Source organism: Tetrao urogallus, assembly GCF_951394365.1.
Source record: "Tetrao urogallus genome assembly, chromosome: 4".
Classification (NCBI taxonomy): domain Eukaryota; kingdom Metazoa; phylum Chordata; class Aves; order Galliformes; family Phasianidae; genus Tetrao; species Tetrao urogallus.
In genome coordinates this window covers 45574489-45646577 of record NC_136817.1, presented here as the reverse complement: position 1 = coordinate 45646577, position 72089 = coordinate 45574489, and the positions used below count along the sequence as shown (strand labels likewise).

General features: G+C 40.0%; 1 protein-coding gene across 1 annotated transcript; it reads right to left on the bottom strand.

Moving 5' to 3' along the window:
* Positions 1 to 44587: 44587 nt before the first annotated feature.
* Positions 44588 to 65139, bottom strand: CHIC2 (cysteine rich hydrophobic domain 2; the record flags this gene model as incomplete). Its single annotated transcript, XM_079534832.1, has 6 exons — positions 44588 to 44638; positions 47373 to 47432; positions 47599 to 47655; positions 57258 to 57413; positions 57558 to 57612; positions 65021 to 65139. The coding sequence occupies 6 exons, from the start codon at positions 65137 to 65139 to the stop codon at positions 44588 to 44590; spliced, it is 498 nt and encodes a 165-aa protein (XP_079390958.1).
* Between the last annotated feature and the right edge of the window lie 6950 nt (positions 65140 to 72089).

Genomic DNA, 72089 nt, shown 5'->3' with positions numbered 1-72089 from the left:
CTTTTCCATCTGTTGACACTAAGTTCAAAGCCAGGCTGGGAAACCTGTTTTGTCAGATGGCTGCTAGCTGTTTAGAGAGGTTATTCGTAACCGGTGTGTTCACCCCACGCACAGCAGCACCTCTGCAAAGAGATACAGCCTCCTGTTCCTTATTTACATAGTGGCTCACGAAGTTTGAAAGGAAAAGAAGAAAGTGTGAGCATAGGACACAGTGCCACCAAAACCAGCCTGTGCCACCGCAATCATTCTGTGCCACAGAGGCTGAGCAGTAAGCCTGACTGATTTGGGTCTCTGCATGAAGATCAGCTGAACAGAAGATCAGAATTAAAAAAAGATAAACATTTTAAATATTTTTTTTACAACAAGCATAGTAAGTTCCTACTACTTTCATTGCAAGGCTGACACTTTTTGCTGTGTAAGAAGGTTCTGCATTTTACCACCTCCGCACACTCTGCGTTTGCTGAAGTAGCCTTTTTTTTTTCCTCATGCACATGCAGTTTCCCAAGTCACACTCCTCTGTCTCATCAATAAAAGTGCCTGCATAACACTTAAACCAAGGTAACAGAACTCATCATTTCAGCTGAAAATGCTGCAGAAGCACCATACTAAACATCTGTGCTGGTAAGATGAAAAGGCTGAATATATAATACACAGAAAAAATCTGTCTTGCCTGGCCTTATTGAAATAGCAAGAAACCTGAAAAGTCTTTTCAAAGGGGTTAATGAAATTAGGGATTTTTTCAAGGAGCAATCAGATTTTCACTTAAGTGAGATGTTTCTTTAAGAAAAGCGAGAAACCAAGCTGGGTGGAAGATCTGTTTTCTTTCTTTAATTAATCCCGTCTCAGACTTTGAAGACCTTTCTGCCCACTGTTTTAAGGAAACATCATTTATCTTGAGTACTGGGGATGCATTTACTGGTGCTCACAGTCATTCAGCACAAAGTCAGTATCCCCACCCTTGATAAGGCCGGCAGATTTCAGTCCGAGCTGTGGCTGTTAAATGTCTTCACAAGCATCAGCCTGCCCTTGGCTGAAGAGACACTGGGGGAAATCTATAGGAGGTAGTACTGTGGGAGTTTAAGGAAAAATCAGGGATGGATCTGCGTGCTGCTCGGTTTCTGTCTCGCTGTAGGTCAGAAGCCACAAGCTGTCACACGGCTGCAATTGCTTTGTCGTGTCAGATGAACTGCCAACGAAAAGCACCCGGCTGCTCCCAAGGCATAAGAGTCCTCTCTGCAGATCTTTCAAATACAAGTTCTGAGAAAATCATCTACTTATTTTCAGTAGGAAAAAGAAAAGGCGTTTAAGTGAAGTTATAAAGCTGGTGATGCAGTTAATCAGGACATTAAATCTAGGGGGTAAATGTGCTTTATAAGAGAAAACATATTCCAAACACAGTGAATGTTTACAGTTTGGAAGTAGCATGCTATCATGACTGTCCTCTCAGTACAGCCATTTTCCTATTAAATACAGGCTTCTGATAGGAAAACTGAGCGCACGAGTGTAGTAACTTGACTTTATAAGGTATGACACGAATTAAGCAGAGCCTTAACACTGGGCAAGCCACTCTTATAACAGTTTGCACAGGATGGCGTATTTCAGATTGTTAGAGGTATTTTGAAAACATGATTTCTTTTCATGAATGAGTTCTTTCTAGCTTTACATAATATGTAACCACTAGAAATGGACAGGACTTCATAGCTGCTGCAAACACATCTTTCCCTTGGACTTACTTCTTAACTAGATTCAATTCAATCCAGTTCTCAAAGTGAGGAAGTCCAATCGTGAAAGGTAAAGAGATATTTCTTTTCATATTTACTCAGTGTAATTCAGTTTTACTTGTAATCAAAGTTGATGAGAAAAATATCATCACAACCACATTTTGTTGATTTTTTTTTTTAATTGACATTGTGGAAGAATATCTCCCCCTCTGCGTTTTTACAACTTATTTCATAAGCAGTATTTTAGTACTTTATCAAAAACAGTTGGAATTTTTTTTTTCAGCTAGGCGTTGCATGCCAATGTCTGCTGCTCATCTTTTTCCAAACATTTGAATTAAACTGACATAAAGCAGAATACTCCAGATAAACTCCCGATTCAATGTAATTTAATGCCAGTTTCGCCCTGGTTTTAACCTGATCCTTTTACGCTTTCAGAAAATGGCCAGAACATGGAATGGACAAGAGAGGGAGCTCTTTTGCTGCATCTTCTCTGCAGAAGCGTGGTTGGTTCCCTTAAAACTCAGCTCTGTTTCCAGGATTTCATAACACAGGAAACAGAAGTTATGTGTTCTGCAGAAGATTAGATATTGAGCAATATTCTTAAAAAAAAAAAAAAAAAAAAGAAAGAAAGAAAAAGAAAAATCACATGGCAAAAGCAAGCAAACAAGCCACCTTTGCCTTCCCTTCCAAACCAACCTCTGAGGTAGTCTTTTCATTCTGACCTGGAGGGCTTTTTTCCCCCTTTCTAAAGCGAAGACTGTCAAAAAGAAAAAAAAAAAAAAAAAAAAAAAAAGAAATATCATTTATAACGTCTTATTAGCAACAACAAAAAAAAAAAAAAAAATACAGGGTTCTGCTCTTTCCTAATGCCAATGGGTTGTCCAACTAAAATACATCTGTTTCACTGTATTGTTATCTGACTCCATTCCCTGTGCTTTGCCTTGCCTGGGCAGCAAGTTTTTACACATACATAGATCAAACCAGAACAACCTTGTTGCTTTACCCTACAAGTGGCATGCCAGCCACCCACTTGCCTGGGATTCTCCATATACAACCAGTGTTCCTGTGAGCATGGGTGTGCTCCCTTTCCAGGTGCTCAACCAGGACCAGGGCTCAAGCCCCAGCCTCGACAGCATCACAGCAGGGTTGGAATGAGCTCAGGCTGTGCTCAACATAGCTACTGTGCCTGACTTTGGTGGGGAAACTTCCCCTGGCATGGGTCTGCTACTGACTGGCTGTGGGAAGGCGCAGCACTGCCACTGCTACTCAAGAGAGGGCAGCTCAGCTCAGGAGCAATGATTTCCCATCTGGTGCCTCCTCAGTTCTAGGGAATATAAATAAAAAAAATAAATTAATTAATTTAAAAAACAAACAAACAAACAGGGCAGGTGAGTGAGCAGAAGCACACAAAGAGTACGTGCTGGGTTTTACCAGTCTGGCCACACTGCTTGCTGGACACATCACCAGCAGCTGGCACAGCATCCAACAGCAAAGCCAGGGCCAGGGCCCGTTCCCTCCTGGCAACAGATTTTGGGTTGGGTTTGAGCAAAGAAAGAAGCAGACTCCTGAAGAGATGGTGCAAGGTCTGAACCCATCAAAATACATTGGTGTGCGACTGACAGTCAATGCACCCAGCAGGTCAGTCAGGCATGAACTTAAGACTGGATTTTAAGCTTAGACGTGTTTGCTTAGCAGAGACAGATGACAATCCCAATTTCCAAGGGAGGACATGAGTTTAAAAAACATTGTTTGGATCTCAGGCAAACTGCAGCAGTTGCCTCATCCAGTCAATGCCTACTTCAACTCTCTCCTTCAAAACATCTCCACCCAGTGATGGCTGCTGTCCCAGCAAGAGCTTTACCTCAGCACAACTTTGAAGATCCAGGCTGCAAGCTGTATTCCTGTTTTGTTTCATTTGTTTTTTCTTTCTTCCCTAAGCATACCATTTGGTAAGCATGTGGCTAAAAAATAGCAGACACCTATTCCCTAGAAATAAAAAAAACTGAGAACTTGTTGTAAACAAACCAGATCTTTGCTGGACTCCAACTTTAGCAACGCTTCTTGTGCAGTGGAAGTGACCATAATCTATCCTATTTTTCTTCCTGTAACATAAAACAATACTCAAACCCCATAAATACTGACCTCTCTCCACTCTCTGACTGGAACTTGGCAGCTCCATTCCCAGCAGAGTGGAGACAGACCCAGGAGGTCCCAAAAGCAAGGCATTACTGCTTACACTTTCTGGACTGTGCTGTTCTGGGGCTGGGAGCAGCTGGGATGGGATTAGTGCTCCATGGCTGGTGCCCAGATAAACTTCTCTGGAGCATCCAGGAGGTCTGATTAGGAGGGATGGAACAATGGAGCAGTAGATCTGTTAGCATTAAGCCATTGAGAGATAAGAGCCTTTTGTATTGTAGTTCCTTAAGGGTGGTTCTTGGAGGAGAGAAAAGAATGAAGAACTAAAAATAAGGCACTAGATAAAGACGAATGTTTTAAGACAGCAAAGACATGAAACTGTTGCTTTCACGCAGTCAAGATGCAGTGTCTATACGTGCCATCATCCAAGTTTCATAGTCCTGAGGCCTCAATCCCAGCATTTTAGGTAGGCAGCTCATGCAGACACACTTGTAAAATGTCTATGCTATTTGGATATATCACTGTGTGGGAGCAACCAAAACACACTGCTCAAGAGGGAAGCCCCTCCCTCTGAGTAGGTTTGGGCAAAATACAAGAAGAAAAATTTGAAGGCAAGACCAAAATGTATGTTTGGGGAGGTGAACCCAAACCAAACAACTGGAGAACATGAGTACTGATATAAAGGATATATACCTCATCACAGCTATTCCCAAAGAGAGATTTTCCTGTTTCTACTTGAGGTCAGGATGCATACAAAAACAAACCGACATATGTAACAGATTAGAATAAATACAAAGGGAAGGGTGTGGACAGCTACCAAAAGCCAAGAAATGTAGGATGTCACAAGTGAGCATACAGCCGGGTGGAGTGACAGCACAATTCCAAGCAAAGGTAGGTTTTCTGGGCAGAGAATGGTGACCTTGGATCCCTTCTTCTTGTTGATGGATTTGGCACTATGTGAAATATGAGTGAAGTTCCTGCTTTCACAGAACTGTCCAGCTCAGCCCTGAAGTCTTGCAACATGTTTAGGAGGTGATAGAGAAAGCACTGATCATTTTTATGTCCAAAGCTCCACTGCAATCACAGAGCAAAGTTAAATTGAGCAGAGCTGAAGCCAGTAAAGTACTTGAGTAATTGCAAATTTAGCCAAGTAGTCTTGACTCTCTGTTGTGCAGATTTAAATCACATAGCGTAAAATGATCCCATTCAGACGCAGACACTTTACAGCACTGTCCTAGGGCAGAGGGCTGTAGGCATTTCATGCAGATCTGGGCAAAGGCTCTAATCCTTAGCAGACTGTAATGAGCATTACACTTCTTCTAAGGCTCTATTTGCAAACATAAATGGCAGAAGAAAGAGAACCTGGATGCTGTAAGAAGGAAAAGCTTCATCCCATCTCCTACCAGCTGCACTGCTCCCAGCTGGTACAGGACTTAGCGCTGGAGCCTGTTCGTTCTATATTTCCAATTATTTTCATTGACACTGGAACAGAAAAAGCCCATCATCTTGTCATTTTCTATTTTGTGACTTGTTAAAGCTTGCTTAATTCTCATTTTTTTTGCAAGATATCTCTGCTGCATAGATTTTTCTAATGCTGAACAACTTCATGCCACAGTCAGGGAGCTTAGAGAGAAAGGGCCTTTTCTTCACCCAGTCACCAACTTTGGTGAAATTTCATGAACATGGTTATCTCCAAGGCCTACGCATTTGTCACACATTGCTGAAATTGGAAGGGTCAAAACCCCAGAGAGTCAGAACAGTCCCATGAAACTGCAGCTCTGTGTCTGCCTAAAAGCAGAGTGTGGCAAATCTCCGAAAGAAACGTCTTATGAAAACTGCTTCTCCCATCCCTGTTTCTCTTTAAAATCAGTTACAACAAAGGCACTCACTATTGACCACAAGGTTTCTCATAATCAGGTTTCTGTCTCTGGAAGGCATCACTTTTCCACAGAGAGCTGGATGAAATCCAAGGCACAAATTATGAGATCCATATGAGGGAAGCAGATGTTTCTAGGCAATGTTTATGGGGAATAGCAAGTCTTTGGGGAGACATAGAATTACATTTTCTTTAAAGCAAACACTTAAACTGTGCAATAAATAGCCAAAATATAAAGCATAAGAGTTAGGAGATAGAGACAAAGGTGTATGTATCTTTGTTTAAAAAATTTTAGAAGAGCTTGCATAGATCATAGGCACTTTAGTGAATCTACCTATATGATTCAGTACGTTGGGTAAGTGGTGTGCTGTTCAGGGGCTCCCTCTGACATGTCAGGCTCCAATGGAAAGTGTAGTGTATTCAGCCACCCCGGAGCTACACAAGATTGTCCCAGGTTCTTTAAGTGAAGCTGACCTTACAGACCACACCATTTGTATCCCCACAATTACTGACCTTACACCAGTTATTCCAAGGCTGAAAGGAAAGAAACTTAGGAGTAGAGCAACATGCTCATATTTTGGGGACAGCACCCACTTGGCGCAATCATGGTCTACCCTTTTGTACTTTCAAATAAGTGCCAGGTGGTACATCTTCTGAAGTCCACCATTTCTGACATGCTTTTTTTATTGCAGTGTAATGTCTGAAGCTAGGAACTGAGCTGAGGAAGGGAAACAGAAGTCCTCTAACAGTTGGTTTTGTAGTTCCCATTATTCTTCCCATTGTTTAGAATCAAACTGTAAAGAAGCCCTTTTTTTTTTTTTGGCAGGGAAGAAATTAACCACATGGGAGCAACATTCAGCTCCTGAAACACACTAAGCAATTGCCATTTGAAGAGCAGATGGCTGGCATCCTTCTACACAATAGCCCACAGAAAGCCTTCCCTGTCATTTGGGAGGTCACTTTGGCTTAAGAAGACATTTCTGCCTTGAAGAACTTATTCTTCTATGTAGATACTGGGCCTACACTTCATCGTTCTCTACTTAGAAAGATCATATGAAGCACTGGCAGAACTTACTAGAAGCAAAGACTTTAATACACTATACTCAAGTCTTCATTTTCTGCACCGTTAACAGAATGCTACCGCACTGGCCTCACCTTCATCTTAAGCCATCTCAAAATAAATAGTTGTCATTGCATTCTTGGTTAGCTTTACAACTGATGGAGAGGAAATCGTTCAGAAATTATCAACTGTATTATGCAGAATTATGTATACTTACTGCTCCACACACTTGAAAATATCTGTGTAATATGGATATTGGAGAGGGATCAAATTGTTAGGTGACTGCACAGGGTTCTGTTAGCCCAGGTAACATTACAAGTCCAAACATAGGGCTGGTTATGGTGGACATAGGCTGGCCACGTGCCCAAATAATTCAGCACCTCAACAGATTTTTCAGCCATGAGAGCGAGATGAGAAAGATGTGATGCAGCAAGTCCAAACCACATACAGCTAGTGAGCCTGCAACCTGGATGAAATGCTTACAGCCGTGTAAGTGCTGGCTGTCTTAAAATACAAATGAAGGGATAGCAGATCTTCAAATCATTCTGTCTTTTAGCAACAACTTACTTGTTTCAGCAAATAGTTTGCTCAAAAATTGTTCACAGCTCTTGTAATACGATAACATAGAAGGTACTTTAGCTAATAGGCTCGTTAACAGGCTGGTGTGGCAGGTACTGTGTTACATGTTACAAAAACCCAGACAGGCAAAATCTTCGTAAGAAATCATTCCGAGTCCAAACTCGATCTATATACATTCAGAGACTAGGGAAATAAAAATCTTTCATTGAATTAGCACTTTTTTCCTTCATAAGTCCAGCTCAGAAGTCTTACTGTCAGGTATCTGGAATGAAGTGAGATTCTCCTCAGCCAGGGCTTCTAGTATTGTTTCTTGCCAACTTTTAAAACAGATCTAATTTATGGTCTTCCTACTTAAGTCCAGAACAATTGCATCTATGCTGATTGAGATCTCAACAGTGAAATATTTAGACAGTTCTCTTCACAAGCACAATTTTACACTACTATTAAATCACACAATCATAGAATGCCTTAGGTTGGAAGGGACCTAAAAGCTCATCCAGTTTTGACGCCCTGCTGTGGGCCAGGTGGCCAGTAGATCAGGTTGCACAAGGCCCCATCCAACCTGTCTTGAGACTCAAGTGATGCAGATAGAAAATAAATGTTTGGAGAGAGATGTGCAGTATCAAAGGCTGGAAGCACCTTCAAAAGTTCACACAGATTCTGCTGATCTCTGAGATAAGCTGTTTCGAAGCAGAAATGTGTAAAATACTTAGCAGAAGCCCACTGTCACACCTGCACCTGCCACATCTCTATCTGCCTTTATAACACCAAGAAACAAATAATCTTTTTCCTAACATCACTAAAATCACCTATTGCTCTTCTGTGTTCTTCTCTTCCTCACAGGTACGCGCAGTCCTGCTGCATTTCACTGCTCTCCAGAATCCCATCAGTCTCCTTTTAAAATTATTCAGTTATTTAGCTTCATATTTCCAGACCTAGATTTTTCCCTGGACACCATACCAAGGGAGTGCTGCGAACCTTAATTTAGCCATCACACCTGCAAAAGCTGTCATATGAGGGCACTGAGTCTACTAAAACTTCTAGGCTAGGATTACATTTAAAGCATGGATATTTTTTCTTTTCTATTCTTGCAAAAAGCAGCTACTGGGGAAGCTGCTATGTACTCACACTATCTCAGGAAACACTGCCTTCCCTAATAAGCATAGCTCTTCCCACTGAAGAGCAATGGTTGTGTAATTAACACTCCATTTGGTAAAATGATGGGTTTTGGAGAACTTTAATTTATTTCAAGCATGTTAAGGATTCCCTTTCACCTCAAAAGAAATTTTCTAATTTTTCAAAAGATGATTTTCTGAGCCTGTGGAAGTTCGATGAATAACATCAACAATAGATGGTATCTTTATCAGAGAGGTTAGAAAGGGGTCTGATACTCTTGAGCCAGTTTTTTAGACGGGCTCATTCTAAGTGGTAGCTTTGGAAACAGTACAAAAATACCAAATATTCCTCCCCTTCCTGGCTTCCCAGCTATGTATAGTGAGGCTTTTCACTAAGGCCCAACACCAAGAGCAAATGGGCAAGGCTTAGAAAACAAATTTACAAATGGAAGTTCAGTGAATAAATGAACTGCAGAGTCAGAAGAGCAGAAATGAGTATGAAGTGTGATGTCACTGCTGGAGTACTCATGTGGAATTGGAAGCTGCAGTGAGAGATGGAGGTAACAGGCAATCATTCAGAAGTGGGCAGCATCTTCTTCAACAGCAGAGTATTATTTTCACTGGCAGTAAATGCTATCTTTCAACAGGTGTTAGATTTTATGCACTCAGGGAAGCCAGAACAGACACTAACAAATCCAATACGTAGGGGAAGGTATCTTGTAGACTACAGTCAAAGTTCAACCTGCACCACCTTGCAGTTGACAGAACAAACTGTGTGGGGAAAAAAAAAAACAAAACTGCTGGCTTCTGCAGAGAACTAGAACGTATATCTTTGAGCTGCAGGGCAGATCAGAAGCTTTTATCATGTGTTCACCCCCTTCTCCCCTCCTCCTGCAAGGCTCACCTCCCAAGCCACATCAACTGCTTTGTACCCTTTCAGGGATAAGAAGAAAGCCCTGCAGAGAAGATGGGAAGCTAAGAAATTGCAGCTCCTCTTCCTCTGTCTGCCTTTCATCAAAGATGGAACCCCATCTTAGTTAAGAAGAACTGCAAAAAAGTCAGCAAGGAACCACATCTTCTTCATTGGATAACACACGTGAAGACTCAAACTCTACCAGAAAGGAGGGCCGTTAGTTTGGACTAGCATCATGGAGAGTTGGTAGCCTATTGCTAAGAGTCACCTCAGGTTTTGTTCATTGTTCTCAGAGAAAAGGGATCCCAATAGGCACCTGTAAACCTATCCTACTCAAGGACATTTCGTTTGTCTTAATCCTATAGATTAATCCCACAGCTTTTTAGTTGTAGCTTTGCTGCTATTGTTACCCATAAGCCTTCTATGAGCCTTATAGACCAGTTTATATCGACTTCAAAGTTATCACTGTGATAACACTGACAAGAAAGAGCCCCCAAAAGTCACAAAAAATTGACTCTCACAGCAAATACATAAAATAAAAAAGAAGGTTGGAAGAGAATTTTCTCCTGTATCCACTTAGAAGGATCTCAGCTGTTATTGGTAGCAGGGAGGTCCAAGAGATAGTAACAGTTAGGGTTATCAAAAGCACATAGAGGCGTTCTCCTCTGCCACCTCATCACCATGAGTTAGCTTAGTCAAACCAGAGGTTTGCCTGAGCTCAAGTGTACATTAAGTCATCACCACTCAAACACCAGGCATTTGTTGGCACACTGCTAATTATGAATGGTATTACCTGTAAAATATTTTGTTCCATGAGGGTAGAAAAGCATAAATAACTATGTATTAAGAGATTATTTTTACAAATATACAGGAAATTAGAAACACATGGACAGTAAAATACTTCTTTGTACACAGTGTTTTTAATATGAGTGCCATCAATTTCTCAGACTTCGCTGCTCAATGAAACTTCAGTACCAAGGATCTCGATTTTAGACAGCGCTTTCTTGGAAAGAAAGCTAGCTAAAGTATTCAATGCCACATCCAGATTTTCACCAATTTCGTTCACTCTACTTTTCTTTAGTCAGTTTATTCACTTTATAAACAGCCTAGGATAATTTCAGAAGAGCAATAAATCAAGCAGCAGACTTATATTAGAGCTCAATTCTGCATATCATGATTATCCTGTAACTCATGCTCCTCTTAAGGAAGATTTACTTAAAATAGAATTGATCTCAGAGCAACACAGAGCCTGAAATGCCATGCTAGTTCCAAACCCCACATTTACTGATCTCAGTGAGACCGTAAGCATCCTTAAATCAGAATATCTTGCCTTCTGGATGCACCTTTTGTGAACAAAGCACAAGTGTGCAGAAAGGTCTTAAAGTTCTGTATCTGGTACCTAGAGGATGTAGTAATGTGGGATGAATATCTGCCATTTTGTGAAGATCACATTCTGCACTTCCACAAAATAATTTCCTGTGTCAGTGTGTTTCAAATGATCTATTGCAATGCTTCTGGACTCTTATGACCAAAGAGAGAGTCCATGTTCTCTTCACAAATAGAGCCTAACCCAGCCCAGACAGGTCTTGATAGCAGGATTTCCAAACTGAGATTTGGCTACATTCCATACATTTGAAGGGAAAAAAAATTTTGGATGCCATCAACCCAGGGATGTTTTGGAATGCGCTAATAATCCCCAGCAGAAAGCAGCCAGGTTTGGCTTGTAGTGACTAATGAAGCTGTCATACACCATTCCTTCCTGCTGTTTAATAATACTTTTGAAAGAGCTCTTTATGGAGATGAATAGCATAGTAGTACTACAGCTGAGGAACTGGCGTGCTGTCAAAGAAAACAGAGGCTAGTTTACTATGCATGGCACTGTATTTTTCATTATACTTCACAAAGCCTTGTTCTAACTGAAAATGAATTCATCACTGGGGAATACATATTATTTAATAAATAGTTCAATACTGTTTTGAGACTTTATTCCAATAGCCAGATTTCATTATAGCAGCAAAATTATTTGTAGTTGATACAATCTGTAATGTTTCTCAGATCCTGAATTTCAGGGGATTATATCAGACTTACTAGCAAAACTAATTGTGGTGGAAATGCAATCCATTCTTTCCACTTGCTCCTCAGTGACACACAGATGCACACATGCTCTATATAGCATACAGTTAATTGAGGGGCAGTTCAGCCAACCGAATGATGAAAGTAACAGACATGACAGATCCTGTGTTCAGATCCAGATCACAGCTTCTACTCTGTTGGTGGGGTGATGTAATATAGAACTATACATGCTATTTTTGTATACCTCAATGTTCTCGTTGGTCATCTCAGGTAATCAAGGGGCACAGTAATACTACATCTGTGCAGAATACTCATATCAAACATTACTTGCAGCTTGTAAAGGCTTAATGGATGTTTTTCCCACTCAGGTGGAAGTTCACTAGCCTCCTGCCTTAGCACTGTGCCCAGGCCCATTTGCATGAGTTCGCCTGCTTAGGAATTCTTGGGAACTTCAGCAGCAATATCAAGTAGAAGGGTTGCACCTCTGCTCCCTTACTCTCTTACTGTGGAGCATCTTAGAAAATCTAATGCTCTCCATAGCCTTACAAGCATTCTTTACCACCTGTTCTCAGATGAAAAGCAATGATACAAGACTGACATATCAGCTCTCCACACAGAGCTCCACCAGCATTAGCCAGAGCCCAAGACTGGGTTGCCATGCATGCACTGAATACAACTAAATCTGAGAAGCTTTAGTTAGGGATCATGGGCGTTATCTATGAAGGGATTTTTTTATTTTTTTTTTTTTTATTAAATACCCCAGCTGGTCTGCTTTGAAGTACTGCAGGGTTTTACAAAACATACCATAACAATTTTTAACATTTGCCAGCATCAGAATTGATATTATATAGATCGAGCTTGTCAAATCTCAGTTCAGTGATGTAAAGGAGGGAAAACACCTCCAAGCACTTTTTACTGGCATAACCCACGTAGTTCTGCATTTGGAGAGTTAACTGAGTGACTCAGGGAGGCATCGCATCTTGAGTGAAGATTCAATCCCCAGTTTTCTTTATTCTGCTTTACCTTACTTTTACAGAAAGTTATGGGGCTGAAGGACCAGAAGTCAGAAGGCCCATCTTTCTCTCATGGCATTGTCTTTTTTTGCTGCCATTTTTAAGACACTATCAGCTAGCCTAGAAGTCCCACTGCCAGAAACCAGACAGCACTGTGTTTCAGGAGTCACGTGGACAGATAAATTTGGCCTTGTGATTTCATGATGCTTTTGATGCTAAAACCAACTAATTGGAGAGGAATAACAGGAAAACTGAAATCAGGCAAATACTTCTGTGAAACACTTCCCCAGCACCTTCACAAGTGTTATTTCTAGCTTACATCAACAGGCAAGTGGCAATTCAGAGTAACAAGACAGTATTTGAAAGTATTTGACAGTTTCTTCCTAGAAAACTCTAGGTGGACCAGAGCAGAACTGACCCCTTGAAAAGACTTCAAAGTTGATGCCTTTTCTTCCAGAGTCTGATACCTAGCAAGAAGATACCGTAGGGCCTGGGATAATGGACCCCTGGATCTGTTTGACAGAAAAGGTCACGTCTGCATGTTCCTGAATATCTGCAAGAAAGTTTTTAAATTTGTTTTTAAAGTGGTCTAGAATCAAAACATGGCATCATTCTGCAACTTCCTGCACATGTTGATGCATTTTGTTTTTGTTTACTGGCATTTGTGGATACAAACAGAAAGCATTCCTTTGTTTACTGTCAGAAGGCAAAATGCTTATGCAGTAGGGATTAATAGAGGTTTCATTTTTGATCAAGAGAGCATTTGAGTAGTTCTGCTGCATAATGAATATTCTCATAGGTGGAGAGTTCATGAAAAACTGAGACAAAACAGCAATGTCTAGTCAATGAATTCTGCATATTATCTATCAGCATCCCTGCAATATAGTACACTAATAACCCAGTTTATTTTATAATAAGGGTATCTGCTAACATTTTACAGAGTGCAGACAGCATCTTAGTAAAAAAAAAAAAAAAAAAAAAAAGAACACTAGTTCCTGAGAGGTCTCCCATCACATTTGCACAGATAATCTCTCTACTCACGATCCTAGTACATCTTTTTGGCAACCAGAACAACGTCTTACATGGATAAGTAATATTTGGAAAGCATCTATCATTTTTCTATTTTTCTAATGCAGTCAACAGCAGAGAACAGGCAGGCAAGTCAGTTCAAGAGAGGCCACCAGTGAGCGTTGCCCACCAGAACTTCAGGGTTGTTGATGCAGTGATCTCAGCACCTGCTAACTAAGTAGGGTGCTGCTGGATCAGGCATCCCCCAGAGGTTTTGTGGGCATTGCTGAACACAGCCATTTCCCCAGGTAAGTATTCTTCCCTCTGCACAGTGCCAAGCAACATGATGCAATGGTAGATGTCACTGCTTTTGCAGATGCAGTCTTGGACTGAAGCTTAACCCATTGACTACTGAAGGCCGTGGCACACTGGCGGATAGGGCACCAGGCTGTTGTCTGTTCTGTCTGAATTTCAACCTTGAGAACATGCTTTGGCATTGGAAATTTTATGGTATCAATATCAGTGACTTCTCACAACACTCACGCAATATTCTGATAAGCAGTAGAAAGATCTTCTTTAACAGTAGGTGAAGTCATCTAATTTTATCTCAGCTTCCTCTTACTGAGGAGACTCTGTGAGACTCAGCTGATGTCAAAACATTTGAATTTGATCTGGGAAAAAGAAACTGGGGGAACACAGCATTACAGTGTTCAGGTTTTACAGGAATAGCCTAGAAAAGTCTACTGGTAAAAGAAAAATAATTGCTTCAGTGGAAGCTTGGCTGAGATTTTTGAAATTACACCCATGTATTTTAGTGCATTAGAGTTTTTTCAGATCTACCCTTCCATCTGGAAGTTGTGCAATCAAGCTAAGATGTGTTTGCTATTTTATAAGAGCTAGATAGTATTATATGATCAATAGACTCACACACCCTTTCTGGCTAATTTGATAGGAACTAAAAAACATTTCAGCAAAGTAAACGTTGATAAACACCTATGCATGAATTGCTTGAAGAAATTAAAAAACAGAAAAACCTCATTCTACGTTTCTCAGTCTCAAAACTGCCATCACCATAGCTGTCAGCCCTGCTATGCCTGGGAAGTCTATCTGATCTGCTCCTTGTTTGTCTCCCAGTTCAGCAGTGTTAGTAATGCATCATGCTCTTCAGTTTGAGGTCTCCAGGAAATTTCAGCTGGGGAACTGAGGACCAGCACCTCCATTTCACTTTTCTACTGATATAAGACAAGCAAGTTTGAGGTATCTATGATTTCTAAGACCATTTCACACATAAATCAAAGATCAGACAACTCCATACTTTTTTTCTTAAGATGCACTTCAGCTCCTTTGCAAAACAAAATGGAAAACTCTTAAATAAGTGTCAGTTTCAATTTCCTCATTGAGCCACATGCAGGAACAGAATTCAAGGAGCTGCCCATACTATGGGAGGAAGCAATGCACCCTAGGTCTCAGAGGCAGCAAGTTGTCCCTGTCCCCTTGCTATCCTCTTTGGGAACCAGGCAGCTACTATCATATGTCTTCCCTATCCAGAAGTTACATCTGTGTGCAGTCACTGATCAGACACGGATACTCTCAGAGAAGGCAGACTGCTGCTATAGCATTACGGAACTTAAGCTTCCCCCAGACCACATCTGGAGGACATGCAGTGGACTGTGCCTTCTTAAATTGGTATTGCTGCTCTGAAGCCTAGAGGCCCCACACCACCCATGGTTCTGACCCATTCATTATAAGGTGATTGCACACACTGCCAGTACTTAAGAGAACAGCTATAGAAGTTTTCTACTAAGAGCGTGCTTGTTATTTTTTCCTAGAAGATCATTGCTTTCAACTTTAGACCTTCTTAATCCCCTGACAGAAGCTTTAACCACAAGTTTGCTTTTATGCTGCAAGACATGCAAGTGACCACCAATTTCAGTTCCATCCCCAGAGTTTACATTATGGGCTGTTTGCCCACATTTGAAGGAGTGTCTGACATCAGGATTAAATCAGCTCCAAGGACTTCAGTAGCTGGTAAGTCCTTTCTGCTTCTCTTCTCCACTCATATATCAGATCTGGCTCAAAGCCCACTCCTTCCCTCTTTTGATTTGTATCCTGCCCCCAGGTATACTCACAAGGGTTTTTTTGAAAGGAAAAAAAGTGTTGATTAATTAACATTGGAAGAAATTAAGTAAAGAGGAATAGTCCTAGAACTTTTGATGAAGCAACACTACATTGTTTAATTTTTTTCCTCTTAGCTTATCTTTCCCTAACATGGATTTGGTATTGCCCTAGAAAGCTAATTCCATCTGAAGACAGGTCTTCATCTCCAAAGGAGATAATTACTTTGCTGCTGAATTAGCCAACACTACTAATGTGAGAGCTTTTCAGGCTTCAGGTATCACACCACAATAGGTCAGAATGATGATGAACGCCACCCTATACATTGCACAGAGAAGGGCTGCAAAAGCTGGCAAAAGTGCAAGTGTCAGAAGGGCTGATAGAAGGATAAACTGGCTTTGGATTTAAGTCTGCAAAAGTCACACAGTACAGCCCAGTGCATAATGTCTCACTACTTCATTTCAGACCTAAATAATATAGTTAAGTTTAAAGAGGTACAAAAGTATCAAATGGACTGTGATGTAGAAAAATATTTTGCAAATAAATCATTCTTCCTTCACTTACAGCACCTGCATCAGAGGATGAAAGCAGAGATACAGAGATTGCTTTTTCCTAAATAAATGGATTTATCTGTAAAGAAGTTTTGTAATCAGGATTAGCTACTTAATATCCATAAATTAAAGGATTGATTCCATGCAACATCAAATAGCCAACTTTACATGATATCTGCTGCAGAGTGCTTCACCATTTGAAATACTGTCTTCTCATAACACTTAACATCCATCCAGAGATTACAAAGTTTGAACTGCTCTAATCAACTCTGGAAACCCCATACTTCACATGGAAGATTCAAGAGGAAGAGAACTTGAACCAGAATGACAGGCGAAACTCATCCCAGCACAGGGGGCTCCATACCACTCTAGGCATTAACTTCCATTACAAACAAATGGGATCCTGCAAGTCACTAAGCCAGGTGATATCCAGAAAACTCAACACATTGTTAGATACACCCCTCATTTTCAGTTACCAAGGTGAAAAGATAACTGGGCTAGAGATGGAAAGTCAGAATCCAGAAGGGACTGTTCTTATTGCACAGATAAAATTTAGTGGCGGGGAGAAAACAGTATGGGAATAAACAGACCATCTCCAACAATTTTACAGTCATTTTTCCATTCAAATACTTCTTGAAAGCGTTTACAGCACAAAGTACTGCCTCTTCTGCAGCAAACAGTTTGCAAATTTACTTCCTGAAGCCCATACAGGTTCTCCACAAGCAATATTCTAGGAGCAGTTACTTGGGTAAGCTGGGAGATCTGTAAGAAGCATGTCTCAAAGAAGATAGATGCTATCTTCCATATCTCCTTTTTTATTTGAATTGAGGGGACAGCTGCCTGTTATTTTCTGCACCCCAGGAAATGCCTGGCTGCCAAAGAGCTCAGAGCCAGCAAGGGATTAGCGCACACAAACAGAATTCATGCACCTGGTAGCCACACAGTTAGATATGCCACCTTCATGGGATACAATACTTAAATCTCATTTACAAAGAAACAAAACCAAACAGAAATTACTTCATGTCGCTGTAATTATGATAAGTATTGGAATAATTTTGCAGTCTTAATACTACATTAAGTGGCTGTTGTTTTCCCTTAATTGCAGTAATTTGTTGAAAGACTTATATAACTGTCATAAATATAACGCTCCTGGTTGCATGCATAAACTGTTCCTAAATAATGCAGGACTAATATCATTTTAAGTGACCAGAGCCTTGATGGCTCTACAGATTTCACATGCTCTGTGCAATATGTTAACTTCAGCCTTTTGAATGGTATCAGAGAACAAGTTTCTGCATGGCAGCCTTTCCTCCTCCCACTACTGTCCTTGTGCTTGACAGCTGCTGGAGGAGCTCCCTGCCCTTGGCTGTGCATGTTGGACTGAGTGGTGCTGGTTACCACTCCTGTGCCTAGCTGGGGTACCAAGATGCTGGATGTCAGCCACCTCATAGGGCTGAGCATCACTCACCCATTCCATTATCAGTGCCCACTGTGGGACCTCTGCCACCAAGCTGAACTGGAATCAGGCAAGCCTCAGTGTGCACTGGAGATTCAGACAGTCCAGAACAGATAACTTCGGGAGTTCTGCCTTCTATCCATGTATGTGCTCGCTATGCTAAGGCAAATGAGTTAGTAGAAGAATCATCAGAAAATTTAAGAATTCAAAAAAATAATTCCCATCTGCAGTCTTATGTGCAAACATGACAAACACTTAAGAAACTTCAGGAACAGGTAGCCAGAAATAAGGTCTAAAGTTACTGAAGATCTGCCCCATCCTGGGAAATGAGAGCAGAGCCAAGCCAGACAGGGCACAGGAATTATCCTGACCATGGGTGGAAAAGGAGGACTTTTTACACTGACCCTTCGAGGCAGCATCTGTATTGTCCATGCTAATATTATGTGCCATGGGAACCCATATGAATAGCAGAAAGCAAGTTTCAACCAAAAACAGGAGACCTTTAAGCCTCCCCCAAAACCGGCTGCTGATGTCCATTCAGTCACTGACCTGAAGAAAAACAGGAGCAGAAAACAGACTGTGATGGATCCACTGTGACTATTTGAAAAGAAGAGGTTGTGCAATCACAGTAATATCTTAATGTTTGGAAATGGAAGTTGACAGAGTGTTCTTTCCCCTATTTTCCTTTAGGGATTTGTGAGCCATAAAAAAAAAAAAAAAACACACTTTTAAGTCTATCTGTATCATTTCAATTTTACAACTATCATCCGAAATTAAGGAGCTGCTATCTACTGGATCCAGTAGTTCACTGCATTACTGAAAAGCCAGGCTAGAAATAAAGGTCTGTATTCTCTTATCAAGCCACCTGCTAGCTTCTCCAGACTTCAACTTACCCCTTAACCTGAAAGAGGCTTCATCTGCTCTCACCTGATATGTGATAGCTGAAAGGACAAGTCTGCAGAGAGCACAGTTCTGGAGGTGCACAGACCATCTCACTCAGAGGCAGCCTTCTCCCTCATACAGAACTGGGAGGCTTTGGGGTCACAGGTTCACAGAGAGCCCATTAAAAACACATTCACGTCTGTCGGCCTTCAGTAGAAACTCTAGCAAGTGAAATGATTGGCAGTAATTCACGAAACTCCACCAGCCCCATTAGGATGTTAGGAGCAGCCTCCTCTCTTCACGAATCCCTTGTGTTCAATTCATTTCCAGTTTTCTTACCCAGACAAAACATCGAAAAAACAGAAAACTTGAGTCTAAAAATAACAGTTTCCCAGTCTCCCAATCCTGCTAAGCAGCTTCCCAACAGTGACCTCTTCTTCATGCAGTGTAGCACACCTAAAGAACACACACTTCAGCACTCGCGGGTAAAAATGATCCAACACTGTTCTTATTAAGTTAGACTTATTTTCAGTGTAATACAGGTGTTACGCAGTCATCAACTACCTAATACTCAGCTCTTAAAACAATGTGACTACGAATCAATGAAAGCAGTAATTGCCTGAATGCTTCAGAAAAAGTGAAAGAATATTTCTCCTGACAAAATTCATACAGAACACTCAGATTACTCCTTGTTCTCAAAGAAGATCCTCCACCAAAGCAAATATCACACTTTTTTTTTTTTTTTAAAGTATTTTCCAAATATCTTCACACACCATATCACCAAAAACTACGCAGAAGACCTCACACACACTCATAGGCTTTCAGCACATTTTTTCCTTCCTTGGTTTCATTTTGTACAGTGTCTCTCAGGAAGGCTTGTGGGAAGAGAAGATTGACAGAAATTCTAAACTCATTAGAAATCAGCTCAGGCAGTGATTACGGTGTACTGATCTGCCTACTAGCTTTCTATTAATTTTCCAATTTTCAGCCAACAGCCACCTGTATGATGCCTCTAAGCAAGAGCTGCAGACTGCATGAGTCACTGTGTTTGCATACAGTACTGATGAAGCCAAGACTTACCTTTCCTGAACCCATCACTCTTCTGCCATGTTCTGTCACTGAAGTAACATTTGTCTCTGAAAAACAAATACAAAACAAAAACCCTACATAAATCAGTAATATCTATACCATAGAGAGGATCAGCTTTCTGAAGCTATTAATGCAATAAAACACAGACATAGTCATAAAAATATGTCCACAGCACAAGCCTCTTGCCACACACAGCTCCACACCTCTTTGCCTCATTAACTTTTTCTATATTTTCTGAGAAACACTGGATTTTCTTCCACGCATTTTGAGATGCTGGAGGGCAAATAGAAACAGGCATTCCCTGTGCGAGTGGAATACACGTATTCTTAACCCTCATTATGCACATGGAGGGTATGTTAAGCAGAAGGAAACATAGAACCATGACACAATGCAGTGCCACATTTTGGAAAACCATAGTCCTTTTGTTCCCCTCCCCCCTCCTGTTTTATTTATATTGTTTCCGTGGTCACTGAGCTCCTAAATCTGGGTTTTCAAGGACTCCCAAGGCACCTCAGGACAAGGAAGCCTGTAGTGTTTCTCTACAGCCCTACACCACTGGCTGTGCAGCATCCCCCAGGACTGACAATAATTGAGACTAACGCCCTCATCTTGGAGTCACTCACTACCCTTTCCTGAACCAGCTATCATCCTCTCTCCCTCTCAATCTGCTTTTACAATCACATCCACAATGGATGCTGGTTCCTTTCTAAAGCTGTTAACAATCAAAATCTTTAGTCCTGAAACTGCTTGGGGAGAAATAACATAGCAACTGCAATCCTGGATGTCCTTCCATTAACTGTAGATGGTTTTCCAACACAGTAATGCGCTTCATGCTACTAGGCAGGAAACATCTGTTTCTCTGTGCTCAACCAAGTTTTCCTTATAAAGCAGTCCTCAGTATGCATCGCTGGGTCAGTTTGGACAGAGACTAGCAGATGAGGTATTTTAATGTATTATATAAGTTGGAAGTGAACTGTACTGGAATAACTTAAGGAGGTCCACCTAGAAATGGTTCTCTCGACACACATGGAAGTACTTTATCTCAAAAATAGGAGAATTAGTACTTTTTTTCTTTTTTTGAAAGGCTTTTGTCTGTAATATTCCCAAGTAGGAGTTTACTCAAGAATTACTCACTGGTCAGATGCACACTGTGCCTGAGAGCATGACTGCTCATGTTTTGATACTGGAGATTAATTCCCCTTCCTCCCCAGTGGTGAATTTGCCTAACATGTACAGAGTCATGTGTCTGGAGAAGGGAAGCCTTTTCCTTCAAGATGTGCAGCTCACACAGATGCATAGACAGTAGGTGTTCTAGCTATCCCTATGGAGTACTTTACCCTGTGATTATAGGTAAAACTAATATATAATCACTATTTTGTGCAGTAATGACAAACATTGGATAAACTTATAAGAGAACTAAAAAAAAAAAAAAAAAAAAGTATTTTATTACCTTAAACTTTAAACACAGTTATATATTGAAGAGGAGTGAGTTCCCACACAGTGAGTGAAGATGTTACCAGACAGAATTCACAGTTCCTGGTGGAAGAACAAAGCCCACAGACAAGAAGCTTCAGAGAAAAGCTTCCTTCTTCCACTAACGGAATTTCTTAATAAGATTTTTTCTATTCAAACTTAACCTTTGTTTTCCATTCTGACAACAAGTGGGGTGCAGGTGGCACACCAGAAGAACAAGATGCCGGCCAGAAAGACCTAGACAGGCTTAAACAGTGGGCTCAGGTGAACATCAACAAATCCAAGTGCAAGGTCACATACCTGTGTCAAGGCAACATCTACTATCAGTACAAGCTTGTGGATGAAAGGATTGAGTGTAGCCTTTCTGAAAAAGGCCTGAGGGTACTGGTGGATTGCAAACTGGACATAAGCCAGTAATGTGCCCTTACAGCTCAGAAAGCCAAATGTATCCTGGGTTGCATCAAAAGAACCATGGCCAGCAGGTAGAAGGTGATCCTGCTCCTCTACTCTGTGCTGGTGAGATCTCACCTGGAGTACTACATACAGATGTGGAGTCCTCAGTACAGAGAAACACGGCCTCTTGGAACACATCCAGAGGCCACAAAAATTATCTAAGGGATGGTGTATAATCAACGAACATTAGGATGTTATAATCACAAAATAAACAAGAGAGTTAGAAGAGAGTTAGGCAAAGCAGACTATGATAACAAAAGAGAATAAATAGAAGGCTTACCCCCTATCCTGGGCTCACTCACAAAACTCTAGCAGAGCAGATCTCCAGAAGAGATCCTTCCCCACTGGTAGCCAGCTCTTAAATAGGTCTAGGAGCAGCACAGGTGAATTGTTGAATCGTCTTCACCTGTGCTCCGCTGGCTGACTGATTGCTCACCTCAGGTGATCAATCAGAGGTTCAGGCCATGACTCAGCAGTTCCCATACAGATGAAACACATCTGCTATCAGGACAGGCTGAAATTGCTGGGGCTGTTCAGCCTGGAGAGGCTCCAAGGTGACCTGATAGTGGTATTTCAGCATTTAAAGGGAAGCTACAGGAAAAAAGGAGACAGACCTCTTAGCCAGGTTTGTTGTGATAGAACAAGGCAAAATGGTTTCAAGCTCAAAGAAAGTAGATTTAAGTTGGATATAAGGAAAAAGTCTCTTACAGTGCAGATAGTGAGGCACTGTAACAGGTTGCCCAGAGATGTGGTGCCCCAAACCAGGAGACTTTCAAGTTGAGACTGGACCAGGCCCTGGACTACCTGATTTAGCTGTGCGCACCCCTGTTCATTGCAGGGGAGTGTGGACTAGATGACCTTTAGAGGTCCCTTCCAACTGTAAGGATTCTACAGCTAAGATTTCTGCTAAGCAAAGGTATAGAGCCCTACAACAGATATTCTAAATTAGCAAAGGATGAGTCATTTCTCATACAGAACCACTTAGAAGCTCTAATATGCCTATTGCATTCCATCTACATTTACAGCCTTGATTTTAGTCCCCAGGATCGTGGCCTCCCAGTGCACAAAAATGCAGTTTGTAGCAGAACAGCAGAACTCCATGCTACCAGGGACTGTTGTGAGTTACACAGAAGAGGAAAAAAAAGCTACTGAAATTATGGTCAAAGCTACTAAAGGTTGCCTAGACCACTAGATATAACTTCTACTCTAAAATCCTGACATGAAATAAAACATCACAGAAAACAGCTTAAAGTACTTTAAGAAGCACTCAGAGCAAGAGTGAACTAGAAAGCAAATAGCATGTAATCACAAATCACTGTAGATTCCAAGGTTTTTTGTCAGTTATTGATTCCTTAGCATCAATCTAATGCAGATTTTCCAGTTCACCTTTTATGCAACCTAAATCATAAGAGATATATTGATGATCAAGCAGCAATTTCTACTCCTTTATTCAAATGGAGTTCAGTTACCTCTTCTTTGCAGTCTCTACGCCATGATCTAAAGTCTGTAAAAGCAAGTTGAATGATAAAAACATTTTCAACTCCTAGCAAACGTAACGTATGTGTCTAACTACAAGTTAGCAACACACTTGATAACAAAACCTGTACCTTCAATGTTTGCTGCAGGCGTGACGTCTCTTCCTGTGAAAGAAGCAGCACTTAGTACCGAGGTATTTTCATCCTGCTAACATCAGTAAGAAGAGCAACTGTAGTTTTGCTAGCAGGGATAAACTTGAGGTTAGAAATCAAGCACAGAACAGAAAAACTCTACCATTACACATTTAAAGTATCAGCCATCCCTGAAGCAGCTGTAGAAATGCCTGCAATTACCTCAGGAATGAGGAGCAGCTGAGTTTAGTTCCCAGTTAGCATTTATTGATCTAGTGGTTGTTAACCCTGTACATGTTGGGGGATCTCTAACAGTCTTTAAGGTTCTGTCCAAAGTAAGCCATTCCACGATTTAGGAAGTAAACTTTAGGAGTGGAAGGATCTTAGGGTTTTACATCTTAGTAAATCTTAGTACATCTTAGGTTTGGAGGCAGTGGAAGGACAAATGATGTGGGAGAAAGGTGTGGATTTGTGTGTGTGTCATTTGATCTATTTCTCTGAAAGGCCCTATGGTTAGTTGCTGAAGGGTTGGAGAAGTCTCCTCTTTAAAAAAAAAAAAAAAAAAAAAAAAAAAAAAAACAAACCACAAACCACATGTGTATCACCATAGCAGAAGATATTAAGATACTGCATTTGGAAGTGTGAGCTAGTGGTGATTTCTTTGGGAAGTGCCAGCAGGGCCTGGTGATAGTCATGCCTCCAGAAAGCTGCTCTGGATGTGGATCTGCATGTCTTGTTTATTCCATTTGCTTATCCAAGGCACCCTAGAGATGGAGGATAAGAAAAGATCAGAGGAATTTTTTTCTACCTGCCCTTTATCTTTTCAGCGCACTGTCATGTATCTGTAGTTGCCATGCATACTGCTAATACTGGAGCTTAGAAGAAAGAGAATGCCTTAAGATGAAAGGAATCACTTAGCAAAGTGTTATGAATGTTCATCTCCTCATCTTTCTGTCTCTCAGTTAGGTGGAGAGAGTGATCTTGCCTGAATAATGTCTCTTTTGCAAGTTTGACACTGGAAATATCACTTGTACAAAGAACACTTACACAGTTGCATGCACACTTCTGTAGGAAGTCTGACCAGAAATTGTAAAACCACTGCAAGCTCTCTGCACAGTGAGCCATTCAGAACCATATGATACCACAGCCACTTATATGCAAGTAACAGTGGAATTGCCCTCTTGAAAGTGAAGAGTATTTCTCCCTTTGATGTTACAACATTTAGTGGACAATTCTGCACGTCCTTTGTACTTTACTAGCGGTAAGTGCGCACTCTTCACTGTGAATATGCTTTCACAAGGAGAATTAATCTTTAGGAGTCGTTTAACAAAGCAGATTACATGAAGGTGTTTTCTTAAGGGAGAAGACAAGTAATTTCCTGTTTCACAAAGAAAATGAATGGAGAAAAATAATATCACAGCCAAGAGACAGAAAGAATCAAATCTCAGTTTGTGTGTATGATTCACGATCCCTTCTTGTGATGAATGAAGCAGCACGCATTTTGGTATGGAGTCCTTTCACCATGTCCTTGGTTTCGTATCATTTGCAGAGTAAAAACAATCAAAAGTACTTCACCCCCATTCTCCCTGTAGGAATTCAGATGCTCAAGTCACTCTGTTCTTTCTGGAACACATTAGTTTCACAACAGGTAAGCAGGAAGTAAAGACACTGAGTAATTTAGGAAGCAATGCAATACCTCTCAGAGCTGACTGGGATGTATGGCCCTGATTTGAAAAGGAAATTCTACCTTTCTGTTCAAAACTGTGTTCTTAATGTTGCAGATGTATCTTTGCAAGAGTTAAAGGACAGTTGTAAATGTCTCACAGTAATTATTTACTGTTTATTAGGAAGAGAAAGTTAAAGATCATATGGTCTGTAATGGGTAATTTTCCTAACTTTTATCTTACAGACTATTCCTCATTTTCACTAGCTAGGGAAAGAATATCCATCTGCCAGTACATTCTATGGATGCACTCTATAATTGGTGTTTTTAAACTAAAATCAGATGTATAGCATATTTTACAAAGAGACAAGGAGGTATGTGGAGATCTAACACAAGTGTCTTCATTTAAAACAGCACTGCCAAATGCAGGTCATTCGGTCCTTCATGGAAGAAGATGAACTTAGATCTATTTTCCATTCTTTGTCCTGATACAGCTGTTAGTGCTGTATCTTTGAAGATAAGCTGTCCACATGTCCTTCCAAGGGAAGCAGATGGTCACAGCACATCACTGATGCACAACTGCAGTGTTAGTACAGGCTGAGTGGAACTAATGAGTGGAGCGTGGGTGGGATGCTCAATGACTTAAACATTTGTTTCTTTTTCTTCTTTAGATGATGCTGGTGGTCCGTGCAGCCTAGTAACCTTTGGTTCAATTAAGGTTGTAGGTGGATGATTCACACGATATTTTTTCTTTACGTCTGGACACTAATGAAAGCACTCTTCTCACCATACTGTTCATCAGTATCAGATATGCCATACTCATAATCACCTAAACTACATCTAAAATGATATTTTGTACTTCACACAATGCTAAAGTAAGCCAAGATTTCTCATATAGTAAATTTTGAACTTTCATGAAGTTCTTTTAGAGAGTAGGTCTTTCCCAGACAACATTACAAAATATCCTTTAACAAGGATATACTGAACATTGATCTAAAGCAACCCTGTATTTTATCTTACTGGCTAGCCTGGCAGTGCAATTAGGAAATTCTGTGCTCCTTGGAACACTACTGGTTCATATTTGATTTTTGCTGCAAGTGCTACTTCATCTCTTTTGTTTTTTCCTGAATAAAGTCGTTGTGCTTAATGTAGCTTTTGTAAAGGTGATGACAACTGCTTGTGAGACAGCAATAGGTAAGAGGAGGAAAGAGCTCTCGTAGGAAGGTAAGAGCACAGCGAAAGAAGTGAACAAGAGCCCAACTATCCCGCTGCTTGCTGCCGGAGATCTGCTTAAGCTGACTCTTCCAAAGAAAACAAACCCAACCTTTCTATTCCTCCAGTTCTTCTGTCTTCTCTATACAAGATCTGGTCATGTTACATATTGCTTCATTACAGGAAAAAAAAAAAAAGTTATCCTTAACACTGGTTGAGGTCAATTAATTCTATAAAAAAACCACAGAAACATAGAATCATTAAGGTTGGAAAAGACCACTAAGGTCATCAAGTCCAAAAACTGTCTCCTTCTGTGCTCTTTTCAGACATATACAATTTGGTTTTAAGCACTTTATAAATTTAGTCCTCTTTTCAGCTTAGCACTTCAAGACAGTTTTTACAAATATTATTTTAAATATATTAATATGAAAATACTTATTCGAGAGATACTTTGGGGTTATCCATATTTATTTTGCTGAAAATTGAACTAGAAATTAAGTCACACATTTTTTACTTTTCTTGGTATTTTGTACTCTTCTTTTATTCTGCATTTAACCATTGTCAACACTAAGAAAAAATAGAAGTTAGTCTGATTTCCTAGAACAAGCCACGCACAGTCACAGTACATCTCCCTTGGCTTTTGGCCTAAACCACAAGGATTATACTCTTCATTGCCACTCATAACTTCTAGTTTATGCTTTCCAGAGCTAAATTCCTGAATTAGACACCATATTTCCTGCAGAAAATAGTCTAACACATTGTAAAGAGAGAGTTAGGAGTACCTGAACAGAGTTTGCAGCCGCCAGCACACTGACCAGAGAGAAACCGAAGGCAGCACTGTCGGAACACTGAAGTAATGCAGACCCCTCTGGGACTCCTCTGCACAGCTTGAGGCCATCTCCCCTCCCTGAGGCTGAGGCTCACAGTCTGGAAATCCTCCTCTGGACACTGGCACTTGCCCTGGGCAGCGTTTTTCATCCAGAGTTTGGCAGAAGAGAAGCAGTGGGAAGCAGCTCTTCTTTCCTCCCCCAAGGGACATAGATGCAGTCATATGGTTTAAGTTGCTTTCTAAAAAGTAGTTTTCCACCTTGACTCCACTTCTTTGCATGCATGCCCACCTTCTGTGTACAGAACTTGATTTATCAGAGCTGAGGCTGTCTACTGGCTGCCCTTTTGGCTTGCCTGTATTCACACACTAAGCACAGCATAAACACAGATCCCTCTGTTACAGCCCCCAAAATGAACCCCACCAGCATGTGTTGTCACCTTCAATTGCTGTAGTAATAACAGCATTCATCATTAGCATTGTTAATTGGTAAACTGCTAGTAATATTTGTCTTTTGTCCGTTGCCAAGCTCTTTTATTCAGTATGAGGAATATGGTGAAAGTATCTAATACATTTACATGATCAGAATCTCCATTTTGCTGTTTGTTTTTCTAACTCTGAAGCCAAAATATCTTCCAAACCATTGACACAAAGAAGACGGAAGCCTTTAAATCTTCAAAAATTAATATTTTTCTAAAGATTTTGTTCTTAAATGAACTGTGAAATGGATAATTAACAAGGTCTTCAGAAATACAAAATCAAAGCTATCATCGTTTTTGACTTAGTTTGGGACAAAAATTGACTACAAACCATTGCAGTATACCTTTCAGGTGCCAGTGTGAGCCTGCAGGGAAATCAGAGCATCCCTGTAAACCAGGAATTCCCCTGCCCACCCTCCAATGTGTACAGTGGTTCCTGATGAACACAGAGGCCAGCAGCTCACCTATACCTGTTCAGAAGATGTAGATCCCACAATCAGAAAAGCAGCTCAGCCTGAAAATCTGAGACACATCTTTATGATTTCACATTTCTTCTTATGATTTCTGCTGAAGTTCCCAGTTTTTTTAATAGAAACTTCATCAAATTCACTCTTGTGGGATCATCTTGACGCCAAAGGTATTAAAGAATGAATAATTACGGTCCTGAGGAGAAATGCAGCATTGGACCTGAGTTATTCTGTGTACTAATGGAATTTATTAGTTCCCAGGCATGGAGCTAGATTAGAGACTTACTCATAAAATATCTGAATCTAATCAGTCGGCTGATCTTTGGTCCATTAAAACCAGTAAAACTGGACATCTACAAAAACACGCAGCCTTTCTACAGTTTTTCCAAGTCATGCTGTGATAATCAGTAGCTGTGAAAATGAAGTCCCTACACACATACAGAATCATATCATAAAACAATAGTATGGCTTGGGTTACAAAGGACCCCAAAGCCCACCCAGTTTCAACCCCCTGCTGTGGGCAGGGCTGCCACTCACCATCTCAGGCTGCCCAAGGCCCCATCCAACCTGGCCTTGAATGTCTCCAGGGATGGGGCACCCACCGCTTCTCTGGGCAGTTGTGTCAATGCCTCTCCACCCTTTGAGTAAAGAGTTTTTTCCTAACATCTAACCTAAATTTCACCCCTTTCAGTTTAAAGCCATTCTACCTTGCCCTATCAGTATTAGACTGTTTAAAAAGTCACTCTCCTAAAGGGAGCTATAGAAGGTATCTCTCTTGACAGTGGTTTCTGAGATGGGAACTGGGAGTCAGCATGGGTTGGAATGCAAACTCTGAGCTGCACAACAGCGTGCTTGTGCCCCAATCCTGGGGAAGGGTGGGTACAGCACTGGGCTTTAAACAAGGGCCTGTGAGTGGAGCCAAGATGCTGAAAGCCATCATTATAGAGTCCGAGACAAAATGGAACAATAACAACAAACAGTTGGGTAACCTTTTTGAAGTGGATGTGCTCCTCTTTCACTGTTTTCTGAATCTTCTTAAATTTTGATTGGCTTTAGATTAGAAAGCAATTGGCAGACACTCAAAATTTAAAATTGATGAAGCACAATCAGTCTGTTCATGGGCCTCTTGGAAAGGAAAATAATGATCTTTCAGACAAAAATGTTCAGAGGAAGCTAAGCCACAATGTCAACACGTCAGAAAGCAAACAGTGGCACTAAAATGGCTGGAGCAAACAGTATTTAAAAGAAGGATTTGTCCTGGAGGAGTTGTAGCAGATGTAGAGAGCTTTGTGCTTTGCAATCTACAGGACACTCCTTTATGCTTCCAGGACACGCTGGCAGCACAGCAAAGCCCAGGGTCACAATTCATTTGCAGAAATCACATTAGGTCAGAGGTGTGACCTGCAAAATGTGGTTCGTGACATGAAGGATTGGCATGATCCAAGAATTAAAAAAATGTCAGCTCCATGGAGTACCACCTAAAAAGGTAATCCCCAACAGGAGCTCCTAACACACTTGAGGTAGCTGTGACCCATGGTTAATTTTTTTTTTTTTTTGCTAAGAAGGCATATGAAACTCCTCAACAGGAGTGTGGCAGTGCTAAGTCATTGTGAGTCCATCGCTTTCTCTTCTCCCTGTGCAAAAAGCAGCAAATGCCATGGGACAACCTGCTGGGTCCTGGCTCTGAATCCCCTTGGGATCCCAGGGCAGCTTGTGGGATGCTAGGATTCTGATGGAGCTCATGAGTTCGGCAGTTCTGGAACTCAGTATTTGAACTGTGTTTTTTTGATCTACTTTTACATCTGTATGTCTGAGTGATGTGTCACTGACCGTTGTGTAAGCGTTCCCAGAAGAAATGACGTTCCTTCCAGTCAGCCAAGCAGCAGGTTGCGCCTAGACTGTAGCCGGACTTTTTGGTGTGTGAAGGATCAGGGATGGGATTAAGTGAAGGATCTGTTCTTATGGGTTTACCAGTTGTCTGCTGGAGTAGTTTGAACATTTGGGGCAGGAGAGCGAGGGCAGTGCACTGCGTGTGTAAGTGTGTGAGGAGCTGGGGAGGGGATAGAAAATCTGTAACCAATAGGCACCTTTTCATCTTTCTTTCTCTGTTTTCCTTCCAGTGGTGCCCAGATAGAGGACAAATCTTCCCATAAACAGTAATCCTTTAGAAAGTGCTCAAGTACTGCTATTACTTAACTTCCTGATTAGTAGCAGTCACCACCTGCTACTCCTGCTCCTCATTGTCCAGCATAATGGAAGTGTTCATTTCCCCTGGCTGTGAAAAGGTAATGGGAGGGAAGTCCCTGTTCTCTGCTTTGGCAAAAAGAGCAACAGGCCTCCTTTTCTCCTGTAACTAATCCTAGACCATATTTATCCAAGAAAATAAAATTCTGTTTCTGCCAACAAATAGCTGGATAGGGCAGGTTATGAACACTTTTGGAAAACAAAACACCACACAAAAGCAATCATTCTGATCACTTTGAACTAAATCAAGGATTCCTGCTGCAGGGCTCTTTTATTGCCTGACCGTGGCTTTGAGATCCCAAAGGAAAGACAATATATTCAACATTTTTGACACCTCAGACATGCAAAGACTTCTGTTTTCTTCTGAACTTAATAGCTGAAGCTGCCAAGAGAGCTGCACATGCTGCCTTGAAAGACAGCTGTTAAAATAGTCTCCTTTGATCAAAATTCTTCCACATTTATGGTTAGAGTAGATAGAGTATTATAGGAATTTCTTAGCATGGGCAGAAAATCATAAAAAGAATGAAAGTTGCAAAACCCTAAAACTGCATTTGTCATGAGCGGGCATAACTTTTGAAATGTCAGTTAAAAGGAGACAACCCCTGAATAGACACGGAGGATTCTCAGACTTTCTATTTCCCTAAAGTCCCCTATTGTTTTACACCAAGAGTGGTGCTGTCTCTTCCTAGGGAAGCACAGGCGGGCAGTAGATTAGTCCTTATTTAGATGGTAAGTTCCAGCCTATTTGAATTGTATTAAGCATTCTCCTTCCTTCTGTGGGATTTGTCATAAATCTTGAGTAAATATACTTAGCACAATCTCAAAGACTGAAGTTTTGATTTCTCAGAGGGCTCAAATCTTTAAGCCTTAAAACTTCTCTTGTTTAAGGGAGATAAAGCAAAAGAATCTACTTGTCAAAACAAACACAGGGAAAAAAAAGCCTCCCTACAACCCTAGACATTATCTCAATGGGAAGTGGCACTCATTTGAGGCTTTTTGCTAGTATTCTTTGCCCAGGAGTGAAATCTATTATAGGAATTAGTACTGCCCCTTAAAACGGTAGCATCGCTAAGCAGCAAATGAATCCTACTCTCCTTCCCTCTGTTTTCCTATCCATTCTCCTTCTTCTAAACAGTATTCAAAGGTTTCTTCAAAGGTCTTCATCCTATCTTTGTTGCCATGGTCTCTCACAGAGTTGAATCAACATTTTCAAAACTAATGCCCGCTCTAAATGCATTGTTGTTGGGATGCTGAGTCAGTTCTCTGCTGACTATGGAGAAAGGAAAAAAGGATCTTTGAAAATCAGTTTTAACATTCAACTAACCTGAATGGGGAAAAGCAAGAGATCTGTATGCTAGAAAGAAGCAAAATTTCTCAGGAGCAAGATGCCTTGCATTTGGAGGAGAAAAACAAACTGTCCTGGGCTTTTTGTGCCAACTGTTCTGTCTTTTTCCTCTTTCATTTTATTCATACTAGACCTGAGAAAGATAATTGCTTCTTAGAAGGAAAAAAAAAAAAAAAAAGGAAAAAAGAAAACAAAAAGCCACCGCAGAAAGATCCTGTTGATTAACACACAGATCCCAAAGTAAAGCCTTGCTGTGAGGGTGACAGGGATGCTTGGTATGCAGTAGCAGTGAGAGGCATCGCTAGCTTTGGCACGCTTGAAGCAAGCAGGGGTAAATGGCGAAGAAGCATCGTTATTTTAAGGGAACTAACAGGATACCATGCTTGTATCAGGTGTTGTTTGCCTCTCTTGTTTAACTACTTGCACAGTCTTTGGAACAAGGTCCAACTCTAACACATGTATTTGTACAACACACAGAAAAATGTTTGCTAGACTAATTTGAACTTCTCAGCTTTGCTCTATAAATAAGAACCTCTATTTGCTATGTAAATGAGAGCACCAAAAAAAAAACTTCATAGTTGAATTACAAGAAGAGTCAAGATCTTTGTCACAGGTGAAGCTGCATCAACTTTAAGCTGCCTTTAGCTGCCCGGCCCTAGCTCTTTTAGATCTTTTGAACAACTGTCCTGAGCCAGTGGTCTGACATGGCACGCTAAATTCTGTATATTTGTTCATTATTCCTGGGGGAGAAATCCGCATGAAAATTCTGCTGGTGTAATTATATGCCTCAGCTAGAGAAACTATTCATCTGTCTGCAACAGATTTCACCTTCGTGTAACAGATGATGACTTTGCCAGAGACTTTCTGGACGTTGTAGCAACCACAGGTTTTACAGCATGTATTTGTAGTATGGGTCATAAACTGAAAGAAAGGAAAAAAATCCAAAAGTGATTAGATCCTTACAGCATGTTCGAAAACAGCCCTTCATCCTCAAGGAAAATCACAGTTTAATGGGGAAAGTTGTTAACGGCAGCTTAGGAAATGTAAACGCAGTCCCTTTACCCTTCTGCCATTCTATTTCCCAACGTTAGGGAATTTAGGCAGCAAATGAAGAAATGCCAGACAAGGATCTAAAAACAGCACAGGAATGTGTTGTGAGTCTTGATTGCTGAGATAGATGGGACACAATATCTGATACATTTCATGGTGACAAGATTCCCCTAACTTTAAAAAAAAAAACAAAATCTACGTGAAGTACATTCATTAATTGGGAGTAGTAACGGTTGTCCCCATTTTTCCCATAAAATCAACACACTGAAACACAGATTGTGATCACTCTCTTTGAAGTTTCCAAAGCTGTCCATGTTTTGAAGGCTTAAAGATATTCCCAAAGAGACCATACACAGATTGTATGTTGTTACTCATGAAGACAGGCCATCATCCATTTTTTTGCCCTTTTCTCTGTGACAATGTCTCTTATCTCCCTGTGATTTTAATTCATATAACTCTCACCATTTCACCTCTAAATCCTTTCCTTTCTGGTCTTTGGAATTTCCTCTTTACTTTTTTTTTCTTACCCTTTGTGTGCGTGCATGCTATTTGTCTTCCCCCACTCAAAATCCACTGATTTTCCCTACCCTTCAATTTACATGCTTTCCCTAAATTCCAGCCTCCCAAAACTTTCTTGTTCCCCCTTTCTAGTCTGTTCTTCGCTTTACAGACTATTTTAGCACTGTTTGTTGCTGGAGCTTCCACGGCCTTTTTAGGTTTCTTGAATTTATTTCCACTCTTTGACCAGCCCTGTCAACCCATCAGTCCTGCAACTCATTGCACTGTGAGCACTTGCATTGCAACAAATACCTCATCACTTGAAACCCATTTCTCCAACTAATGCCTTCTGTTGGATAGCAGTGCACCTGCATTCTTCTTGTGACTTCCCATCTTTTAGATTCCTCCAGGCTCATTTATTCTCTGTCCAACAAGCATTTCTTCTAATGAATAAATTCTCAGAGCTTCAACATTTCACTGTGTTTCTGTTATCCTTGGTTTGGTCTCAGATGCACTGCCCTTTTTGTGCCAACTGATGTCAACCAAAATCTCCCCCCTTTCCATGTCCATTTCAGTGCCATGAGCAATTGTGATGAAAAGAGTGGAGAATAGTTTCCTCCGCATCTGCCCACTTGGGCTTCCTTCCTTGCTGCATGTAACCTCGCCATGGAAAAGATGCACCAGCACTCAATGTCACACTGATGGGTTTTCCCACCCCACACGCAGCACAGAAGAGGAATGAGCACTGCCCTCTTCCCTTTCCTCACTCCACACCATTGGCTTCATCTTCATCCCCTCCTTGGGTAGATTCACAGGGCTTTGACATTACATCTGGGGACCTGGACCTCCCCAGTGCTCGCCAAGCAAACAAGAGTGTCTGCCTCTTCTCAGTAAGGGCCAAGAATGAGAATAGCAAGGGTATTTCAGGTCAGGCCTGAGGCAAATTATAAGACAAGTTGCAAAGCTCACACAACATGTGGCCACATTATGTGTGGCTCCAGTCAGCACTAACAGCCTTCATTGAGCTCCATGTTTAAACAATTTAAGCAAACAGGAAATACAGAAGATAGGAGTGGGGAAAAAGCCTTCGAGGAATTGGAGAGGTCACACTGCTTGGTATACTTGGTAAGCAAACATTGCAGCAGTGAGGAGGGCAGAGTACCCACGGGATAGACAGAGATGTGCCCAACTTCCTACTGTGCAAAACCAAATGAACATAAATAAGTAATCCCATTTTAAAAAGTCACTCAGCCAGCAATTTTCAGAGCTGCATAGGAAACTGACTGCTGGCTTAGGCTGTGCTTGATCATGTGAATTATTTGGGAGAAAAAAAACATGGTTTTGGTTTAGCAGTGAGGAAACAAAAATGGGGGGGAAAGGAGGAAAAAGAAAAACAAGTCTTAGTAGCAACAAAGTAAAATTCAACCACACCAATATAAATAACTTCGATACCAGTGTTGGGAAGTAAATATAAAAACATTTTAAAATAGAACTTAGAAACCATATTGTATTGTTTAGCATGAAAATAATAGGCTTTCAAGGCAGTACTATTAGAGAATGTATTTAATCCAGAGCAGAATTGGCTATGAAACCGTCCACTCTACCATGGGAATGCTTAGCTCAGTATCTGGTAGGTTGCCAGCCATTTAAAATGTTTTTGTGTTGGTTTAATGATTGTTCCCATGAGCACTGATGGTAAGGGTTGACATTAATTAAAATACTAAGTCATCAGAGCTTGCATTGTGGGGAAAGGGAGAATGGGCTGGATCCGATTGTCTTCAAGGTTTCTTTGGCCTTCCACATTATTTTTTTTTCTTCTTAGATGCATCATACATGCCAAGTATCCTCTTAGCTGAGGTATAACAATGTAAACAGACTGTCTCTGCAAATATAATCTTTTTAGGTTTTCCACACACTCGTTTAACTGACTAGAGGACACTCATTAAAATCAGCTAATCATGTAATGTGGCTGTGTTCTGAATGCTAAACAAAATGCCTAAATGAAAGAGGATTTTAAAACATTGTCTGCCTCTCTTAATTTATTTCTACTGTATACTCAATGGCACACAATACAGTAGGAATGCTGGGCCCTATCCTCATTAACCTCAAAACTCATTATCTCATATAAAATCCAGCCTTTTACATAACATGTATTGGAAAAGCTATGGAAAAGGATATGAAAGACAATGTCTTTAGGGATAGATTCTTGGAACACTACAAAGGATTTCACTTAGAACTGTGACGCTAAGAAAGAAAAGCAGAAAATTGCAAGTATGATGCTATGCTGAAACAACACTTGCAGAATTTGGATACAGTAGCTATCATTATGTCTTTCACTGTCATTTCATTAACTCTCCAAGATCGCCCAGAGAGGCTGTGGATGCCCCATCCCCAGAGGCATTCAAGGCCAGGCTGGATGTGGCTCTGGGCAGCCTGGGCTGCTGGTTGGCGACCCTGCTCATAGCAGAGGGTTGAAACTGGATGATCATTGTGGTTCTTTTCAACTCAAGCCATCCTGTGATTCTATGATCCAGATCTTCATGGGCACACAAGCAAGAACTCATTTAATACGTAGAGTTCTCTAAAGGCCAAACATAAGAGTCAAGGCTGCACTCTTCTGCTACCACCACCTAGCCAGTGAATCAGCAGAGAAGCACAACCCAAATGAGGTGTTGAAATCAGCTACCATCCCGGCTCTGGTACTGGCACAAGGGATGGGGCTTCCTGCGACACTGGGATGCTGTGCAGTACAGTCCTTACCTCTAAAGACCAGCAGCTCAGCCACCATCGCTTTGGCAAATGCAGGCATTGCTCAGCCGAGGCCCTTCATGCAGCCGTGTCACCCTGACATCGGGTGGGGCTGAGGTCACCACAGGCTGGAGATTCATGCTTGGATGGGATGGGCATACTTGTTGGCTTTTGGATGTGAATCTTCAGCCTCCTCCTATACAAAACGACCAGGTCTTTGAGTCCCCCCCATGTAACATGGAAGAAGGAGAGCATTTGAGGAGGCCTCGTCCATGCACACAGGGGCGGTAGGTCTGATGCCCTCCTGGGGCTGCTCTCCAGCAGAACCACCTCCAAGCATGAAGGAAGCTAGTCATTGGGAAGGGAGAACGGCTTGCTTTTGCTTTTGTTGAAAACCGTTTTTTGCAAAGCTCTGGGAGAGACTCGTCCCACGTGCGATTCCCCGCTCCCCTGGGCCTCGCGCTGGGTGCAGAGCTGGAGAGGCCCGCAGCGCTTCCGCAGGGCCGGGGCCCCGTTCCCCATCGGCGGGGCGCCGGGAAGGGGCCGGGGGGCCCCGCTTTGTGGCCGCCCGCCGGCCCCGCCGTGGTCGGAAGCGCCAGGGTAATCCGGGGAGCCCTCCGCAGCGAGTGGGTGGTCCGCGGGGACGAGGCACGGGCTCCGCGCTGCCCGGCCGCTGGCCTGAGCCAGCTCCTGCAGCTGGGCCGAAGGCGGCCGCAGAGCGCTCTCGGCACATTTCTTCATTTCTCACTTGAGTGCCCTTCTTTAGTTCCCTTTCAACTGCCCACTTTATATCGGCTTCATTACACCACCGCTCCATTTGTAATGTAAATCGGGAAACTCAGGGAAGTTTTTCTTTTGGCCTTGTCTACGGAAGAATACCGAGAGGTATTCAAAACGTATTAACACAAATCAATGGCACCAATAAAAGCAAAATCTCCTTAGCAACATAATCTTGATTGCAAAAGGAGAACTGAGAGCATTTAGCAGAACAGTGGCCCACATGGAATACGCATTTGTCTAGAAGAATGCAGCACAAAGCCTAAAAGAGAGATGCTGAAAAAATCCAAAATTAACTCACACCGAACAGTTACTCTTTTTTTCAAAAGTACACAATTGGCTACATTAAATCTATCGTGCGCTTTTCTGCTCAGCAACATTGTATCATACCGCTTTGCAAGGCGAAATTACAACACGGAATGCTTCACAGCCCCTGGCCGAGCACCCTCCCGCACACACTCTGTCTGATGCGCGCTGCGTTGGCACACACACGCAGATAAACCATACACACACATATCACACACGCACCGTAAGAGGAGGGTGCTAAGATTTCTACACTCGAATAACCCAAGAGCTGTAAAGCATTCCACGCGCAGGAGGAAAAGCTAGCTCCTTATGTACCACACCAAGCCCCACAGCCCCGAGAGCACAGGATGCGTTCTGTTCGCTGGGTTCAGGTCTGCCTGCATCTCGTGTCGGAGCCCTACGCATACTGGAATTACACGAATGGAGTGATTCCCTTGTGAATAAACGGTGTCTGCCTTAACGAGATGGGAAGTGCATAAGGAGAAAACTAGCACATTAAAGGTGTGCAAACAGCTTCAACATTACCACCCAACCATAACGGTAACATACACAACTGAGCTTACCGACATTAGGACCTGAAAAGCTTGAATAACTCTAAACGCAGACTTGATGCTAGCCTGACAATTTTAAGACAGGCAATTCCTCTAAGTTTGGTGACTCTTGGACTAGAGTTAAATTACTGTTTTCCTTTCTTCTTCCCCCACCCCCACAGTCCAACCAAACACTGACTAGAAATGAGGAGAGAACGCTGTGTAAATTTGAGGTATTTTGTTCTTTTTTCTTATTCTTTCCCCTCCACCCCAAAATACTACATAGGCAAAAAATAGTAAGGCTTAGCAGATAAGTTAACAAACATTTTATTAGTTTGGAATACAGACAGCTTAACAACGCTTTAAAAAAATCATATTGGAGTCCATTCCAATTCTGGGTCAGGTCAGGAAAAACAATGGTGATGTATTAAATAATATTCTATAATTCAACAATAGATTAACTTCAGTAATTTAGCAGTTGTGGTTAAATATTCTTAAATACGTGTATTTACAATTGTGCAGCCTTAAAAAGAAGTCCCATTCTTTCTGTCTTCTCTCCCCAAAGCCTATGCCCTGTGAACACAGTGCTGGCCTCTGAATTTTAACAACTCTCATCCAGACTTTAAATATTTGAAGAGGAATGTTACAAAAGCAAAAATCACAGCAACCCTATCTTCCTAAACTCTTCATTAAAGGAAATCCTCTGGAGGCTTTATCATCGAGTCCATATAAATAGCAGCTTCTTAATATCCAGTTCTATGTTAAATTATTGCTTATGCATTTTCTATTTCAAAGATCTAGCATAGATGCAAAATATTTATTTAGAAGTTTGCCATCTTGAAAGCTACCACCCCTTAAGTGACTCACTTTCTGCTACTGCTTTTTATGTTTAAGAAGTTCTTCCTAAGCAAAGTCTGCAACCTTTTAAAACAAAATGAATTACATTGGGCTAGCACACAACATTTAGGCACCATTTTCTAGTTTATTCTTCTTTTTATGTTTGGAATTAGTTGTGTATTCTCTTTGCCACATTCAGTCTCATATAGAAAGAATCACTTTCCAAATCTCTAAGTGCCCTGCATTTGTTGTTACCCCACTGAACCAAACCACTCATGGGCAAAACTACCACACAGTTAACACACAGAATATCCCAACAAGTTAGAAAGCCTGTTGCAAGCACAGAGGAGCATAGAGATTTACGGTTGATGAGTGAGATGTGTGCACTGGTACAGTTAAATCAGCTTAAACAGAGCCACTAAAAATATCAGTTATATTGCATCCGGATATCTGACTCCTGTTTAGTTCAATTTCTAAGCGTGATCGTAAAAAAATGGATTCACAAACCTAAAGCACTGTAACAGAAAAAATCATCAGCTAATTACTATGTCTAGTTTCCAGCATGAGACAAAGAAACTATCAGTGATATAAACAAGGAGAAAAAGCATGTTTCAGCAAAGCATTTAAGATCCGCTCTCCAAAAATGAGGATTTGTTAATGGCTCCCTTCTCCATAGAACTGAAAACTAACTACAAAGATCTCTTTTAGTTACCTGAACTTAAGCTATCCTAACTGGATGCCACTCCTGGCACTCGGATATACTGTCACATGACAGGAGCTCCCTGGGCAAGAAAAGAATTTTCTTTGGGAACAATCAGCCGTGCATTACAGGCCCCAGCCTAGGGAAAGACTGGTCTGCAATCTGTGCAGCTCTCACCAGTGATTCCTTTTTGGTCTGGATATTTTCAACTGAAAGACGCTGAGTTACAAAGTACGCTTGTCTCCCTATCTGCATAATAGCACACTTGTTACAAGAAAACTACAGTAGAAATGAAGACACTTCATATGATTATTGAAATGGACTGTTAGCCTTTACTTAACTTTCATTATTTAATATCATTTCATACAGTTCAAAACTGTTTTCCAATACACACAAGATTTCAAACCTAAACCTCGAGTTCAATCTTTTATGTGTTGCTTCTTCTAATTTCCGTGTTTCATTAAATTTCCCCTAATGGTCTGCTGTATTTTCAAGAGCCAAGCATTTATTAATCTCTTTCAAGATAATAAATCTTAATGAAATATTCATGAGCTAATTGAAGCAGAAGAATTTTAAATAAATTCAACATTCAGTTAGTAAGAGATGTTCTACCCAAATGCCACGTGGTGGAGATGCACACATCAGAACAAGTCAAGAAACAGTTTCATACAAGGACTCCTTTTTAAAAATTTGCAAAAAAATCATTTCTAATTCAGCCCATGCTGACTGAAACACCATTGTGAAATAAGTTTTTAAAAAAATTCATCAACTACGAAACACTGTTACCAACAGAACAACCTGAACGGATATCTGTAACGAATCTGTAATGAAGAACAACTGCAGGATGGTTTTGGTTGTGGTTTTTTTTTTGTTTGTTTGTTTTTTGTTTTTTTTTGTTTTTTTTTGTTTTCCTTCTCCCAGTGAAATGTACTTCTCCCCTTGTGAAACGTTTCTACTTCCCTAGGAATGACACAGTTTCCTCATTACCTGCACCTCCTGATTCATCCAGCCTGAAGAGAGAACTCGATACAGGGAACAAACACAGTAACGAAGAAGGTAGCACCGTTAGAAATAATCACTCTGTCCAAATCAGCGGAAAAAAAAAAAGTTCATTTATCCTTATTCAACATACTTTGACATTCAGCAGCCTAATAATACAGGGTAAATAGAGCTCTCATTGCCATATATTGGTAACATTCACAATGGTCATGCATAATACAATCAGAAGTTTTCCGGGGTGCCGTTTGCAAGTAAGCCTTCATGCAGATAGGCATTCAGCTCATAAACTCCATTTTCCTATTTCCTATTAGTCCCTGAGTAGTTAATATTTCTACCTACAATATGGCTATTAAAGGCATTATAACCACCATTACACCTAGTTGTTTGTAACAGAAATGCAATGTGGCTTTAGGAAGAAGCAGCACGGAAATTACAGCAAATCAGTGGTGACAAATAGAGATTGCATTTTTTAAATACTTTGTTTTTGTAAGCAAGGTAGCTGAAAAGCAACATGAGTTATTTTAGTCATGGGTACAAACTAGCCAACTCCTCTTAACCCTTCATTAATAAGTCACTACTGTGAACCCAGAGATTCGGGGCTCTGAGACCTCTCTAATTGAGCATTTCCTTCACACAAAATCATCTAGATTGTGAACAAATGTAGGGTCATCAATATCCTTCTTTTAATTACCCAACAGCAGTGCTTAAAGAACTTAAAAGAACTAGGGATTTTCTTCGCTTAACAAGTCTTTTGCCTCTTCAATTAAAGTGATCTCTAAATTATTCAGAATTCAAATGGTGGCTTTTTGGTGGACAGCTTGCATTATTGCCAGCTGCTCAAAAACTATAAGCTAGGGCTCCCAAAACAGGGGGACTGATTGAAAATTAAGACTCTAGGATGGGGGCTGGGAGGAAGGAATGAAGACAAATTCTTTCCCTTTGACTTCTGCCTTCCAAGCAGTTACAGATTGCATTTTAAAGCTCTTCCCTGCAACCTTCAGGGCTAGACAAAGACTGTTAGAAAAATGAAAACTGACTTCTAAGTAAGCATGTAACTTAAAAAAAATATGTATTTTTTTCAGCACATGGTCTTGACAGTTACAAAATAAAAGTGTCATTTAACAAATTAATTTCCAGATTTAGCTTATGTCTAAGTACTGTAAATAAGTTCCTATAATATACTTCACCTGGTTTTGTGTATCATAGGAAATTTTTTAGATTTACTAGAGCTGTTTTTGGATTTGCATACACAGTGTATTAAAACTATTACAGAATGTAACTTATTCCCAAACATTACAATTTCTGGTGAAATTTGCTAATCCCACTTTAAACTTCACATTATAATTATTTATCAAGAGATAAACTCTACAGAATTCTTATATATGGTCAGAAAGAAAGCCCTTCTGCCTCAAAACTTATTTCTAGCTATCACTAAAAGAATAAAAATATATTTTTTAATATTATGTTACAGAATAACTCTTAAATGACTAGCTGAAGGCCACTATTCCTACAAACAATAATTAGCTTTGACAGAGTCAACGATGCCTCTACCAGTAGTTAATCAGGCTAAAGGTGAAACAGACATAATTAGCAACAATCATTTGTTCAATGATTAATACCAAGTGGCTATCTAAATTTCACTACTCGAGGAAATTGGGAATAGACAAGATCTGTAGGAATTGCTGAGTTACTAGAAGCTGAATAGGTTACTCTAATGTAATAATTATTTTAGCAAAGAACAGCCTGTCTTACAAGTCCTACTACAGCTTCTGATCTGCTCAATTTCAACCCTGGTCAATTGAACAAAAACAAGGTAATATGTATTCTTACTGGCATACAAAATAAAATTAAACACTTTAGAAAAAAATATCAAAGAAAAATCCTGTTGACTGCTGCAGGCTTTAAGTAGGAGATTTATTGAAGTTTTTCTTCAGTTCAATTTTTGATACTGTAATTACTGAATGGAAAGGCATTGTGCTAAAATGCTTGCTAACATTCTTACTAGACAAGGGTACTACCTCAACAGGGAGCAATGCTTTTGAGCTAAACTCATCTATATATAAATGCACTTTTTCCAAGTTTTCTGGGTAGTATGCTCAGTCAGAGATATTAATAAGACAAGAAATGTTTTAAAAGGCAACTAGTCTACCACCTTATTGTGGGATTTAGGCTTTTATTTGCTTGAAGCCCTACTTTGGACCCTCTACAAATAGAATTCTCAGAGAGTAAGTGATAGAGAAAAATACAGAAATACCTAACAGCAGATGCACCTAAAACAGATGAGTTCTTAGAAAGCATTACTACTTATGTGGTATTCTAACTAACAAGGTGTTCTCCGCAAATCTTGAAGTCAGACTGCATTCACAGCACTTGTTTCAGCACACATCAATCTCGGAGTACCTTTAAGAATCAGGTTTGGCAAGATAGTCACAGTGTCACAGAATACAGTATGGGAAGCTTGGGGAGCAAACTAAGGTCATCGGCTGACACTCAGCTCACTACTGCTATGAGTGTATTGCAAGCCATTGCCAACTTACACCTCTGAGCTAAAGAACTACCAGTAAAAATCTGCCTGCGCTGTCAACTGAGAACACTGACAATAAAATCTAGGCATGGCATATTCAGTATTCACTTTATTGGAAACTGAGACTTCGAGAAATCAATATGCATTTCTGGTCACCAATATTAAACACTAGTTATTATTTAAGTTCATTTTCAACCTCATCCCTGCAACTCCCAACCCCCAGAACCTCAGCTGCCATCAACTTTAAGCTTCTGTCCTCCTTCACAGGCTGAAATTGGTCCGAGATTACAACAATACTTCTGAGTGTGAAGAGTGCTGCAGACCAGATTTGTACTAAAGAAGAGGCTGTAACTGATTTTAAATGAAAATAGAAATGAACATTGTAACTAGTTTCTTTGGAGAAAAACCACTGCGGGCCCCAGAAGACCTAGACAGCGCAAAAGTGATACTTGTTGATTAAAAAGTCACCTTCAGTCAAATCAAACAAACACTTGTAGGCTGTATGAAAAGCACAGCTGAGCTATTTTCAAAGTAAACAGCAGGAATTCACACACAAAAGCTGAGCAATGGGTGGTTTTAGGGAGCTGACACAGAGATATGAATTTAAGAAAACTTAAAAGTTCCTAGACCACTCCCACTATCAAACATTTAGGAACATAATACTCACTGGAGAATATTTTACAGAGAATAAATATTTTGAAGACATAGAAAAATAGTTCACAGCATCAAGGTACCTGTAATATATTACCTTGAAATAAAACTTGTATTTAAAAGATTAAAAAGAGAAAATTACTCTTGTAGTGGTATCAACTTCTCATTCATACAAATATTAAGCAGAGTGTATCTGTTTTTCATATATTCACATTATTGCTTGCTACCACAACTGTACAAGGAAGATATTCATAGCTTACATTAATGTTCATGTACAGTAATTTTAGATACATAAAGCAAACCTTAAAATATAGGTAGCAATTTAGAAAAGCTATGTCTGAAGATATGTACAACTAAGATACAAGCAAAAGAAATAAAATACAACTGGCCTGACCCAAGCAAACATCAAATATCCAGTTTAAAAAAAAAAAAAGACTTCGTACTATGCAGAAAATAAGCTTTGTAAACCAAAAGCAGACAATGAGCAGAAGCAAGGGTGCAGTACATAATTATTTAACATAATTACATTTACACTGCTGACCAGCATACCGTATTTTGATAACTTCTGACATATGGCACCTGCATTTGTACCCAGAACTGTACTATTCAAAATTAGCCCACTAACTTTCTTCTGCTTATGTGGCTTAAAATAAAATTAAAAATGGAAAAGAAAAAAAAAAAAAAAAAAAAACAACCACCCTGAAAGGTCTGCCTGGAGAAAAAATTTTAGTAAAACAATCTTCTGCACCCCTGTACACTGTATGTGTCTGGTAAACAATACAAATAAAATGATACATGGCATTAGCCTGAATTAAAACTGCTACATTATAAACCAATATAAAATATTGGTTTACATACTAACATATTGTTGAAATCTTGAATTCTACTAATCAGATGCATGCAATTTGTTCAACAATTTTCTAATATGAGTAATTCTATTTTGCTTTTTTTTCTTCTAAGTTTAGAACTTCTTCAGAACCAGCTGACAGGACTTCTTCATGAAAAGCACAGAGATTCCTATTAATGCAATGGCATATGGGTTCCAAAAAGCACAATTTCAAAAGGAACTTTATTACCCTCTTTTGTTGGAAGAAGCTAGCCAATATCCAAAAAGAAATAAAAATATTTACAACTGACTAGTCACTGACAAAAGTTTAGGTAGATCTTCGATGATATTTCAGCACATAAACTAATAATCAAGAGGACTTACACAATGTACAATCAAACAGTTTTGTCATTTGGGGGTAAAAAAAAAATACCTGTTCACTTGTAGAACATTTTCAGCTGTGTATTTATAGTAATATATGTACACACGCGCGCACACATAAAAGACTCTCTGAAAATCAAGATACATTAACAAACAGAAGTAGTAAAAGTAATAACTTAAGTAGTAGTTAACATTTGCATGAAATGACTTTGCAGAGTTTGACCAAATGCACTTAGAACATGCTCTTATTAAAACAAATGAATAAACGAAAACAAAACAAAAAAGAATGGAAACACCACAAGAGTCTGTAGAACCAATGCTATGTCACCACCAGGAGAGCACCAAGCAAGGCACCATTGGAAAGACAACATACTTGAATAAGTCTCTTAAAAATAAATCAAATGCTAATCTGGTCGAAAAATCGGTGTCTTTGGTAAAAATTCTATAAGGATGACCTGCACAAAAAGAAAAAAAACAATATTAAATGGCAGTAGCAACCCTATTACTTATCACAACGATAATGCACTTTTTTTTTGTTAGTTTTGTTTTATTTTGAAGTCCATCACGTAATAGTATTTTCAACAGGTGCAGAAATCATATTAAACAATGTTTTGGAGGAAGAAAACCATAACTAGTAAAGAATCAAGAGGAAACAAAAGTTTGTCTGGTAATATTAAACACATCTTAAACTGGAAGAACCAAAAACGTGTGCAACATCCACTTTCAGTTTCATATGCAATTCTCTTGGAAATTGTTTCCACTCAGTATAGGATTCTAAAGGCAAGTCTACACTTCAAAACTCATGCAGAAATTTGTATCAACTACAGAAAAATTTGCATATCAAGCAAACCTGCAAGTGGATAACAGGAAACCTAACTAATGTTTCTGTATGATTATGCTTCAGGTCCCTATTCAAATTTTAACTACACAGATCCAGTATTGTAAAGTCAAGGATGCAATTCAAGTAGTTATCTTGTTTTATATTTAAACAGAAAGCTCCAAGAAAATATTTAAGTGTGCACTTTCATTCTTCATAAGACTACCAAATAGCACGATGGTTGTATTAGTAAAAAATAAACATTCTTGGTAATATAACTAAAGATTTCATTTACTTGTAAGGGGAGCCTGGTCTTCTATAGAGTTAAAAAAAAGAATTTCTAAACATTTTTTTAATCAAAAAGAATAATAGAATTTGGCTGCGTAGGGTATAAATAAATGCTCCAATCTGATTACGTACCAAACACAAGAAAAAGTATCTCTGATATGACTTATGAGGCCAACTCTTTCAAGAAAATTGAATGGTATATGAATAATTTTAGAAACACTCAGAAGTGGTTTGATATCCTGAGAGTAGAATGCAATGCAAGCAGCTCAAATCCCACTGATGGCTGACACGAGACGACCACTGGGTACTGGAGAGCTCCCAGGGCTTCTGATATTCAGGCAAAGTTTAAAAAGAGCAAGAAGAAAAGCTGGAAGTCTGTGTTTATGTCAAGGAAGCATGACACCTTACACAATTTAGCACCTCCAACAGTGGGCGTAGAACGTGAAGTGAACAAGGCTGCGTATTTTGTGTACAGGAACCTAATTTAAAGCACTTGCTTTGAAAAAGATATATATACTTAAAATTAAACAAGAACTACAACATTTTGGGTAGGTTTTATAAGAGACAAGCTAGTTAACCGAAACTAAGGAAATGATATAAGGAGGCTTTTAAAATCTGATTAAACATATCCATAGATTGCACATTCAATGTTTCGTTTCACAAGCTGAAAATAAAATCTTAGACCATCACCCTGTAAAGCTCTACATCTATTCTTACATATTAACGCAAATAGTTCCAATCATTTTAAACTGTATTTAACATAAGAAATGATCATCTTAAAATGCTGCTGAGCCACAGTATTTAAAAACTATCTGTGTATGTGTTGTTTTTTGTTGTTCTTTTTAAATTGAATCTGCAAAACACTGGATGAAACAAAGTTTTTCTTCAGAAAAATGAGTCAGAGAACTACAATTCTTAATTAAAGAGAAACTCAAATTTACTTTGTGAAGCTTGCTTTATGCAAACTTATCTAAAGTTTGTGGAAAAGGTGATACAAAGTCCCTCAGTGAACTGAGTAGTGCTACTCTGCAAAAGAAAAAGGAACTTGAAAATCTTGTTTCAGACTAGAAATCAGATCTAGTATAGAAACAGGGATACAGAAAAAGTTAAAGGGAAAAGGTTAATATAATTTCCTACTATTTAATCAGGCTTTAAATCAATTTTACACGCCTGATAGCTTTGTTGTTTCAAAAAACAGACAGAGTATCATACAACAAAAAATCACAGATAAGTTGGAACTAATACAGTAGATATTTCTCAAAAATTATTCTTTATTTTTTTAAAAAAGTTAACTCCTCCTGTCACCTACTTCCCAGAGGGTTAAATGAAATTCTGCAAATTCAAATAAACCTTACATTTTAGCAGCTTAATTTCACCTTCTCTGGTTCCCATCTGTGCAACTCCAAGAGATTTTCAAAATGGAAGCATAAACAGCATCAAGAACAAGTAAGAATGCTGCCAGCTAAAAAAACTGAAATCCCACACAGGACATGATATATTATACATATAAGTTATCACTGTGCATTTCTTAGAAAGGCTCATGTGGTCTCAGCCAAAGACTGGAATTTTGATTTTGAACGCTAAACTTAAAAATATTTAGTGATGTCAATTTGAGATAAAAATACTTTCAAGACATTTGAGATAAGGGGCAGTTAAAATCCAAAAAGGCTACTAAAGGTTTCTTAAGCTCCAACAGCTTAATTGAAAGGTCTTCCATACTTTTAGACTTGATTAGCATCATATAAAACAGCCATATCTGACTTGCTGCGTAACCAAAGTTGTGATTATTCTTTATACAGCATCTAAAATTTCACACTCCATCAGCACATGTTCGAGCTATTTTATCTTGGCAATTAATTTATTATTTTTTAGAACACAGTGAAGCCTTGTTTTCAAGTCATTCATAACTTTATAAATCAGTCCTGCACATGAAACCATGCATCTGTGAACCGTAGAAAATCCTTGCACTCAGGCGATTAAGCTCCTGACACCTTTACTGATTAATAATCACGAAAAGAATAAGATCAGAAGCAAAATAAATGATCATTTAATAGAGAAACTCACAAAACAGCCCTTTAACTTACATATTCCATCATGTTATTCGTTTCACATTTCCTTTTGCTTAGTCTCCAATGCAAGCACAGCTAGACAAGGAGGAAAGAAAAAGAAGAAAAATGAGCTGTATTTTATTGCAGCACACAGACTGGCCCATTTGTCCACCTTTCATATTTTTCGTTCAACAAAAGCATCTGTTTCCATACTGTGCAATTCAAACTCCAACAGTACGAAGCTGCTCCCTGCGGCACTCACCTTGTGGTATAACCTATTGTTTTCCCATTCTAATAACTTCTCAATCGATCTTCGTGTCTGGAAGACAAATGAGAAAGAATTTTACTCTTGAGTGGTTTTAGAAAAACTTTGTTTTGCAGCTGCTTTTGTGTGAAAAGGAGAGAGGTACAGGACAGTGACTGAGTACAGGGTGGTCTGTAGCACTACCAAAACTTCCCTGATTTTAAAAAGTAACCAGTGGAGAAAATTGCTTTTTATGACAAGCAAATAACTATTGTCAAAATAGTGTAGAAAGATATAACCAGTTTGGAACAAAATCTGTTCACATATATACACCTTCGTAGCAGTTACAGCTTCAAAACCTATTTCAGAAACTTTAACATGACCTAAGCATAAATACAGGAGCATAGCTCAATGGTACCAGTGGTCTAAACTTCACTTCTTAGAAGGTCAGTATTTCAGCAGACAAAAGTTGCAAACAGTATTTTACAATGTCATAGGTTGAGTACAAACACGCAGTAGTCCATTTGAGCAAACAAAAACAGTCATTACATCTATGCTCAGATTTTAGGGAGCAAATTCAAAAAGTCCCAGTAACTCACAGAAACAAACGTTAGAAAACCTGTGATTTGCATACAGAGCAAACCCAGTATTTAGGACTCTAAAGCCAAGTTTGAATGCCTGTCTTTTCCACAGTTGACACTTCAGATAGAGAATTCCAAAATCTGTTTCTTCACAGCTTTTTCAAACCACACACACAAGCATTAAAGGACTTTCTGCACTGTAAAGTTTCACGGCATTTTGAATATAATTATTCTGTTGTATTTACATTTGAGAAATACATTCTGACATTTATGGTCATTTGACTGCCAAAATATATATACTGCTCAGCTCTAAATGGGATTTGCTACTGACTATGAATAAATAGAGGATAATTCATGGTGCCAGGTGTTAAGATGAGACCAACAGAGTTGCAGGTGCAAAAGGACGGAGCAATGACAAGGATCAAATACAACTTAGTGCAGCTGCAGCTTCCTTACAAGGCACAGAGGGGTGAGGGGAAGGGATGAGAAAGCATCTTGCTGCTATTACTACAAAATACAAGTACTGTAAATGAACCTTAACAAATCAAGCAAAATACAGCCCTGGCAAAAAAGTATGTCTGAACAAAATAAAAATTAGACAACAAGTTATTCATTTCCCATCAAATTCTAACATTTTCTGCTTTTAAACCTCCAGTTACTCTCCAGCATAATATTGTGGTGGCTACAGGGAAGCACATCTAAGCATGGGCTGCAGTCACGTGATAAAAATTAGATCACTGCCATCCATAAATACTCATTAAACTGAATTTTTATTATTTTGTATTTCAAAAAGTGTAAGTCAAGGAACTATCCAAAGGTGGAGGTGCCAGGGACTAATTTATCACTTCAGTTTGGAACTGAGCGTTTTGGGGGTTATTGTTATTATTATATTTTTAAAGACAGTGCCCTTTAACAATAATCAGTAGACCTCACTTGTTTCTTTGTAAAGATAGCCTTTTAGAGTCTGCTCTCCTTTTAAATGAAAATAGGGCAGCAGTTATGGTCACACTTTTGTTAATTTAGTTGCCAGTCAGCTCCAAATCAAAAGAAAATAAGGCTGCAGAGTGTAATTAACATTCAGTTCAGTCGTTTTGTCCCTTGTCTAGCCCCCAAGCTTTGTTAAAATTGCCATCTGAATGCTGAAGGCTGTAGGGAAATCGATTTGATTCTAATCGCACCATGAAAAGAACATGATCTAACTGCTTTCAGCCCTCCGTAAATCTGTACTAGGTCTTTAGCACAATGCAACTTCCAATTTAAAAAGCACTGAATGTCTCGTCAATGACTTTGTGAAGAAAAAAGAACAAGGAGCAGACATAAAAATTCCAATAGTTGTTTAAGCATTAAAGTTCATTTGCATCACAGCAAACCTGAAAAGGGCTGACCTCTCAAACCGCCTCTCAGGTCTATGAAGTTGTAGCCTTGACAAGCTCACATTGACAGAGCTCATTGACTCTGAAAGGCTACTCTATCAATGGTGAAAAATGGCAATAGGTTCTACTCTGAGCAGGCATCTGCCTGCCCACCCGCTGCTAAACCAATGGCAAAACCGATTCAAAACCTGAATCTACCTTGTAATCTTCCTTGCCGGGACCTCTTAATAATAGATTAAGATCACTATACAATTTAATTTCATTGTTTGCCCAAAAGAGTGTGAAAAACATCTAAGCTTTTCAAATTCCAATAAAATTACAAATATATTACAATGCATACACATAAATAAGAAACTGATAGGTAGTTATGTAGTATTAATTGGTTGTCTTCAAAAGGAACCCAGTTTAAAGTCATTTGAGCAGCATTAGATAAAAACACATGCAGCCTTGCGACCGTGATCATTTGAGTTCCCAAGGATGCACATCTAAACCCTCCTGTAGTATAACTTGGGATATTCACAGCTCCCAAATCACATCACATTATATATACTAAAACGTTAATGAAAATTAGACTGTAAATTATTTCTGCAAATCTGAGCTTGGAATAAAAAGAAATGAATTAAGCAGCATCAGACAATTCACTATAGTAAGTTTTCTTCCTACTTGACAGGTGAAAAAAAGCACTTGCACGTGCAGCTTAATTAATCACTGCTCTTGACATCTCAATGATTTACAGTGAGGAGCAGGTGAGGATATACAAAACCAGAAAGAAGCACTTGATTTGAGTGTAGCATTTCCAGCACACCAGGATGACAAGCTTATATATTCTGTCAATGGTATACAGAAAAACCTATACAGCAAATTATTTGTTAGCCACAACAAAAGCACAAATTAAGTGGAAGAGAGACTTGCTAGCATTAGAAAGATCTAACACTATCCAACTTCTACATTTTTTTTTCTAAGAAAACACATTAATATTTGAGCAAAGCTGAAACTGCAATTTAAATATGGTTTTTAGTACACCAATGATATGAAAGTGTACTTTGTAACACGCTCTGTAAAAATCGCACGTAGTGTTTAACGTTGGCTATACATTTTTGTGGCATAGATCCCTTCAGTCTAGATGCAACCTTTAACGAAAGGATTTTTATTAAATGACTCTTAACGATGTTTAAAGATGCTAATGTAAGACTGTATTCTTTGGATATTCAGACTACCAAAAAAGCCCAAATCAAAATGCAATTTACCAATTCGTGTTACTCTCAATTAGATACAGTTTTGCCCTGAACATGAAAAATATCAGAAAGACTACGAACTCATCACACAGAAAAAAGGCAGTCATTATTACAAATAGAGTGCCACTTGTACTATCAACCACAAGAGCTTTCTCCTATGCCTTCACAGTGTCTAGGGACGTTAGGTTGCAGTTCCAGATGCAGTTATGATCCAGACTGCAAGGCTGTACAGACATAAGACTCCCTGCAGTGCGTGACCTGGAATATAGACACTGCATCACGCAGTACTAGCAAATGAGTCAAAGCTCCTCCACCTCATGCTGTAACCCAACGAATGACTAACATAATGTTAAACAAGAGGTCTTATGTGATACCCAAAGTTGTGCTCATTTGAGTAACTCCCTATGCTTTAAGTGAAGAAACAATACAGATGATGACAACACTATTCATTATTACCAGTTTTATTCATAGGTGTCTGGAAACAGCAGAAGAATCTCCCCTTACGTGCATTTGATCTGAATCTGAAAACTTCCAACATTTATGCAAATGTAGTGTTATGTTAGTCCCATAAACTGCACATGGAGATTTTCAAATACAAAATCTTACCACAATCAAGTATTAATAATCTCAAATATTGCTTTGAAAAAATAAACATACTTCATGCTCAAATTTCACAATACAAGGAGACCAATTCAAGAAATTTTTTGTAATGGTCATACTGCCCAAATTTCATATACATCTCAAGGAAAATAAGCTGAGAATCCTATCAGAACTCTGACCTTCACCATCTCCTTTCATTCAAAGGAGCAAAAAAAAAAAAAAAAAAAAAAAAAAGATAGAAGTAGGAATGAATCCCTGTTAATTTTCCAGACAAAGATATACTGGTCTACAAAACTCATACCCAAGTAATTTAGTTATCACCCCTGATAGTGAGGTTAACCAAGTCACACAGTTGTATGCTCACTTTCAACAAGCCAGAATATCCCTAAACCACCTCTCTCATACACAAATGCTTTCAGAGATTTAATTCTTTCAGAGTTTGGAAAAAAAAAAAAAAAAAAACACACACTAAAAGTGTGGGTATATAGTTGACACTCAGGCAATATCAAGTATCTATTAACCATATTTGAGTGAGAAATGTAAAAACATACTGTAGACAGAGCTTAGATGGAGGAGGTCTTGATATGCTGTCACACAGCATGTTGCTTCTAGTATTAAAATCCCTTCTGTAGAGTTCGTAATATGTGGACTGTGAAAGAAGTCTAAACAGCTTTAAATTCTATATTAGTGGCATGAAAATACCAATATTGTAATCAAAACATACATAACTGAACTACAAGCATCTTGATAGAGGTTTGAAAAGCTGTCTGTTAGATCACATTAGTGCATTTTGCACAACCTTTCCTGTTGGCAGCTAGGATGCTTCTTACAAGCTTAGGAGTGTGTACTCATGTCAGAAGCCACTGCACTAAGAAAGTGAGTGAAACCCATATACACATATCGAATAACATCTGGAAACAAATGTAGCATTTCTGGTGGAAACTTCCTGCTATGGAGAAGTCTTGTAGTGAAAAATTTTGACCTTGGCAAAACTAGCAGTATTCCTTTGAGAAGGCCTAACTGTGAAGTGCATAAACATTTCCTGGACAGACATATATTGACTCAATCCCTGAAGCATCAAGATGATAACTAATATTGTTACTCCAAACTCAAATTGGTAACGACTTAATTCTTGCATTCCAAGATGAAATTCCATCTCTGAATCTGTCATTAAACCCACAAATCTCCTTCCCTCCAAATAGATTTAATTCTGGGCACGATAAAGGCATTCACCTCCTGCTGAAGGACACCCTCACAGAAAGGGCCATACGGAACATGGAAGGTAGAACTGACCACAGCAGGGATGAGAACAGAACAGAATCTACCAAATAACTAATCTGGTGTTGTCCACTGTGAGAAGTTATAAACTGAGTGCAGATTATTAAAATTCTACCTCCATCTCCTCTTTCAAGATTACAAAGATGTCAGTTTGGATCTTGATCATTTATTTCCAAAGTATCTAGTAACATGCCACAGAATATAGTTCAGGGCCAGAGTAGGTGGAGAAACTCAATGATCTCAGGTTACAACTGTATTAGGATATGAAGCTGTGCCCAGAAACTTTCCCATTCAGTTGAAGCCAGCTGGCAGGGAAGAGCTGACATCTCCATCAGTAAGTTTTCGTAACTTCCAAACCACCCATAGTGTCTGAAGCACCCTGATAATGCCTAGAAATTGTTACACAACAAATTGTTACACAACACAGGACCAACACCTGCCACAGACCTTCCTACGAGTACAAGTTATAAAGCTCCAATTCCTAGGAACACTCCCAGGCTTCATTTATTAATAGGAAGCCTTTGATTCTTGCTGTTATGATTATCTAAGGGCAGGGTCAAAGAATGGAAGAGAAACTACCTGAGAGGCAGCACAAAGCAACAAAACAACTTCAGAAGTCCCTGCAAAATCCAGCATGCACACTGAAGATCCTTCTAAAAGGAACAAGTCTCTAGCATCCTGCCTCTCTAGGACTGAACCAGAAGATCACAGAATCCTAAGTGTGCTGATCCTGTAGATAATGAATTAGCTGGGAAAAAATAAACACTGCTACATTAAAATTCAGATTTTTCCATCATTATAATCATTGTTCCAAATTCAAAAAAATAAGTTAATAGGGAACAAAATGAACAGTAACTTGACACTTTCCACGTGCATTCGGTACAATAGAAGACTTATGATCTCCTGCAGTCTTCTCTTTGTAGGAGAGCTGTCTCATCCTTCAGAATCAATACCAAAAAGGAGATGATTTGAAAAAACTGTATATTAGGCGCATACAAATTCTTTTTCTAAAAAGTTTCACTAAACTGGCTAGACCCAATACAAATTTTGCATGTTTTGTGGTTAGAATAAACAAAGAGGTTACAACTTTCCAGAATCTTCCAAATTAAATTACAATGTGAGCTTATAAGAAGAGAGATTGTAAATATAAAAAAAAAAAAAAAAAAGCAGCACCTTTTGTTTTATATGATTGTCCCTTGAAACTGTTTGGAAAAGTATTACCACATCAGAGCATCTCTAGTGTCAAGTTCCTGGCAGGTATGCAGAGAAGAAAATTTTTTTTTCTTCAATTGTGTAAATAAATGAATTGTATTAAAAACAGCAATAAACAGAACTAATGTGGTTTATCACTATCACCCATAAATTTAATCCTGCATCTCTACTGCATGTTTAATTTAATCAGCAGTTTGGAAGTTGTAATTAGCTTATGTTTATACAGCACTCTGAAGATGTAAATTGCTATGCAAGTGGCAATTAATAACAGGGTTTAAGCAGCATTCATCAGCTTTGTTTGAACTCAAAAACAAACAAGCAGCTCATAAAAGTATTAGTACAGATTGCTCTTAAATATCTCATTCTATTCATTTTAAGAGACTGCCTATGAACCTCTGAAACATGTAATTTACATGCAGAACACTATTAAGAAATCTAGAAGTATGGCAATTTTATCATAGCTTTCACTATTACAGTTTCTCTTGAAACCATTTACCCCATTTACACATCGAGAACAACAGCACTTAGTACTGAAATGACTGTCAATTAATTTGAAAAAGTGGCTTCAAATGGGCACCGCAGCCTGTACACATTTTTGAATTATAACTCATTATGTCAATCCTTTTATTTAAAGAAAAAAACTCAGACTTACTGTCCATCTGTACAACCTGGAACTTGTCCCAGGAAGGATGGTACAATCTGTGTATAACTGCTGAAGATCACTGACAATCTAGATCTGCAAATAAGGAACTGTACTTCCTGCAATTTTCTTGCAGCTTTTATTCATCTAAATCCAATCAAGACCACATTAAAGGAAAGAGGCAATAAGATATTTAATCAAATTAAACATTTATTCTACTGGTGAAGAGTTCCAGGCTCTTTCTCTAATACCTCACTGCAAAAGAAAGGCTTGCAAATGCCTGTGATTTAAAAAACTCCTGGTTTGAAGGACTTGCTGATCTAAGAAGACAAATCCATAACTTAATTTTTACACAAATGCACAAAAATAACCATATATTCCCATTATACAAATAGTCATTCAAAGTGTGTAGCTTCAAAATAATTTACTTTTGTGATAGCATTCAAGCATTAGAATTCAAAAAGCTATTGCAAGCAGTAAGGAGAAAATAAAAAAAGAGAATTACTGTGACTAATTCAAAATTCTGATGAAAGTGCCGTTTTCATTTCATCAAGTCTTTCTCAGCCAGATCCAGGATTAAGAGTTTCAATTTGGGAAAGCACTCCTGTATTAGTCAGTTAATTAATTCTCCTCTATATTATAGTCATCAACTCACCCAACTGAGTTCCCAGCTCTTCACCTGACAGACAATAACCCTTTAAACAGACATCTATATGTTGCGTTGCTGATACAGACAAATGATGTTGTCACAACATCTGACTTAAAGGATTTTCATTCCACAGCAATAATCAAACAGCCTGAATGCATGTATTCAGTGCTATCACAAAGGCTGTAGGTATCATGTCTAGTGCCACTATGCAACTCACAGTGGCACAACAGTGTTCAGGCAGCTGAGACCTGCCTTTAATTTCATCAGGTTCTAAACTTGTAAGTCCAGTATGAATCACCCATCTTCAGCGCAGGAAAAGCTATGGAATTCCTTAAGTAATACCTTCTGAACAGTGTATCCATGCCTTTTTTCCAGATTTATCCTTCTGAAAGAGAGCTTACCAGAACTCCCATCCCAAGCTAACAACAACTGAAGCACTCCTCTGTTGCTTCACTGGGTTCCTACACAGAACCTCTTTCCTCATACTGCAACTCTGTTTCCTGGCCCCAGATACTATAAGCCCTTACCTTTTTTTCTGACTGTTAAACACTGCATTAAGAAGTTGATTACTAGCGACTTTCAGTACTGGATTCCAAGACATCAGCCTCCTCCTCCCAAAAGCAACATTACTTTCTACCACCAGATTACATTTTTAACAAACAGAGCTAGACTTCAAATAGAAAACAGTTATCTCTGCAAGCTGGCTAGGTCACCAATCTACCTGTTGAAGTAATCAGCTGATTTCCTGCAGCAGACTTTCAGGATGTAGATATACGGTCATCCTACAGGAAACTCACTAGTTCATAGCAACTTAAAGGTACAAAACCAAGGGCTTGAAATAATTCAAACTGAAACTGTATTTCTCCATGGACTCCAATATTACCAGCAGGTTATTTTGCATACAGTTAAAACTAGTTTAAAGTAATCCCTCCAAGAAAATACTCATTAAGATTTACACAAAAAAATTAGACAAAAGAAATATGCACTGGTTTTATTATGCTCTATTCTTCTTGTTTGCTTTCAGTACCTGGGGGTTTCAGGAGTTCAGACATAGCTTTTACAGCATATAATGGTACTACCAATACTAAAACCACAAAGCAGCTTGCACAGCTTCTGGTTTTAGCAGCACCACATGCTTGAGCAGGTGTACACTTGTGCAGGAGCCTCCATCTGAAAATGCTTGATCAATATTGAAAAGATGAGCAAATAAAATTATAATATAAATATAAATTATAACATAAATAAATATAATCACATTGCAGAAGCATATAATCACTGTCAACCTCAGAGCACTGATTTACGGACTGCAAAATGAGGTCTGCTGTCAAGAAAAGCACGACGGTATTACACAAGATGGAATACACACAAGCGTCATCATGAACTTGAAAGCATTACAGCACCAATATAAGGAGAGGATGGTGATGCACAGAGACTTCTTGCAAAGAAGTGAAATCAGATGAGCCAAAGTTTTTACACACGTGAAAACAGAAGAGATGGGGAGGGTTGCAAAATTACTTGCAGTGGAATAAGGGGGGGGGGGGCGGGGGGAAATCAGACACATGCAAGAAGCTTCTGTTGTGAACAATACACTAAGAGACACATACAAAACACTAATTTCTAGCTGTTGATGCAAGAAGAAATATCTTATTCATCTACAGCTTGGAAGGAAGATAAAACAATCTTTAAAAAAATTATTTGTAAATGCAAGCATATGGCTGCTTAGGTCACAGTATAATTAGAAACTCCTCACATACTCTTCACAACAAACAATGTCCAATTCTGATGATCCCAAACAGAGTATCACAGAGAAGCTATTAAAAGTGCTCAGAGTTATCTCTGTAACAGTAAGTGCTGCACAGTACACAGCTCTAGCAGAGACACTGCTAAACTGAGTCAGAGTTGTAAGCTCAGCATTCTCACTACCGTCTACTTTAAGTTGTATGACAGACAACAGGGATTAAAATGTATGAAATCAAACTCATCTTCGTAAGCAGAAGTATGCTTTATTAAAGTTGACATGGAAAAAAAGAGGATATGAGAAATAAGAGAAAAAAAAAGAACACAGCCAATACAATTCTGACTACCGAAAATAAGAACAGTTCAACTTACTCTTTTACTGAGGCAGATAACTGGCCACATACTACAACCTAAAGTGCAGCAGCAGCAAAGGCATCCACAAAGTAGCCATCGTACATTAACTGGAAGGTTCTTCTTAAGACAACTGTTAACTCTACTGATGCTGGCTTTAAATTCTTCGGGTGCAACCTACAAGAAAAAGCAAAATACTTATTATCACAGCAGTGTGATTTATTACTCTTTGAGTGGACCACAACTTAAGCTTTTGCTTTTTTAATAGCAAAAGTCTTAAATCAAATTCTAATTTATTTTTTTTAATTCACAGATACTCACCTTCCCAGTTAAAGATGAAGGAAATTCTGCTTCAAATTTGTTGCTTAGTCCAAACCTGAAAAAACAAAATGATACTCATACCAGAATCATAAATAACCCCAACTTACGACACCCAAGCTACGAGCACCCGATATGAACCTAAAGAACAGCATCGATTTATGGAAAAAATTGTTTCCTAAAGGTAATTACTAAATGCTGTCCTAACAGGCAGAAACACACAATCATAAACAGTCTGGAATTCACTTTGCCTCCAGCCTCTTTTAAAGATCTGTAGATGCTGTTGACTCTTCCTTAAACTCAGCAAAATCTTCATAAGCAACAGTATAAATATGAAAAATTAGAGGTATTTCAGAGGAGAGAAAGGTAAGGTCATAGTGCAAATCTTCCCACTACACCCAGTACAGATGCATCTTGAAGAAAAGCTCATTCAGCAGGATCTAAATGGAGTAACACCAAACTGCTCTAAGCATAAAAATGGGTTCAATAACACCTTGCTTATTCAGAAAAAAAAAAAAAATTACTAGTTTACTAGATGGTATTTGCTGTTCTCAAACGTACTAAACACAGTTTAAGCGCTAACTTGAAACAAACAAACATCCATATCAATTGAGAATGGAAAGCTATGAAAAAACTGATATGGACTAGAATTTCGGGCTGACCTGGGTCATGGAAGATCTCAAGATTATGAGTTTCACCTTGACTTAAAAAAAATAAAGACAGAAAAGCCTGTTTGTTTTCTATCTTACAGCTGGCTGACAGGGTTCGTGAATGAAAACATATCAAATAAAACTTGAATGCTTTCTGGCATCCAGTCTAGGTTGCAGCTAAGGGACTCTACAGCCTGAAAAAGGTGATAACAAAACTGTATGACAAGCTACTAATTTGGAAAACAACACTCAGGTCAAAATTTTATTTGCAATTAACAAGTTCCTGAATACAAACCAATGCAGATGTATCACCAAAACTACAAACCAAATCAGACATTAAGCTACTCAAGACTTCAATGTTGACAGCAAGACCAGTTACTCAGTTGTGCTCCAGCTAACTTGAGCCCTGACAGTTGACTATTTTAAATAAATTTTTTGAGAATACATTCACTGAGCAGCTGGGTATTCCTCAGGCAATATTTTCTTACTAAGCACAGTGCTCTGCTTGCCAATGGACAAATGTGTCCAAGTACGTAAGCGGACAATGGGCAGTTAAGTGCTGCACCAATGGAAACGCACTGCAGACACACCTCACAAAACCAAGTGAACAAAAAATGGCACGTGGACTTACGTAAGAGGTTCTGAATCTTGGGAAAGCCAATGTAAACTATGCTTACATGATGCTCGACTTAGTTCGGTAGCTACATCTCTCAAGGCATGATTCTCTTAAAACATGAGCTCAACAGCAGCAGCCGCCATGAAAAGTAGCAAGGAAAGACTAGGAACCATTAGCTAGACAATTAAGACCACAACATAGGGCATCATTTTGACTCTCTATAAAACCCTTGTATGCCCACATGCTCAGTACAGGTTGTTCTTCTGGCATCCACATCTCATGGAGAACTTGGAGTTGAGAGAAAGCAGAGAGAAGGAAGACTGATATAACTAAGGGAGTAGAAACAGGTGCCTTACAAGACCATGAGGCTGACATTAACTTGGAAAACAGAAGGCTGGGGGGAGGTTATGGGACCAAAGTACAAAGATTCAGGAAGAGAGTGGTTAAGGTCAACGATCAACTCTTAATCATCAAATCCCACAACAGAGGGCTGAAGCCTGCACGAGACTGGTTTTAAACAGATAAGACAAGAGCTTCTTTAAACTGCAAGTAGTAAACTTCTGGGTTTATTCCGATTTGAGATTATAGAGGCAGACTGTGCCAACAGATTTTAATACAGATTAGACAAGTTCCCAGTCAAACAAGCACTAAAGGAAAAAGATGTTAAAGTATACATTACCCCTACACAGCTGTGGATGCCAGAGACTACAGGGCAAACAGATGCCAGGAACAAGTAGGGTTGCACGCAGCCTCTAAGCAGCAATGTCCATTGCCACAGTTTGCAAAAGCATGCCAGGATAGATAGCTTATCAATTTGATGCCATAGGTAACCCCTACATACGTTCTTCAGAAGTTAAAAAAGTCACAGTCCTGCCACTTGACAGAACACAGTACCTGACTTACACCTAAGTCACTTAACACAGCAGAATATTTTAAGTAGAATGGCAGCTCTGCAATTCCTACAAATCCCTCAAAACTGAGGAATTAAATTGAAACTTAACTAGAGAAACGTAAGGCAAGTTTACCACTTCAACACAGAACACACACACACAAACTCTTACTACAACTCCACAACAGAAAGTTCTGTGGAATACTCTATGTCAGGAAGACCTTCTACATTTCCCCAAAATCTTGAGTGAAATCAAGCACCCAGGCAAAGATTATGTCAGAAGCACCACACCCTATCAGTTAAGCTACTTATAATTGCCAGTAGGCTGAAGATGAAACCAATTGCTGAAAAAAATCTCACGTATCCACACATATTTCATGTGCAGCCACACCTGGTAACACCATTCTAACACATAATAAGTCCATCCACTCAATAGAGACATGTTCTCTCTAAAACAACTCATCTTCAAAGAATGAATCACAAAGCAATCTTCATGTACCTGATACTTCAACACCCAGAAAAGATCAAATATGAACTCAAACAATAGAGAAGTGGCCAGCTGTAAGGATAATTCCATTCAAAGCAACTCTTATTCCCAAGAGGAAGTGAGGCTGAGCCTTGCACCAAGAGATGCCAAGGAAAGTCTTTACCCCAAGGCACAAGCAGGTAAAGCAAAAGCCCAAGTCCCCCTGTTCTCAGTGAAATCACAAAACAACATAATTGCAGTTTCATGCTGAAGTTTGGTTGGGAAATCAGCAGAACAGAAACAAGGCTTTTTTGTAAATGTACGATCCAGAAGTATTTAAATACTGACAGCTTCAAACATTACAGCGTTGTGCCTGACAAAGACAATCTAACTCAAAAGCTCCAGAGTTATCTTTAGTCTTTTAGAATAAAACATCAGTATTTAAAGTAGACAAAATATTTTTCCCCACTCTCCCTCTTGGAAACAGTCACATTGCCTCAGTATGACTGTAAATTACTTCAAGTGCAGCTTTCTAGCACGGAAACTTCTGACCAGTACAGATGCACTTTGATAAAGCTACAAGCAAATGAGACTAAGGTTCAGTATTCAAGATTTGTGGCAATGTTTAATACATGTTGGGATAGCTAAACTGAAACATCAAAGCTAGCCAGCTACCAATAGCACTCTGAGCTTTCTATTTTACAGTTGCCACATGTAGGTGGTAAAAACGATGACTCCATACTTCAAATGCTTTGGGAAGTAAATGATATGATCCCAGTGTTATCGCTGTTGACTGCATGCTATAATTTGGAAATTAAAAGATTGGGAACTACACATAACACTGCTACATTTTCACTGTAATGACACAGGAAAAAGCTGCAAAAAATGTCTTAAAATCACTTGAAATAAAATTCCAGAGCTGCATTTCCTCAGACAGCTGTCCTCATGTAGCACTAAGTGTATTTTGTACAATGCCCCATTCTCAGTAAAGCATACATTCCTCTGCTTGCTCTATGCCCTTTCTTATTTCATACCACGACCTCCATGTTTTCAACACATCCACGCTCACCTTGTGCATGAGCACTTCCTTTAACCTTCCTGGAACCTGAAAAAGTGTTTCTTGAACATGTTTCTGCTTGAAAGGCATAGCTGAGTTCCTCCCTTGTTTACACTGGGGAGAAAGAAATGGTGAGAGGTGCAATCTTCAAAGGAAAAAAATTACAGTATAGAGCTCAGCCAACATACAACTTTTTCGCAGGCTGCAGCTCTGATCTTCCTAACACGTAAAACCGATAGGCATTATCTTCCTCCTCTTTGTCATCTCTTATTGAGACACTAAACCATTTTTTCCATTCTTCTCATCTATCACAGAATCATAGTTGGAAGGGACCTTTAAAGGTCATGCAGTCCAACTCCCCTGCAATGAACAAGGACACCTACACAGCTATATCACATTGCTCAGAGCTCCATCTAGCCTGACCTTGAATGTCTCCAAGGATGGGGCATCCACATCTCTGGGCAACCTGTTCCACTACTTCACTACCCTTATTGTAGAAAACTTCTTCCTTATATCCAATCTATATCTCCCCCCTTTTAGTTTGAAACCATTTCACCTTGTCCTATCACAACAGACCCTGCTAGAAAGTCTGTCCCCTTCTTTCTCATAGATCCCCTTTAGATAATGAAAGGCCACTATCAGGTCACTCCAAAGCCTTCTCTTTTCCAGGCTGAACAGCTCCAACTCTCTCAGCCTGTCCTCACAGGGGAGCTGTTCCATCCTTCAGATCAATTTTGTGGCCCTTCCCTGGACACACTCCAGGTCCATGTCTCTCCTGTACTGAGGACTCCACATCTGGACACCACACTTCAAGAGAAGTCTCACGAGCACAGAGCAGAGGGGCAGGATCACCACTTTCTACCTGCTGGCCACACTCCTGATGCAGCTCAGGACAAGGTTGGCTTTCTGGGCTGTGAGGGCACATTGCTGGCACACGTCCACTTGCTATCCACCAGTTCCAGCAAGTCCTTTCTGGGCTTCCACACGTTCACAGCTCTTACAAAATACATACAGATTCCACACATCTTCACGCTCTCCCATGCATGATTCTTCCATTACCCTCTTTTTCACTCCCATGAAAATTTATTTTTGAAGGTTTTGCCCTGCCACGATGCCCCAAACAGTTATCTTGCATCAACACAAGAAGCGTTAAGATGCACAGCACAGAAAGGCATTCAGAAGCACATCACAACAGCTCTCTATCAGTCTGGTGCTGCAGAAGACAACTAAACCCAACCTAACTAGCTAAAACAGCCTGGGATAAGACATGTATGTCTCAGCTGACCAAGGAATGGGGAAGCCCAGAAAAAGTCACTGAAAATACAGTAAGATAACATCTATCACAAATATTCTCTTAGCGATTTCAGACTCATCCTGAACCTCTCCTTCCACCTCAACAAGATTTTAGGAAAAAAAAAAAAAAGTATGAAATACCCTGGATTTTTCAATTCAGTTAACTAATGTAAATAATATTCTGTATTCTCTCAGCTCTCAGGGTTCTTGTCACTAGAGATCTCTTCAAGAAAAAAAAAAAAAAAAAAGCCACCTCAAATACTACTACTGAGTACCAAAATACCTAAATTTTGCTGGTGTGAAAATGACTTACCTGAATATTTAAAAAACAATGCTTTTACAAAATATATATAGGATTGCGTGCAGCATGCTCTAAACAGTGAATTTAAAGAGGATTACTCTTAGCATCAAACAAAAGTCCCAAAATTGAAGGCAAGGCCTTCGTACATTTTATCTGGATAATATTTACCTGAATTCTTTTGACTCTCTTTTAACTACTTAGCTTAGAAAGGATTCTCACACATTTCCACTATCTGTTGGATGAAATTGAGTAGTAGTAAATGCCTTTCTGACATTAATCTGTAGTCATGAAAATGACATATTTCAAACAAAACATTATGACTCCTATAGAAGATCAGAGGATATAACAGAAGACAACAAAAAAGAGAGCATCTATTTAAATACACACACAGCAAAATCAGTCAGCACCTCTTTAAACAACAGAGTCAGAGACAGATCAATCCAGTATTCACTTTATTTAACCACTGATTTTTTTTTTCTTTTTTTTTTTTGGCCAGACCTTCAAAGCACATATATGCTTTTATACCACGCAAAACAAACTAATTAGACACATACACTTTGACCTATTTCTTAAATTCAAGAAGCGAGTGTCCTGACAGTGATCTAAGTACTAGTAATAAGCTTCTCATCCACTAGGAAAAATGTCATAGGCTGCAGAAAGGTGAAAGGGGCTAACAGTATTCAGGGAACTGTTTGTGCACCCAGTGCAATAAAAAAAGTACATTAAGATCTAATTGCATGATTTTGGAGGTCCATGCTCACATATCATTACTCATCCAGAAGCTACAGAACTAATATTTTGAGGAAGGTGTTACAGCTATGAGCTAGTGATCATTAATAAACAATTAATGAGGCAGCTATCCTTCAGCCACAAAGTCCATACCAGTCACAGACACGGTATGCAAGCTTCCTCAGGGTTTTATTAACGGATCTCACACAACCTGTCGTCATGTACTGGAGAAGAAACCAGTGCTTGCCTCAATTTCAGTTCTTGATACATTTCCATCCGTCAATAAGACAAACATCCACATTCTTGATCTGCTCACCAGAAAAAGATCAAGGCTACCAGCTTATTTTCACAGATGGCAAACAGCCACTGGATGAACAAAAACATCTCGATCACAACGGAGTGAAATACAAAGTCATACACTGAATATTTTAGATACGTTTCCCTTCAGTGGGCTTCACAGCCTCCTGCCCACTCCACACCCTCCCAAGCTTCTAAACTTCTCTGTCTATCACATCTTGTTTCCTGTTTATAGCCAGCTGGCAATCTCCACCATCTCGTTGTCAGCATTTCATAATATCAATCAATTATAGCAGTGATGAATCAAAGCACCACCAAACTATTCCAAAGTTAAACCCAGATTTGTGGACAGGGCGGTATATGGAAATCAGCAGAGGTCAGGGGAGTCAGAGAAGTAGAACACAATACCTTCAACTTTGATGCTTCTGCTGCAAGGCTAGTCCTGATGAACAGTTAAAATATACTTCTTTAATGCATATATATACACACACAAACATAACTATTTATATAAAGTTTGCTGTGCAGTGCTTTGTCTCTAGGTTGTTATTTCAGTACCTGAAGCTGGAGACAACCTTATGCTTCAGCAGGGTGAGCCCGATGGAACCAACTGGACGAAAGTCACCCTCACCTGTTTAATTATTGAGAAGCCCCACGCCAACTCACAGCGTTAGCGCCAGGGATATTTGCAAACCAAAACTCGCAGCACCTCCCGTGTCAGACAAAGTGAAACCACGTGCACCCACCGCAACCCAACCCTACCGCAGAGATACCCGTGTGTCCCGGGGCTTCTTCCGCCCCCCCGAGAGCCCTCGGGGCGGCCCCACGTGGCCGCGGACGGGCAGCGGGCACGCAGACAGCCCTGCGGCGCGTTTCCGAGCCCACACACAACCCCACGCACCTGACTTCCTGACACCTCACCGCTCCGGACCCGCGCTTTGCATTCCTCTCTTACTCACAGCCCCGCATCCTCCTCACCTCCCCGCAGCTCCCCGCTTACCCGCGAGTCCCGGGCGACCCCAACTGGCCCCAAGCCGGCACCGGGACAGCGGCTCCGGCCGCTGTCCGCAGCCCGGCCCGCCGCCCGTCCCCCGCCTGCCCCCGGCCCGCCCCGGCCTCCCCTCGCCTCCCGCCCAGGCACCCGGCGCGCAGGCCCCGGCCCGGCCCTTACACGGTGACATGGCCGGAGCCGCGCACCACCACCGGGTCGGGAGAATACTTGAGGAGCTGCTCCTCCAGCGCTCGTTCCTCGTCCTCCTCCTCTTCGTAGATCTCATCGAAGTCCGCCATGGCCGGGCCCGGGAGAGGGAGGTCGAAACGAGGAGCCGAGGCGGCGGGCCCGGCTGGGGGGGGGGATGGAGGGGCGGCAGGAGGCCCGGGTCCCGGGGCCGGAGCGGGCGGCAGCAGGGCCGCGGAGAAACGGCGGCTGCAAGACGGCGGCTACGGGCGAGGAAGCGCCCGTCACCCTCCGCGGGGGGAGGGGGCGAGGGGCGGGGCAGGAACAACAACAACAACATCCGGCCGGAGGGACGCCCCGCCCCGCGCCGCACGGGAAGCGCGGATGGGCGGCGGGGGAGGGCGGCGCGCCGTTGGGTGGTTTGTGCCGTGGGTTTGGGTGGGTGTTGGTGCCCGTCTTTGCTCTACGCGCTCTTCTGGGGCGTCCACGGAAGTGGTGGGGCTACGGGTGTCTGTTAGGCCTTCTGGCTTAGCTGAGGGCTCTGTAAGGGAAGCGGTTTCCATCCAGCACTGCTGTTCTGCCGCTCGGATGGGGGCTGTGCGGAACGTGTGTCTGTCCCTTGGTGTGCTCAGTGTGTCTGAGTACTGCAGCCTTCCTTCCGGCAGCCTGCCCAGTCGTCTGCGCGTGGACGGCAAAGCAGAGAAATTGCAGAATGGTCCTTATGCGTGTTAAAATAAACCATGGAACCCTGAAAGAGTGAAATTCTCTTCACAGTTTGTAGAATCATTAAGGTTGGAAATGACCTCTAAAAGCATCTGGTCTGACTCTCAGCCCATCATCACCATGCCCACTAACTGTGTCTGTAAATGCTACATCTGCACGTTCCATGAACACCTCTAGGCACAGTGACTCCACCGCCTCCCTGGGCAGCCTGTGCCAATACATCCCCACTCTTTCTGAGAATTATTCTTTCCCAGTGTCCAATCTGAACTTTCCCTTGTGCTCCAGACCCTTCACAGCTTTGTGGCCATTCCCTGGACATGCTCCAGAGCCTGTCTTTCCTGAAGTGAGGAGCTCAAAACTGAACACAGTACTCAAAGTGTGGCCTCACCAGTGCTGAATACAAAAAGATGATCACCCCTCTTCTTCTGCTGGCTGCACTACTTCTGATACAAGCCAGGATGCCATTGGCCTCCTTGGGTACCTGAGCATACTGCTGGCTCATGCTCAGCCAGCTGTCAGCTAACACCCCTGGATCCTTTTCCTCCATGCCACTTTCCAGCCACTCTGCCTCAAGCCTGAAAAAATGGATGGCACTGGTGTGATCTAAGTGAAGGACTCGGCCTGTGGGCTTGCTGAACCTCATACAATTGGCCTCAGCCAGTTGCTCCAGCCTACACAGATCCCTTTATAGAGCCTTCCTACCCTCAGTTGGATCCTCACTTCCTCCCAACTTGGTGTTGTCTGCAAACTACTGAAGATGCACTCAATCCCCTCATCCAGATCATCAATGAAGATATTAAACAGGACCAGGCATTATACTGACTCCAGAACCTAAAGTAAAGGCTAAAAAATGCCAGTGAGAGTGTAACAGCCCAAACAGCAGGTGAGCTCTTGGCTGTTGTGAAGGCAGAGGAAGGCAGCACTGAGTAGTATTCAGCTAGGTGATGTTTCAAAAGAGAGAAAAGATATTTTTATTGGGCAGGGAACTCGTGGATCATGTGTAGATAATACAGTTATGAAGACATGGAAAACTTCTCCAGAAACTTTCTGGGGATGAACCTGGTTGGTTTGTTTGTTTTTGTTTGTTTGTTGTTTTTTTTTAAGTGAAGCTAGAACTCCACATTCCTCCTTTTTTTTTCCTTTTTTTTTTTCCAGCTACATTTATCTTAATCACATCAATCTCCTACTCATATTAAAAGTCTTCACCGTTTGCTAATCTCTAAAACCTACTGTTCTTTTTCCTTTTCTCTTACAGCATACATGTACCAATCAGCTTATTTTCTGAAAGACTATGTTGGCAATTGATTTCCATTATTCCTAAAGATGTTCATGGTGTATTTCTCAAGAATAAAGTCTATAAAAACATGTAACGGTGCCTACTGCTGGTAGAGGCAATATAGCTATGAAGTATTCTATGACACTATCTTGCCATAGAGGGAAAAAAAAAAGCATTATCTGTCACTGTCACACTGAAAAACTGTATTTCTATGTCATGACCTACTTGTGACAGGTTTCACTTACCAAATAACAAGATTCTGCAGAACAACACAAATTTCCCACTGATTAATGTCTTGCTTTCATAATAGTATGCTTATGTATGTGTTGTTTTGTTATTTGTGTTGTTTTTTTGTTTTGTTTTGTTTTTACCTAGTGAATGTTCTTGCATGTGTCTTGCGCATAGAAACTGGAATTTGTGATACTGATAACTAATTGCTCCTACCTAACAGTCCTAAAATTGGAAAAATTGACCAAACTTAATATTGACAAAAGGTAGTAAAAACTCACTGGTTTCAGTGAAGTTTCTTATGCAAGTTCATTCCACAAATGAATTTGGTAACCATTTTTTTTTTCAAATGACTGTTTCACTGTACCAGCCAGATAACTGGAGTCAGTGCTGTGCAGCACCATGCTGGAAATAGTTTTGCAGGAGTGGGTTTACCAACACTATGTATGAGTTCTTATAGCAGAACTGCACAAGCCAGTTATCTTGTTTGAGGTCTGCAATCCCTGTCTGCATGTTGTGGCAAGCTTGGTTTGCTGTCTTGATGGGTTTGAGATAAGACCAGGAAAAAAATAGTCCCAGGATTCTTGATTATTGTGTGAGGTATACATTCCCTGTTTTCTATGGTTAGCTTAACAGAGAGAGAGCTGTGACAAATATTGAACTGAAGTATCAAGTTCCTAGGCTGAGATGGCCATGATGTTTCAGCACACTGTGTTCTGTAGCACTTGACCTGCTCAGAGCTCTGTGACTAATGGGTGTAGTGAGTACCAGTTACTTCAGCATCTCACAAAGTATGTACAGCTAGCAACCACCTCTGAAAAGTTCAGTTTAAGTTCAGTTAAATTTTCATCATCTCACATTGGAATGGTTAGCCTAAATTAGGCAGAAATTACATGCCTTAACCACAAGGTTGCTGTGTTTCTTTGTCTCATTTGCCAAAAATCTTTCCCAATCACCTTATGTACTACCTTTAGGGGTAGCAAATTCCATGGTTTGTGCTCTTGGTGTCCCACCACATGCTGCAGAAGGACTTACCTTGGGCCTCTCTCCTGTCTTCCAGTGGATATCACAGAAGTTGTCACACCTTCACTACTGTCATCTGGACCCCTGGCAGCCACTTGCTGTCAGCTGTGAGAAACTTGCTCAGCCAGAACAGAGCCTGCCTGTGCCTTCATATCACCACATTTGCTTGCCCAAAATGGTGTGACACCTCTCCTATCAACAGTGCATCGTCCTTTCATCAGGAACTATATAAATAATGCCAGTGTTGTACTGATTGTATTTTTAAGCCACTTTTTGTATCTAAATAAAAGATGATGGGTTTAAAGTTCAACTCGAAAGTGCTTTGCTGTTGTTTCAAGCAGGATTTCCCTGCCCCGTTAGTTTGTTTTCTGCACCTGCTTGTTCAGTAGGATAGAACTGGTGCCACACACAACTGCCTTTGACTGAAGTACTAACTGCTCTCAAGAGCTGCCCTGTAAGAACCATGTACTGCAACCTAAGGGGACTCTAAACTATTGCCACTACTTTTTTTTTGTACCTCATTATACCAGCTCCCTTTCTTTGTCTTTTTCTGCCTGATATATTTATTTGCCTCTCCTTCCCTTACTGCTTCTTCCTTTCATGACTGTGCTTCTTTCCCAGTTCCACCTTTGTCATTTTTCCTTCCCTCCGTTTCCCTCTAACATCTCTGTTTCACTTGCCTCATTCCTGCCAAACACGTTGGCTTGTTTCTCCCTGTCTTTTCCTTTGTTAATTAGTGCGGTGTTCAGCTCCTGAAGGAAACTCTTTCACTCAACGGTGAAAAATCAAAGAAAGAGCAGTGGGTGCAGTGGTAACCTTGTTCTTTGAACTCCTACCACTAAACAGCAAAGCAAAGCTGACAGGAGCCGCTTCTCTTTTTCTTTCCCTGATTAATTAAGAGAAGAGAGGTAGTAAGAGGGAAAACAAGAGTGGACAGTGATAGCAAGGGAAGAGAGCAAGCAGGGAAGGACAGGGCATGAAGTCAGAGATAAGAAGGTAGAAATAGTAGACTACAGTTAACAACACTTAATGCTGCAAAGGGAGTTGAGAAAAGCTACAGGACTATAGCAGACTTCTGAGGATGCTCACTTCACTTTGTGCTCTACTTTTCTTCACGTAGACCACATCTCAAACCAGCCTTTCCGTTGCCACACAGCCTCTCATCTCTGAGATGGCTCCTCTGTCCTGCATAAGCATCCCTTTGCTATCTACAAACTTGACTGATAATGTATGCTTATGGTATCAGTCACCTAGACCCCTGGAGTTTCAACAAAATGAGTATCAGATTTCTGTTACATTATGGAAGCATTACTTTTGGAGCAACATGCATGTAACAAAGTGAATAGGGTTATTGCAGTTTCAAGTCTGCTAAAACTGTGGAGAGATGCAGCTGAATGCTTCTGCTCCTTCAAGAAATACATGAGAGCACATTATCGAAGGCAGAATTTCCTAACCCAAGAAGAATTTGGAATATTCTGAAGTTAAAGACTTTCTTATGTTCACATAACCTGCAGCCAAGATAAGTTCTTGAATATTTTTAGACATTAGTTTGTTGGTTTTTTTTTAATCTTCGGTAGAACTTGCTGATGTAGGAAATGTGCGTGGTCACATATTTCATCATCAGTAGGAAATAGGAAATCTATAGGAATAGGAATCAACAGGAAAATCTAATGGAGCACTATCTTTATTAGTTATTTATTTACTTATGCATCTATTGATAATAATCACATCAGTTAAGCAGAAACACACAAAGTCTTCATCTGTCATTTGGTGAGATGGATGTAGCATTGAAATTGATGGCATATTTTCACACTGCAGGTACAAAAGTGTGAAATGCACTAAATACAAACAGAGCAAATCCATTTAGAAGTACAAACAGTCCTGTAAGATCAAGGTTTTTAAGATGTACAAATGGCAAATGTGCAGTACTTAACTTTTCTTCTGAAGATCGTCCTTAAGAACAATATTGTTGGCACTGTTGAGAACAAGTTTGAAGGATTACTGAGGGCCAGATTCTCTGCACTGTAAGAGATACAGATGCTGTTATTTGAGTAAAGGTGCAGTTGACTTCTAAGTTAAAAAAAAAGAAAAAAAAACAGAAAAAAAACCAGAAAAGGCAAAGACAAAGTTGAGGATTTTCTAGCTGTTAATGATGTGATTGCTCATATCCCCTTGAATATCATCATTATTTTACCTTGTTTTACTGGTTTTACCTCCTTTAAGGCCTCACCTGACAGCTTGTATTTTTTTCAAGGGCAGTATTTTTCTCTTAGTACACATGACTGAATGCCTAAGATGTTTACTCACCATCTCAAAGAGTCAGTGTCTGGCTGGGATGAACAGTGATGAGTAGCTAACTACTGCAAGCGAGCTGTAAATCTTCACTATAACATTATGAAGATTCAAAAATCAGATATACTAATCAGCTGTTAGGATGAAATGCTTTATTATAACATATTTAAGAGAGTTAGATAATGACTCTGCCCGCTTTTGCTTGAAAATACAAAGTGCCAACATTTTTATCCTGCTTAAGGGCAAATACCTTCTGCTATGCCACCCACATCTACCCAATCAGTCGGAAAACTAGAACTACGTATTCTTTTAGGATTGAGAACATAATTCTTTGCCTGTCAGATTATTCTGACAAATTACACTATAATTACTTTCTCATTAATTACAGTGACAAATGTTATCTAAAGAGAATAAGGAAGGATGGCTTTCATGTAAAGTCCTCAAAACATGAACAATGAAGATTTTCCGTAAGCACTTTAATGTTCACTGATATTTGGACATACTAACATGTTCACACCTTCTGCATGCATGCAAAAACATATTCCTAGCATGTCTGTTTGAGATAGAACATTATTTCTGATCATCTTTGAATACTATCTTTTCTGTTTCCAAGGAAATATATTTTCTCTCTGATACTATCAGTCTTGACCAATAATTGCTCTAAAACCATGAAAGAAAAAAAAAATAGACGCTCTTGTTCTTGGAATTATTTAAAGCACTTAGAGTGGAACACATTACATTCCTAGAGTATGAGGTCCTCAAGGATTGGAAGAGTTACCCAACCTCTATGGTAAAGCATGAGAGATGGGAATAACTTGCAACTTGAAAAGACAACTATTTTCCTTTCAGAGCAAGAGAGATATTGGAAACATAATTGCCTGTCTTTGAGATATTGTTCTTTCTTTGGCTCCAGTTCATTTTTGGCTGCTGGCAGCCTTGCACTGTCCATCAAGCCTGATGTAGCAGTCATACTTTCTTGATGAATGTGTGAAAAATAGAAGAGTGAATAATTGTCCATGTGATTCAGAGGCAGTTTGTAATCAGATTTGTAAATCTTGTTGCAGATTGGTATGACACTGAAACTGAAAGAGTTGTTTTCTCTCCTTGAAGAGAGGAGAGTAACAATTCCTGCCTGCAGTAAAGAATAAAAAAATGGTAAGTTTGGGTACTGATCACTTTGTACTCAATGGACAACTTGTTCCAGAATCTACCTGAGAGCAGAATAGCCTGTAGAAAATCTTACCCACAAAGAAAGGGGGAAGCTGCATTAGGTTTCCTTTATGTTAGCAGTTTTTAAAGTGCAGTCAATCAGGTTCAACAGACTTCGCGTTTCTGAAAAGATCACTTGTGAGGCACTGTTACTTACTGCAAGATCCTGAGAGATAAGAAACACTGGGTCTAATCGCAGTGCTGCAATGATCTTATTCTGGGACCTTGGACAAAATCAATTGTTTGAATCTGTACAAGTTGGTTGCACTGGGTGAATTTCTGGCAGAGCTTTCACCGACCAGAGTGCTCCCA